The sequence below is a fragment of the Nicotiana sylvestris genome, chromosome 3, assembly GCF_000393655.2.
Source record: "Nicotiana sylvestris chromosome 3, ASM39365v2, whole genome shotgun sequence".
Lineage (NCBI taxonomy): Eukaryota > Viridiplantae > Streptophyta > Magnoliopsida > Solanales > Solanaceae > Nicotiana > Nicotiana sylvestris.
Window position 1 is genome coordinate 113,757,316 of NC_091059.1, and position 72,089 is coordinate 113,829,404.

At 39.9% G+C, this 72,089-nt stretch overlaps 5 protein-coding genes across 5 annotated transcripts; 3 read left to right on the plus strand and 2 right to left on the minus strand.

Annotated features, from left to right (window-relative positions):
• The first annotated feature begins 6,387 nt into the window (after nt 1-6,387).
• Nucleotides 6,388-6,951, plus strand: LOC138887855 (uncharacterized). Its single transcript, XM_070169646.1, has one exon. It carries the CDS (start codon nt 6,388-6,390, stop codon nt 6,949-6,951), a length of 564 nt encoding a protein of 187 aa, XP_070025747.1.
• A 6,233-nt stretch (nt 6,952-13,184) lies between these two features.
• Nucleotides 13,185-13,493, plus strand: LOC138887856 (secreted RxLR effector protein 161-like). Its single transcript, XM_070169647.1, has one exon. It carries the CDS (start codon nt 13,185-13,187, stop codon nt 13,491-13,493), a length of 309 nt encoding a protein of 102 aa, XP_070025748.1.
• Nucleotides 13,494-15,195: 1,702 nt separating this feature from the next.
• Nucleotides 15,196-15,528, plus strand: LOC104212724 (putative glycine-rich cell wall structural protein 1). The gene has a single exon (XM_009762073.2). It carries the CDS (start codon nt 15,196-15,198, stop codon nt 15,526-15,528), a length of 333 nt encoding a protein of 110 aa, XP_009760375.2.
• Nucleotides 15,529-18,713: 3,185 nt separating this feature from the next.
• On the minus strand, nt 18,714-22,545 carry LOC104212725 (cyclin-U4-1-like). Its single transcript, XM_009762074.2, has 2 exons — nt 22,002-22,545; nt 18,714-19,275 (listed from the first exon to the last, which is right to left on the minus strand). The coding sequence occupies exons 1-2, from the start codon at nt 22,337-22,339 to the stop codon at nt 18,996-18,998; spliced, it is 618 nt and encodes a 205-aa protein (XP_009760376.1). The 5' UTR covers nt 22,340-22,545; the 3' UTR covers nt 18,714-18,995.
• A 40,757-nt stretch (nt 22,546-63,302) lies between these two features.
• On the minus strand, nt 63,303-63,919 carry LOC138887857 (secreted RxLR effector protein 161-like). Its single transcript, XM_070169648.1, has 2 exons — nt 63,813-63,919; nt 63,303-63,606 (listed from the first exon to the last, which is right to left on the minus strand). Exons 1-2 carry the CDS (start codon nt 63,917-63,919, stop codon nt 63,303-63,305), a joined length of 411 nt encoding a protein of 136 aa, XP_070025749.1.
• Between the last annotated feature and the right edge of the window lie 8,170 nt (nt 63,920-72,089).

Sequence of the window (72,089 nt, forward strand, 5' to 3'; positions counted from 1 at the left end):
TCATTGAGGGCTTACGAGTTTGAAATTTCTGACCTGGAGGTCATATGGCTTCAAGTTTTTGATGTTAGTCCCCGAGTGTTCGGGAGATTTTTTGGCTCTGGAGCCGTTTCTCGTAAAAGTAGCATACTTCTTTGAAGCGCAAAACATTTTGATGGAGGGAAAATATTCTTTGATTACTTGGTACAAGTATACATGTTTTCATTATCAAGGGTTCAATTATTCTATGCGGGCACAATTCATTCGACCGTTTGGCCCGATACATCATTTTCCTATCGAAACCCTTTTTGGATCAACTTGACTTCTTCAAGAAGGTGGTCTTCCAGAGGGATGCCCCCTAGTGTTCAAGGTTGATTGAAGAGAATCCTTGAATACCTTTTAAGTTCTCCTTAGGTAGCATATAGATGTTTCCTCGTTAAAAACATTGTCGGTGAAACCCTTCTTGGGATAAAATCCGATCGAAAGAAAAGAGTGCAACATATGCTTTGAAACCTAAGGTCTTCAAGCTAGACAGTGCTTTGACTGTTCTGATCGGACACCTACACAAACGTTAGTGTAAGATTTAAACAAAAAAGGGGAGACTGTTATACCTTAGTAGTGATGGCGCTTTGAGCCTCGATATGTTTCAAATGTTTGCTCCGAAGATGTGGCATGGTCCTTTACTTATTTTATTCGGGTGTAGCCGAGAATGTGTCTCGTGATGGCTACTTCACTGTTTTCTTATCCTTTGGATCCTTCGATGTTGAAGGGATCGATACCGGTGCCACATCATGCACCGCGGACATCTCCCTCGCTGTATGTTGTTCCCCATACACGGTTTTTATTTCGTCCTTCATCGGAAACATCATCATTTGATGAAGGGTTGATGGTACTACTGTCATGAAGTGTATCCATGGCCTTCCGAGCAAGGTGTTGTACCTCATGTCTCCTTCGATGACATGAAATTTGACATTTTGGGTCATGTTGGCCACGTTGACCTGGAGGGTGATTTCCCCTTTCATTATCTCACTCGTCATGTTGAATCCATAGAGGAATCGAGAAGCGAGCACGGCCTGGTTGAGTAGTCCAAGCTGCTCCACCACATTCAACTGATAATGTTGGACGAGCTACCTAGATCCACAAGCACACGCTTAATTTGAAATGTATTCACAAGAAAAGAAATTACCAAGGCATCGTTATGAGGTTGAGACAGGGTCTCGATGTCCTCATTGCAGAATGTGAGAGCATCTTCGAGTATATAACCCCGAGTACGCTTCTCCCTGGTGATAGATATTTTTGTTCGTTTGATAATGGGTTCCTGCGGGATGTCTATTCCTCCAAAGATCATGTGTATGACATGTTGCGGCTCATCCGTTTCATTTTACATGTTTGCCTCTCTTTCCCGGAACTGATTTTTTGCTCGGTCGCTAAGGAACTCTCGGAGGTGCCCTTTGCTGAGTAGCCGGGTTACTTCTTCTCGGAGCTGTCTGTAATCTTTGGTCTTATGGCCGTGTGTGCTATGAAATTCACACACTAAGTTAGGGTTCCTCTACGATGGATCTGACAGTACAGGTCTTGTCCATCTGGTGTCTCTAATTTTACCAATGGCAGATACGATGTACGAAACGTCAACATTGAAGTTGTATTCAGACAAGCGGGGTGCCTCTATTGGTCCTATGTATCTGTTGAATCCGGCTCTGCTCATGAGTCCCCGAGGATTCTGACCTCGATCTATCCATCGATCATTTCGGGGTATGTTACGCCTTGGGGCGTTTCTTCTATCTTCGGTATATGGTTAGTACATTTCTTTGTTTGGCCTTAGTTCCTTTGCCAGAATCCTGCTAGGATATACTAAGCCCGAGAGGGCTCCTAGTTGGTCATCCTCGATCCTGATCTTTGATTGGTATCGGTTGTGGACATCCAACCAAGTCACGGCGGGATATTCAACCAAATTCTGCTTCAGCTGCTTTGAAGCCACCGAGCTTTGTTCGTTCAAACCTTGGGTGAAACCCTACATAGCCCAATCATCGTAGACTGGTGGTAATTCCATTCGCTCCATTTGGAAGCGAGATACGAACTCTGCAGCATCTCGTTTTCTCTTTGTTAGATTTTGAAGACGTTAGATTTCCTTGTAGACACCTTGATGGCACCACCGGCATGTGCCTTTATGAAAGAATCTGCCAGCATGGCGAATGAGTCTATTGAATTCCGGGCTAGGTTGTGATACCACATCATGGCCCATTTTGAAAGTGTTTCTCTGAACTTTTTTAGCAGGACGGATTCGATCTCGTCGTCCTTGAGCTCATTGCCTTTCACCGCACAAGTGTAAATAGCGACGTGCTCGTTGGGGTCCGAGGTTCCGTTGTACTTCGGGAGATCGGGCATTCTGAATTTCTTCAGGATAGGCTTTGGAGCAGTATTTTGTGGGAATGGCTTTTGTACAAATTTCTTTGAATCTACACCCTTCAGGATCGGGGGTGCGCTCTGAATTTGATCGACCCTTGAATTGTAGGTCTCCACCTTTTTGTCATTAGCTTCTATCATATTTTTGCCCGACTCGATCCTCTTTGTGAGGTCCTCAAGCATCTTCATAATAGCGGGGTCAGCTGCTGACCCGTTGTTGCTCGATCTTTCCGGTACCTGTTCGGCTCGTGGAGCCATTTCTGGTGCTAGAGTGCTTGGAGTTTTTTTATGGCCTTCCAATTGAGAAATTGCTAGTTGTTGTGCCTGCAACATTTCAAAAATGACGTGAAGGCTAACCTCTCGTTCCTCCCGAACTGGGGTTTTCTGAGCCTCTTGTTGGTCTTCTTGGTGTATACTCCTATTGGTGTGGGAGCTTATATCGATGTGTTGGGCATTGCGCGAGACCACGTCCACGGGAATTGGTTCTGGTGCATCCTTAGGGTTTCGTGGTGGTACACCAATACATGGAACAGCTACACCATTTTCTCCATGGTCCTCAAGACCGTTGTTTTCATGTGTGTTCACTAAGTTAGACATTTTCACCTGAAATCAAAGATTCTTGGACAAGAAAAAGTGTGAAAGATAATTGCGTTATGTAGTAAACCAGTAAGGAAACAATCACTATTATTTTTAGCCCCACGGTGGGCTCCAAACTGTTTACCGTGAAAATGGTAATTACAATTAGATTTAATTTTGTGGTTCTAAAAATACGTGATTTACTTTAATGCTAGTTATTAGGCAGTAGATGCTAAGTGCGAGACTAGAAAATAAGATAAGAGCTTGAAGGCAGTGTGTCAAGCAAACCGAGTGACTGAGAATTAGGGCCTCGAGCTGGCCTAAATGGGGCCTCGAGGTCGAGCTAAGCGCTAGGCTGTGAATGGCCGATGAAGTACTAACAATTCTAAGAGCTTTGATAAGAACTTTTTATGATCAATAATGAGTAATAAATGAAGAACAATTAATGGAACACAATAAATGTAAGCAATAAATGTAAATAATAGAATCAAGGGAGAATGTATTTAAGTTAGAGAGCAGAGAATGTTCTTGTATATTGAATATTGTATATGTTACAAAATGAAAAGGGTCCCCTTTATATATGAGGGGGAATCCCAACATAGTACAGATGCTTTTATTATAAAGATATAAGGCTGGTACAACCATTTAATGCCATGGTACGGGCTTGAACTAGCCCAATAGACTTGGCCAGCTTTAATCGCGTTCCTTGGGAACTTCCCGTTTGTCCATCATAGACATTGATTTACACTGCCTCAAGGTTGATTATTAAGAACCCTCGGGGTTGAACCTTGAGCTGAGCCTCGAGCCTTCTGGGGGAGGTCTTACGAAGTGCCATAACGATCATAAAATCGGACTCTCCGATTTTAGCCGTATACATAAACTTATTCTACCGTTGCTTTAGTACATTATCTACTTAACCTCGGCACTAATCATTATTAAGACAACTCCTCACCATTGCACCATGGTCGGCTCAATCCTCGACCATATCCATTTGTAGTTATTAAGTCCAATCCAAATTTCTACCAATACAATGGGCGCAGAGATTTATTTATGTTTGACGTCTGGATAAAAGAGAGAATGAATTTATCACAATAATTACTAATAGGAAATATTTCAAATAACAATGTTAGAATTCAAAACGAAGTGACTTCCTGGTCACAACTATATAGGTCCAATTTTGGTGACAGCGATAACGGATAAGTAAGACAAAGGACGGGGTCGACCACGATATAACGACTGAAGGTTGTTCTCACAAAGGCTGGTGCCAAAAGCGGGCAGCCGAGATGAGAAAGTAATGATAGCATAGGCTCAAAAGTGGACATAAAGAATATTCTTTTGGATATTCTTTATGTTGTACTTTTTAGGGATTTGGGGGAATATCCCTTATATATAGGAAGGGATAGAGAACAAAAAGGGGATCTGCTCTTTTGAACTAGAACATATTGTAAAGGTTGATAGAAGAATATACGAAGAAGTTGTCTTATTCATTGATTTATTCAAGAACACGTTGTTCAATCTTTATCCGTAAATCCCAAGATTTCATAGCCATCTTGACTTCTCACTTTCCCATGTTGCAGTTAGAGGAAAGGAACATCCCAATCATATAATAATTGGGTGGTAGATCCTTTCCCATTATATTTCTTGTCATTATTTATATTTATGCTATCATATTTATTGTCAATCATGGTGTATTGAATTCGCTATTTAATGTTCTTGAGCTCTACTCGTTACATAAGTACTCTATTTTATTCGGTCTAGAATTTATTAAGTTCAACTAAGATTCACCCTTTAACTCATCATTAATTGGTTTAGCATTTATTTGCTCAAACAATTTGGCGCCATCTGTGGGAAGTTTTAATTGAAATTTTAGTTCCTTCTAGATAAAAAAAACAACCATCTCTTCTTCGTTTGCACAAACTAACGATGGCAGGAAAAGCAGATGCAAGACTGAAAGCAATAGTAGGCGTCAATACCAACCTTTTTGAACACCATCAACGAATATGGCAGGGAAGATAACGAGAATGTGACACCAAGGCTACGCCCAGGCAGAGTGATTCACCTCCCCCTCATGAAAGCGTAACAGTTTCACGCGAAAGGGGAGCCTCCATGTCTACAGCTGAGGAAGTAGCATTAGCAGTAAAAAAATTACTGGAAGAGTGGCTGACAAGCACTCTAAACAACATGCTCGACAAGCCCGCTCAAAGGGAGAATAGAAACACTGAGCAAGTAGATATCACAACGATCACTGGCGAGCAGCCCGCCCCTCAAACAGGTAAAACTTACACCAATGTTGATACAGGTAATAATGCACTTGCAACCATTCTAAAGAAAATGGAAGAAATGGAAAATGAAAATAAAGCACTCCGCGACCAGATGAAGGAGCATCAAGAAAGAGTCGATAAGATACCGGGTGCCCCAAAGCTGTTACCAAAACGAGACATTGGCTGGTTCATCGAATAGCTGTAGAGCGAGGTAGCGACTCCACATGCCATTCCTAAGATCTTCAAAATGCCACCGTACTTGAAGATATACGATGGTAATATAGACCCCGAAGATCACATCATCCATTACGTCATAGCGGTGAAGGGCAACGACCTTTCGAAGGAGCAAGTACCATTAGTGTTACTGAAAAGGTTCGGTGAAACCCTAACGGGAGGAGCCTTAACCTGGTATTCATAACTACCGACATGGTTAATAACGACGTTTTAGGAAATGTCCGACAAGTTCGTCACCGCCCATGCCGGGGCTAAAAAGGCGGAGGATAGGGTGAATGATATATTTACCGTTAGGCAATCGCCCGGCGAGGGACTCAGGGATTTCCTCGCCCGATTTAATAGGGTGAGAATGAGCCTACCAAATGTGTTAGAAGGGATGGCAGTAGCAGCCTTCCAGAACGGATTGAACAGGAACTGGTCGAGAGTAACCAGAAATTTATTAAGCAGGCTCATGAAATACCCTCCCACCACTTAGCAATAAATCCACAATGCCTATTACGCCGAGGTGAGAGCTAATGAGGATGACCTTAATGGTGTGTCCCAATGATTGAAATCAGTTCAAACGGAGTCGAGAAAAGAGCATTGTAACGACGGTCGACGAGATCAGTCAGGTCCCCGTCTCAACCGAGAAAGACATCATCCCTATGTTAGAACTGTCGTCCTACTGTCTCCCTGACATGCGGAAGGAACATCTAGGCCACATACAGGGACTCAGCGAAATGAAAGAGGTATGCCTCCACTCTTATCTGCTCACAATTTTTGTGTTTCCCCTTCAGAAATAGTGTACGCACTTGAGAAGCATGGAACAAAGGTGAAGTGGCCGCAAAATATAAAGTCCGACCCAAGCACTCGAAAGTCAAACGTCTTCTGCAAATTTCACTAGGAGCGGGGTCACAAAATCGAGGATTGCATAGCTCTTCGGCAAGAGGTAGTAAACATGTTGAACCAAGGGCACCTGGGAGAATTGATGAGCAATTGTGGACGAGCAAACTTCGGCCGCGGATGTGAACAACATCAGGGCCCTCCAAAGCCTCCCTCCCCTACCCGTACCATCCAAATGATCATCAGCGGAGGTGATGAAGCGGCAATCAACTGTGTGAAGTTCACCACTACACAGAAACTGAAACGGTCGATCACTCGCGAATGGTACGATGACCTCAGAGAAAGTATCATCTTTGATAAGTCAAATACTGAAGGTTTGACTTTTCCTCATTTCGATGCTCTTGTTATTACTTTACGTATTTTAGATACTGATGTGAAAAGAATAATGGTAGATGATGGAAGCGGCGCGTGTATTATCCACCCTCGAGTCCTCACACAAATGAGACTCGAAGACAAGATAGTACCATGTTGCATAACACTAACAGGTTTTAACAATGCAGTTGAACGAACCTCTGGGGAGATAACGCTACTCGTTCTAGCCGGGGGCATCACCTTAGAAACAATGTTCCATGTCATGAACCAAGACATGGCTTACAACGCCATCATAGGGCGGCCATAGATACATGCCATGAGGGCCATCCCGTCAAGCCTATATCAAGTAATCAAATTCCCTACTCTATGGGGGATATTCAGCATCTGAGGTGAACAACTCACCGCCCAAGAATGCTACCGTATATCCTAGGATTGCACATACACTCAACAGCTAAAGGGAATAGACTTAGAAGCACATCAATTACCAAAGTCGGGGACCGGAATCGACATGTAAACAGACATCATCAGGGACCCCAACATCATGGAAGTCGCTAGGTCAACAGTAGAAGACCTCGACCCTGTCCAACTGGACATCAGCGATAGCAACGAAAAGGCTTACATCGGACATAAACTCTCGGAACCAGGTAAATTTCATAAGTTTCTAATTGACAATGCTAACTTGTTTGCCTTCTCCCATGCAGATATGTCGAGTATCCCAAAAGACGTTACCACACACAAGTTGAACGTCGCCCCACTCTACCTACCAGTATGGCAAATAAGAAGAAAATTCAATGCTGCAATCAACGAGGTCGTCAGTGATGAAGTGGATAAGCTACTCGCCAACGGTTCCATCCGAGAATCAAAATAGCCCCAATGGGTCGCAAATATGGTCATGGAAAAAAAAATGGGAAATGGCGGATGTGTATGGATTTCACAGACCTAAACAAGGCATGCCCAAAAGACTCATTTCCTTTGTCTCACATCGACCAGCTTATCGACACAACAGCGGGACACGAATTGTTAAGCTTCTTCGACGCCTACTCGGGTTACAACCAAATCCTCATGGAGGAGGAGGACCAAGAGAAAACTACTTTCATCATCCATTAGGGAACATACTGTTACAGAGTCATGCCATTCAGGTTGAAGAACACAGGGGCGACATACCAAAGGTTGGTCACCAAGATGTTCAAGGACCAACTTGGCAAAACAATAGAAGTTTACATCGATGATATATTGTTCAAATCAAAAAGGAAAGAAGACCACATCGACCAGTTGAAAGAGGCCTTTGGTATATTAAGGCAATATGGCATGAAATTGAACCCCAAAAAATGTGTCTTCGGTGTAACTCGAGCAAATTTCTCGGTTTCTTGGTATCACAAAGAGGCATCGAAGTCAATCCAGATCAAATCAAAGCCATTGAAGGGATACCTGAAGTGTTAACCAGCAAGAAACAAGTGCAAAAACTAACTGGCCGTATAGCTGCCTTGTCGAGATTTGTCTCACGGTCATCCAACAAATGCCACAAATTCTTCAACGTGTTGTAAAAAGACAACAGGCTCCAGTGGAATTCAGATTGCATCGATGCCTTAAAGGAACTAAAGACACACTTGTCTTCGCCCCCACTGCTCGCCAAAGCAGAACCTGGTGAATGCCTCCTAATATACTTGGCGATCTCAGAAGTCGCGGCAAGCGTAGTATTGGTCTGCGAAAACAAAGATATGCAATCTCTAATTTATTATATTAGCAAAACCCTGGTCGACGCCGAAACGAGGGACACCCACCTCGAAAAATTGGCCTTAGCATTGGTTATAGCTTCAAGAAAGCTTAGACCCTATGTTCAGTGTCATCCCATATCGGTGGTAATGACCTTCCCCCTGCAGAGCATCCTACATAAACCCGAATAGTCGAGAAGACTGGCCAAGTGATCCATAGAATTAAGCGAGCACGATATAACATATTAGCCATGAACAGCAATAAAATTACAGGTACTCGCCGACTTCGTCGCCGATTTTAGTGTCAAAATAATGCCCGAGGTCAAGCAGGAAGCCTCTCGTACCCCTACCGGGTTACCCACCTATAGGTCTTATACACCGATGGCGCATCCAACGCGTTAGGATCTGGAGTGGGACTAGTACTCGAGGTCCCAATAGGCAAAGTTTTTCGCCAATCCATATGGTGCCCCGATATGACTAACAATAATGCCGAGTATGAGGCCGTAATTGCAAAATTAAAGCTAGCTCTTAAATACGGAGCATGACGAGTTGTCCTCAGATATGACTCACAACTCGTTGTCAACCAAGTCTCAAGGACTTTCCAAATCAAAGGGCAGAGGTTACAAAAGTACCAGGCAGAAATTCGTAAATTACTGCCAGAATTCAATGAATGTCGACTTGACCAAATACCTCGAGCACAAAACATCGAGGCAGATGGCCTCACCAATTTAGCAGCAGCTAACAAAAACATCACCAAAGAAAATGTGGTCACCCTCCTCTACTTGTCAATAGACCAAATTGAGGTACACTCTATAAATTTGACTTGGGACTGGCACAACCGCATCATAACATACTTGCAGGAAGGAGTACTCCTACAAGATAAAAAGGAAGCCAAAAAGCTTCGAATGCAAGCGGCCAGATACAACATCATAAATCACGACATGTACAAGAGAACGTTTGGGGGGCCCTGGCAAAATGCTTAGGGCCGAATCAAACAAAGCGCGTGATTGAAGAAGTACACGAAGGCCACTATGGTGCCCATATAGGCAACCGAGCCCTTGTCAGATACCTCATTCGGGCAAGTTATTATTGGCCCACTATGAAGAAGGAAGTCGCCGATTACGTCAAAAGGTGCGAACAGTGCCAAAAGTACGCACCTATGATACATCAAGCAGGTGAACAACTCCACTCTATCACTTCGCCATGGCAGTTCATCAAATGGGGAACGGACATCGTCGGACCCCTCCCAGCAGGGCGAGGTAAGATACGTATTCTTTTGGTTTTAATAGACTACTTTTCCAAATGAGTGGAATCAGGTGCGTTCACCCAAATACACGAATAGGAAGTCATCACATTCATATGGAGGAACATCATATGCCATTTCGGCATCCCTAAAGAAATCAGTTGTGACAGTGGGCACCAATTCACCGGGGAAAAACACAATCGAGTTCTTCGAAATATGGCACATCAAGAAAATATTCTCAACTTCATATCATCCCGCCGGTAGTGATCAAGCCGAATCCTCCAACAAAATAATATTAAACATCTTAAAGAAAAAGCTTGAGGATGCCAAAGGGTTATGGCCAGAATTGCTACCAGAGGTACTATAGGCCTACAGCACCATGCCAAAAATGAGCACAGGCGAAACATCATATTCACTAGTCTACGGGATTGATGCCATGATACCTGTCCAGGTCGAGGAGCCTAGCCTGAGATACTCCACTGAAAGCAGACAAAGCAATAACGATAGCAGGAAACAAGACTTCGACGATGCAGAAGAACGAAGAGACATGGCTTACGTAAGAATGGTAGCCCAAAAACAACAAGCAGAAAGGTGCTACAACAAAAAAAGCCAAAATACGACCACTCAAAGTCGGAGACTATGTTCTCAAGGCCAAAACACAAGCGAGCGAAGACCCAAAAGAAGGCAAACTGGGAACCAATTGGGACGAGCCATACAAAATCACGGCAGTAGCAAGCAAAAGAGCATTCCAGCTAGAAACAATGGAAGGAAAACTACTAAAAACAATTGGAATGTCGCCCACCTCAAATACTTCAACTTCTGAAAAAGGACGTCCCTCAAGTCGTACTATTTTTCCCTCACCCGGGTATTGTCCCAATTGGGTTTTCTCGAGGAGGTTTTTAATGAGGCGACAAAAGGGACGTCTCGAAGTTCAAGTATGATTCATCACCCCGCCTGCCGACTACTTCCCTAGGTTGAACGATGAAGGGACTAGATACATGGAAACTTCTCCAATATATGTATGAAATGGACATGTATAGCATTCTCCAGTGAATGAAATAAAGCAACATTTTGTGCTCTCCACCAAGATATTCTCCAATAAATGAAATAAAGCAATAATTTTACTCTCCATCAAGTTTCTTTTTAGCATCCCACATTCAACCTCGCTCGAATTACATAACATTCGACCTCGCTCGAATTACTTAACATTCAACCTCGCTCGAATTACTTAACATTCGACCTCGCTCGAATTACTTAACAATTTGACCTCGTTCGATTTACTTAACACTTGACCTTGCTCGAGTTACTTTAAGATCTAGCAAACAAAAATGACAATTCGGAGATACATAGCAAAAAGGTAATCATTCCATTACAACTGTTATATTACAAAACTTTCTACAAAGGGCCCGAAGACGCCCTCACAAAAATAGCAAGGCAAAATAAAAATAAGTACAATGGCTTTATGCCACGTCATCCCCCTCGGCGTACTCCTCATTATACCAAGAATTGGAGGCAAGCCTGTCCGCATCATTATCAACATCATCCCCATCAGGCGTACCGGGATCATAATCACAAGCTTCATGGGCTGCACGTGCTTTAACACGGACACCCTCAAGCTCTGCCTCAGAAACCTTCCCATCGGCCTTTAGGGACTTGTACACATCAAGTTGAGCCTCGGCATGAACCCACATATCATACAACTCCCACGACACGATGGGATCAACAAAAGTATGAGACGTAGACAGTTGCGACTGTCGTCGCACTTCCTCAGCCTTCAAAGCAACAACCTGTTCATTTAACCCGGACAACTCTACTTCCAGATCTTGGATCCGCTCTTCTAACCTCGCGACCTTGAGTGCCAACGTCTCCACCTCATTATCCCGCTCAGACCTACAAACACGGAGGGCATCATCCAAGGATGCTACTTCGGATATGGAGGCCACCCTGCCTTTTTTGGCACGAGCCAATTCATCGACTTTAACGCTCAACTCGCCCCTCAGATCGACAGCCTCTATTTCCTTTCGCCTAAGCTCAGCAATTAAAGAAGCCACCCGCGCTTGAAGATCGGCATTCTAGGCCATTACCCTCTTGCTCACCTTGAGCTCATCATCTTTGGCCTTAAGAGCCGCCTTAAGCTCGCTGCATTGACCTATGGCCTTCATCAGCTTATCATCCCGCTCCTTCAACTCTTCAACTTTCCGCGCCAACTCTTCCTCTATCTGTTTAAGCCCGTTGCAAAATAGCAAAAAACTCGCTATCTTGGGTAAAGACATCGTTTAATACGCGGTGCTTGGTACGGTACTCTTTCTACTTGGAGGTCACCTTCTTAAAAATGGTCGTCCTCCGCTCATCCCTCCGGTCGCGCTCGATCTCCATAATGAGGGTTTGGTATGGAAAGGAAAGAAAGCCAGCATAAGCAGATTACGCATGCGAAACAAATCCTAACAGGAAACGAAAAAACACTTACTCGTAAAGCCATGCCAGAAATACTCCGTGATAGCTCTATATCACTCATTGCCTGAAGCGCCACATTCCTAGAAGCAGCGCACATGGGGGTGAAGGACGACGCAGCCTGCTCAGAATTTGCTAGAAGATCGTAACCAACGGGAATGATTACATGTCGGTTAGGACCCTCTGTCCTCACTTCCACGGGGGTATTTCTCTCCAAAAAGGCCTGCACCTCTTCGGGATCGATATCCGAGCCTGAACCATCATCCTTTGTGAGCACCGCTCCATCTCCTTCGGCTGCCAACGATGCTCCTCCTTCAACAACCCGTGCAGGCTCCATGGAATGTAATAAAGTTTGGAATCTTGTTGAATTGCTAGAAAGTTCTAAAATAATTGGGTGTAGATGGGTCTTTAAGACCAAATGTGATTCAAATAGCAATATTGAGCGATACAAAGCTAGAAATTTTCCAAGATTAATCCTTAGAAAGAAGGCATTGATTATAAAGAGACCTTTTCATTGGTCCCAAAGAAAGACTCGTTAAGAATTATTATGGCTTTGGTGGATCATTATGATTTAGAGTTACACCAAATGGGTGTGAAAACTGCCTTTCTTAATGGAGATCTCGAGGAAGAAGTTTATATGAACCAACTAGAGGGTTTCGAAACTAAAGAAAAAGGTCAAATAGTGTGTAAACTGAAGTCAATATATGGACTAAAACAAGCCTCACGACAATAGTATATAAAGTTTAATAATACCATAACATCTTTTGGATTTGTGAAAAATACCGTTGATCTGTGTATATACCAAAAGATCGGTGGGAGCAAGTTTATATTCTTAGTCCTACATGTTGATGATATCCTACTTGCTGCTAATGATTTAGGCATATTCTATGAGACTAAAGATTTTCTCTCTATGAATTTTAAAATGAAAGATGTGGGTGAGGCATCCTATGCGATAGGAATAGAAATATTCCGTGATAGATCACAATGATTATTGAGACTGTCTTAGAAAGGATATATCGAAGAGTTCTAGAGAGAGTTAACATGAATAAATGTTCAACATGAATTGTTCCAATTCAAAAAGGGGACAAATTTAGTCTCATGCAATGCCCTAAGAATGATGTAGAACGAAAAGAAATGGAATCAATTCTTTACTCTTCGATTATTAGTAGTCTGATATATGCTCAGACTTGCACAAGACCGGATATTAGTTTTGCGATCAGAATGCTGGGAAGATATCAGAGTAACCCAGGAATTGATCACTGGAAAGCTGCAAAGAAAGTCTTGAGGTACCTGAAAGGAACGAAGGATTACATGCTCATGTATAGGAGATCCAAGCATTTGGAAGTTGTTGGATGTTCGGATTCAGATTTTGCTGGATGTATTGACACTAGAAAGTCTACATTTGGTTATTTATTCCAATTAGCTGAAGGAGAAATATCATGAAAGAGTGTCGAACAGTCTGTCATTGCTACTTCCACGATGGAAGCAGAATTTGTGGCATGTTTTGAAGCCACAATTCATGCATTATGGCTGCGAAACTTGATTTCAGGACTTGGGGTTGCCGACACCACTACCAAACTGCTGAAAATTTACTGCGATAATTCTGCTACAGTATTCTTCTCCAAGAACGATAAGTACTCCAAAGGTGCCAAACATATGGAATTAAAGTACTTTACCGTCAAGGTGGAAGTTCAGAAACAAAGAGTATCGCTTGAGCATATTAGAACAGATCTCATCATGATTGCAAATCCGTTAACGAAAGGTTTACAACCAAAGATATTTAAAGAACATGTACATAGAATGGATCTTGGTTGTATTTATGATTGATGTATTTATGATATTTTGACACTCTGAGCTCATTTATGTGTTTATGATATACATTAGTGATTTTCTGTTTCTCATAATGGTGTAGATATTATTGTTTTGAGATGTTACAAGATAAGTTTCAATGAGACATTATTGTGGACCATAATATTTTATAGCTTATGAACCTTATAAGATAAATTACTAATATTGTAGTATATGGAAGGGAGTATGTAGACAAATTATATATAACCGTCATAACTCACATTTACTAGTTTATCGTATTGTGGTATTTATGATGGACATTATAGAAGAGATTTGTTTATCCGCAACTAATGTTCCTATATTAAATATTAATATTATGTGATTATTGGGCCAAGTGGGAGAATATAAGTTATTTTTCCTACGTGTATGTGGCCAAATAGGTTTAAGGCCCATAATAAATATTTAGTTAATGATCAAATCTCATTCGCCCGATCAGTTACTTGATGGACGTACCGAATTAAGTGAGAATCTCTATAAATTGGTCCTCTCTCTACCCATTAGGGTTACCGTATTTTATTTTCTCTCGTCCATCGTTAAAGACGGCGGTAACGAAAGCTAGGGAAAGGAGGGACGAGAAACCAATTCCAACTAATGCTTCCGCTTCACGATGATGGCTTACGATTCAGGTATGTTTTCTGTAATGACTTTGTATAAGATTATCATATTCAAGATCCTGGTATGAAATTAAGGTTTATGTTCACATATATAAGTTAAAATCTGTAAACAAAAAGAGTTTAACTTATATATCAACTATGTATTGACAATGTAAATAAAATAAGGTGCGCTACTTATCACAACAGATAAAGATGACCTTACAGTTTGAAATTCTTTGCATTGTCGACGCATATAGGTTAAACTTAAAAAAAAATAGAGTTTTTTTCTAGAATAAAGATATTTTAATTGCTGTAAAGGACAAGACATGGTGAAATTTGTGGTGAATTTTAAATTGCAAAAGTAGGAAGGGGCGGTGGTGCAAATCATGTGGAGAGCATGCACACTTTCTCTCCTCCAGACAAGTGCATTTCTACGGCCCACGGCCTTCTTACTGTCACGAGTGGATACCTACCCCAAGCAATAATTTACCCAACCACTATATATACATCCATCCCCATGCATATAGGAAAGCATTCGAATAAAGATCATGAAACCATTTCTCTTTGTGCCAACACTACAAGAACCATTATTAACTTGTACTACTAGCATAAAAATGCAACCAAAGTTTTTTTATTTCACTCTCTTTATCTTTCTCTTGATCTCAACTACCGGTTCCTTGGCCTATAATACCGGCGGAAGGAAAATGAGTGCGCCGGAAACTTCAGGGTCACCTAGTGGAGGAAGTGGTGCGGCTCATGGGCCTAATTGGGATTACAATTGGGGTTGGGGTTCGAGCCCAGGAGGAGGATGGGGTTACGGTTCAGGCTCAGGCCGGTCTCCTAATGGATTCGGTCGAGGATGGGGTTTTGGTTCTGGGTCAGGGAGTGGGTCCGGTTCTGGCTACGGTTCTGGCTCAGGAAGTGGTGGCGCTCATGGTGGTGGATATGGAGCTGGAAGTGGTTCCGGTGGTAGTGGTGGTGGTTCGGGTTCAGGAGGTGGTGGCTCAGGTGGCTCCGGTGGTGGTCGGTCACCATAAGCTTCCGAGCACCAGGTGTAAACACCTTGTTTGAGCTAGTACTTTATAGTTAAGAATGTATTATGACTTGAACTACGTGCACTATATATATAGGGTTTGATGTTTGGTAGTAGTAGAGTATATAGTGAGAATATGGCTAGAGTGGTATGTATTAATATGATGAATGGTTTGATCATATGCTAAAAACGTTTGGAAAAGAAACGAGTTTTTTTCTTCTGTGAAGTTAAGTTCTTGTCTGGTGTGTATATATTAAGGGGAAATGTTGTATTGGTATCATGCATGAGGAGTGACAGAGAGAATTATGTTTTAATTAAAAGTTTTATTAGTGCAATTATCATGAGCGCCTGTTATTGATGAGTGAAAAAAGTAGCAGGAGGAGTGGTGGTTGTTGTGTGTGTGGGGGGGGGGGGGTAACTACATGTACTTGCTCACATGTTTGGCCAAGTCTCTCAGAAAATTCTCATCTTTGCTTGTTTCTTTATGGTTTTTTTTTTTAAAAAAGAAACCTGACGAAGCTGAATTCTCATCATCTAAGTTTTCACACTGAAGAGAGACTATATTGATACAGACATATCATATTGTTGCATCCAGAACGAGAAATGGTGGGGGATAATTTCAGGCTTTTATTATGGAGGAGTGACATTTTGGTGCTTAGCCATGCAAATTTTTCTTCACGGGATTTTACTCTTTTTTTTTAATTTTGATTTATGTACACTAAAAGTATAAAAATCATTCTATGATGACTCTTAAAAAAGAAACTACAAGTAATCATATACAAAATAAAGAGTAGTATTTTGAAAAGATTAATATCGGTATGTATCCTGCTATAATATGTTAATACTTATAATTAATTTCATATTCGCTACAATATGTTAATACTTATAATTAATATCAGTATTCTTAATAACGACAGTACATACAAGTTTTAAAAAAAAATTAATAGAGGCAACTTTAAAAGCAACAACCAAAATTCTTTAAGAATATATATATATATATATTATTTTATTTCAAACTTTAAGAGAACCTTTAAAAAGCTTTTTGGTGTATTTTTGTCGCACCAATAGTAGTGAGTTGACTTTTCACAAGTATTCAGAATAACTTGACCGTTGATGTCAAACTAAGTTTGAAAAGAATTGAACAACAAACCGTGCTAAATAAGATCTCTGTTCCAAAATGTGACTTCCCCATGCCCATTTGAAAAGGCAATTTTGGAGATCTCGTGGAATTATACTTAGCTTGTTGTTTGTTGTTCTAAACTACGACTTTCCCGTGCCCTTTTGAAAAGACAATTTTGGAGACCAAATTAGTATACTACTTCCTCCGGTCCAAAATAAGTGATCATTTTACCTTTTTATGTTAGTTCAAAATAAGTGTCCATTTACATAATCAAGAAGGAATTAATTTTATTTTTCCAAAATTTTCTCTTATTTACATTTTCCAATGTGTTAAGGTAACAATTAATTAAGGTTAATTTAGTGAATACATCTTCTTCTTCTTTTTCTAAAAGTTTGTATTCTCTTAATGAGTGTGTCAAAGGTAAAATAGTCACTTATTGTGGACCGAAGGGAAGGGAATAGTACTTTTGTAAGAACAAAGCGCAATCGTTCAACCGCGCGATAGATCTCCAAATACAGACTAGCAAATCCTTTTGGATCATTTGGATCCAGGTTTTGGCAGACCACTTACTGAACCGGGTCAGATGGAATTGGGCCACTGACTTTGGACTAATTTGGCCCAATTTCGGCTTAAGCAATGTCGCCCCAACTTCCCTTATTCCTTGTAAAAATTGCACGGGGTGCCCTATTTGGTCGCCCTTATTTAATCTATACCTAGTTTTTTAAAAACTTTTAACTTGTACACACTTTTTAAACAACTCCAGCCTCCTTTCTCCTTCTCCTCCTCAAAGTTATATCCGCCTCTTCTTTCTCAAACTTCTCCTTCTCCCTTTTCTGCAAGGAATCTGTTACCCCTATAGTGTGAATGGATAAGCCAACGAAAGCAATGAAAAGGAGAGCTAATATCTCCTACAACCACAATTACTGGCAACCAATGCTTAGTAAGACGAGAATAAGTTCACTTAATGTCACCTTTACTACATTGTTCAAAATAGGCAACTAGTATATAGTTATAGCATCATCGAGATGGTAATTCAGCAATCTGGTTATCCTTAGCTTGACAGTTGCTTATTACGTAATATGGAAGATTAGTTACTCAGTGACATGTCATAATTGTATAATACTAGCAGTTAACCTTCATTTTCTCATTTTTCAGTTGTAGAAATTATTTGCTCAGCGGTTGGATTTGCTTTTGATAGCAAGAAATTTCCAGAAATAGCGGAAACCATAAGCCAGTTACAAAATAAAAACTTCAGCTCTAGAGCTGAAGTTCGCCAGTTACAAAACAAAAGCTGAAGTTCGCCAGTTACAAAACAAAAACTTCAGCTGTAGAGCTGATGTTCGCCAGTTACAAAAACAAAAACTTCACCTCTAGAGCTGAAGTTCAGGCCCGGCTACTAGAATGCTGAAGTTTTGCGTGATTGCTTTTGCTACTTTAGCTCCGTATGCTGAAGTTATGCGAAAAAGCGGGTGTGCTTGCAATTTTTTTTTGCAAAGTGGAGACAAGTTAAAACGTGATACAAAAAACGGGTATAGATGCAAATGCCCCTTATTCCTTTCTTATTAACTATAATCCATAATATAGCAAGTGGTATCTATAGATGGCTAATTACTATTAAAAGATAATGCTTTATGAAAATTTCTCTAATTTATACAACAAAATAAATAATTAACTAACTATTCAATTGATAAATGAACTAATTTATATAACAAAATAAATAATTAACTAGCTATCAATTGATAAATCAACTAATTTAATTCACCAATTGGATAATTACTTAATTCTTAAACTCCACAAATAAAGAAAGAGTTTTTTTTTTCATATTTTTATAGTAAGAAAAATATTTTTTGTAGTTTTGTACATAATTAAGAGAAAATAATTAAAGGAAAATTCAAATTCAATCACTTTAGGAGCATTTAAATGGTGTAAAAATTAGGCATTTACACTCGCAAGATATATACTGGTATCGGGTTGTAGTATTGGGCTTGACTTTAGTTGATTATCTTTTTTATTGCTACAAACCAAATGGAATCTTAGTGACTAATGACTAATAAATAAAAGATCATGCCTTAACCTAAAATCTCAAATGCAAAATTTAATTGAGAATTAAAGTAGAAAGAGGCTGAAAGTCCGATTATGCGTCAAAACTCACTAAGAAAACGTTCAAAACTGTAACATCAAGAGTCCATAAAGCTGCAACATCAGCTTTCATACTTGTTTACAAGTTTATAAACTTGATCTTCAGCCCCCAATGCCGTGCACTCTCACTTTCTGATCCACTGATTTTATAAGCAATCAGTCGGCCTCAGTGACAAAATTTAGTTCATAATTTTCTTGTGTTATTTAATTTGTCACACGGCTAATTCATGTTGTTGATGAGTGGATTCATCCTCATTGATGCAACAATATTGGTGATTCACATTTCTGCCAATTTTAAGAGAAGAAGATGGCATTGGCATGGGTGGGGATTCCAGCAACATCTCAGTCTGGAGATAAGAGCAATAGGTGTGGAATGTGGTGGGAGTCACGTTTAATTGAAATCCTATCCCGAATAAGAAGTCCACCTCTAGTAGGTTCATCTCCTTTGTGCTAATTCCTCCAACTTTTGCATAGTAAGCATTGTTGTAAAATCTGCCAAAATCAAATTTGGATGAGAAATTAAGGTTACACTTTTTTTCAACTTTTAAGTACAACAACAGCAACAAGGACCTAGTAAAATCCCACAAGTGGAATCTGGAGAGGGTATTGTATACGCAGACCTTACCCCTACCCCGAAGGAATAGAGAGGCTATTTCCGAAAGACCCTCGGCTCAAGAAAACAGAAAAGACGAGAAGAGAAGGGAAGGGACATTATATTAGTACCATCAAATAAAAACCAAAGAAATAATAACAGCATCATAAGAATTAGAATTTTTTTCAACTTTTAAGTACTACTGATTAATTTACTAACGAGGAACTAGGTTAGAAATTAGCATAGCAGGACACACCGTGATACAAATTGTATACGTTGATAATATAATAATATGTTACATACTCTATTTCTTCGGTTAATAAAACATGTTTGTTATAAACAGATATCTATTATTTAATACTGTAACTTAAATGTGAAAAATATTACTATTTCTTTATGCAAAACTTGAACCCCATTTGAAATATCGCCCACCTACGAGATATCACGCCACTCCAAATACCCCTAAAATTATACTTCCTGCATCCCCAGATGAATGAGATATCTAATGTATAAGAATATTCAGCATACATTTGTATATATACTTTTAGGGGTAATTATTGCGGGATTAGTTATTCCACCCTCTCATTAGAATAAAACGATATTACAATCCCGGGATAACTGATCCCGGGATTAGTTATACCGCAATTTTATCTCAACCAAACGTGGGATAAACTCATCTCAAATTTAATCCCGAGATTAATTATCCCTTATCCTCACACCAACCAAACGAGCCCTTAGAAACTGCTTAGTACCTTAAATCATATTTTATATTTAATTAAAGTGTTTAGAAAAAATGTTTAGAAAATCATAACAAAAGAATTATTTAAATTATCTCATATATGAAGTAGTTGGCATGGTGGGGGCGGGTGCAAGGAGTGGTGGAGGATGACTAATTGTAAACTTAACATCAAGGAATTAAATCGAAAGCTACTGAAAGCAATTGATTACTATAGTAGTTGTGATTTGTGACAATAGGAAGATTTGAATGACAGCTAATTCATAGCTAATTCGACACCTGACATTAATTAATAATTTCATTCTAAATCAAGATTTCAGATCTATAACATCATTTTTATCATGCTATGAATGGATATTCCACACACGGGAATCAATTTTTTAAAGGAATAGAAACCAAAAATAGAATAGAAGGTAAAAATAAGAAGGAAGAAGTCAAAGCTGCAGCTAGCATTAGAGGACAATATATCAAAGACCAACTCTTTCGTGGAAACAATCGTTACTATCAGATTAGGAGCCGAATTAAATTGGAAAAGTTTATGTATATAATTAGGGGCAAATATAAATTAGAAAAGGGCCGGATCTATCATTATATATTTAGATACAACTTTACTAATTTACAGAGACCATATACTTCATTACGCATTGAGTGCACATATAAGCTAGAAATGACGCCTTCCTCTGTAATGCCACACATAATTGGCTCGCGTAAAGACAGAAGAAAAGAATTCGAATGAAAAAAAAATGTTAAACCACTCTAGTTCTAAGCTCGAACAAAAGAAAACTGACAACAAATTAAATGCCAAACTATTCTAGTATCTTCACCCTTGCATTCGATATTATTGATAATAATACCTCAAGTAGTAACTTAAATTACTAGGAAACGAACTTTCCTTTTAACTTCCTGGGGAATATAACGTAGAGGACGGCATCATCATTCAGTAGTCCCTAGCAAAGAAGTTGTATAGAATTCAACGCTGAAACGTCGTGAGGGACAGCAGACAAAAGACACCACATCTTAGGTGATTTTGTCTGGTTCAGAATTAAGGTCATTTCGAAAATTCACATGCTTAATTTGTGTAAAATTCTTTTACACAAACAGTATATATAAGATTAATTATTTTCTTACACATGCCTATTTGTTTAACGAATTTTATCAGTTAAGGTCAACGAAGTTCGATTAGTAAGTTACCCAATTATGTCAAATTGCTTAAACGCTACTCTTTCGCAAGAGCTTTCAGATTGAAGCACAAGATTCAAGTCAATGGTTTCATGAATTTAAATTGCAGAGCTATAAGTCCAGAATAATTATACTGATACTTTTCCTATTATGTAGAGGTCAAACACTAACAAAATTACAGTAGAAGTCTATTCATCTATAGGCATAGATCAGAAATTCAGTCCTTTTCTTTTCCCCGAAAAAAATCCAGTCCATTAAGAGATAAAATAAAATCATTATTAAGATCGAGAAAGCAAATTTAAGTTCTTTCTAAAAGTATCTACTTTCCAACCCGTTCAATTATTATAGTTATCATCCTATCTGGCAGATGGACTATTATACTACTGACATTAGAAGTAAGCAATTACTCCATTCGTTTCAATTAATTTGGTTTTTATTTGACGATATTTGACTGTGCACTGAGTTTTCTCGAAATTTGAAACAGATTAATAGAAATGAAATTGGGAGAATATTAATTACTACTATATCAAATAATGATGGGAAGCAAGAACTCTGCAGCTTCTTCTAGAAAGCTTTGAGATCATCTGGTGATTATCTAAGAGTTTGCTACAATCATACCACATATGTTTTTATGACGTATTCTGAAAAAATTTAACTCAGTATAAAAAAAATCGAAAAAAAGAAAGAAACAAGGGGGCAAAGAGAACTCACATATCATCCATGAATTTAGCAGAAACCAAGACACTGGTGATAAGCAGACGATGAACATTGAAAGAATTGATGGGCAACAATGGCTGCCTCTGCGAAAAACGATCAAGATAAATGTATGCCACAACAAAACAAGAAGGGCTACAATTGGCATACTTGAAAATCCTCTCCAAATAACTTTCAACAGAAATAGTAGGCCTAGTAAGTCCATGAAACATAGAGATTTTCTGAGCACTAAACCTGCGGCTGAGATCATTTGTTTCTGCTACTCTTTCAAGAACAGAAGCCATAAAATTTATGACTTTAGGTATTTCTTGATCAGAGGTATCGAGTTGAGCCATTGATGTAATATGATTTTCACTCGTGATTTGTAATTGGCTAGTCAGAAAAAATGGAACAAGACTCTGAAAATTCTCTGTACTTTTCTTCTTTGTTGTGAATATATATAAAAATGTGTGTGTCACACACGAGGAGAAGTTGGGTTGTAAATTAGCTGTTCTGATTGACCAGAGAGTAAATATAAACTATCTTCAGGCCAGAGATCGAGTTGGACCTTCTTTTTGTAGTGTTCTTTTACTTCTATTTATAGGTATAATTACTAGCGTCGGTTGTGATAAAGTCTAATTAATGTTTTCTATGAGAGTGATCTGTAATTACAACAATTATGAGGTAATGCTGTCATAACCAAGGCGCCAAGAAATATGACTCTGTAATTTGTATCTATTTTGAAGTTATTTATCATAATTTATAATGTAGTTAACTATCGAGCCTCGATACAATGATAAATTGTTTTCATGTGACTAGTAAGTTACGAGTTCACACTTTTGGTGAAATGTTAAATAAGATTGCGTTTACTAAATTCAATGTGTTCTAATCTGCCTAAAATTTGACTATTAAAATTGAAAAATTGAGTGACAATCATATTGGGTGTGTGTGAACGAAGTCCCACATGGAAAGTGGATGAGAAAATTACTTATAAAGAGTTAGATACTCTTAATGAAGTAAGACCTTTTAGGAAAAATTGTGTGAGTTTGGCCCAAAACGAATAATATTACACCATGTTAAGAATATTTTTGAGCTCTTTTAACCCAACAAATCATTGAAAGAATTATCACCTTGAATTTTTTATGTGTAAAAATATGATATTTACTTAACTTTTCCCTGCCGCTTTTCCCTAATCCAGACTCACTCAACCCGAAAAGAAAATTTAAAACAAAAAGTTACTTGTATTTCATTGGTCTACTCAAGATAATAAATTGTGATATGGTACATTTACTTATAAAGGAATGGGGTTAAAGTTTGGTGATGTTGACTTGTCTTCTAAAAGAAGAAAAGTGATCAAGACGGGGATTAGCAAATTTAGAGGAGAGATTTGTGTGATAAGGGAAGATTACATGATTTTCTAAGGGGGCCTACTCTTGTTTCACATAATAATGATGATTTTTACATTATTCATTCACATTTGGATCCCACAAGCTTATGCTTTCGCAGGCATAACAAGATATTCACGCTCTACCTCTAGGCCTACAATAATTTGCTTTCTCACTTATAGCCTGTTTGTCCAAGCTTATTTTTGGCCAAAAGTGTTTTTTGGTCCAAAAACACTTTTGAACAAAAATTGAGGTGTTTGGTCAAGCTTTTGGAAAGAAAAAAGTGCTTTGAGTTTTGGAGTAGCAGAAAAAAGTAGTTTCTCTCCAAAAGCACTTTTTGAGAAGTACTTTTGAGAAAAAATACACTTAAAAGCAGTTTTTTAAAGCTTTGTCAAACACTAATTGCTACTTAGAAGTGTTTTTCAAATTAATTAGTCAAACACAAACTGCTTCTCACCAAAAGTACTTTTAAGAACAACACTTTTGAAAAAAGCACTTCTCAAAATAAGTTGATTTTTGCATCTTGGCCAAACGGGCTATTAAATAGTTAGATGTATAGGAATATTATTGTTGGGTTTTTAAGCATTAATATGGCTTAAAAGAGGATGAATGGGAAATGGAGGGAAATGAAATTTTTAAGTGAAATTTTTAATATGTTCCTGTTCTGCCTGATGAAACTCCAGAGAATGAACGCTTTCTTGTGATTGAGGCGTGGAAGCATTCTGATTTTTTGTGCAAGAATTATATTCTTAGCGGATTGGAGGACGATTTATATAACATATACAATGGCGTGGAGACGTCAAAAGAATTGTGGACTGCACTTGAAAAGAAAAACAAAACTGAAGATGTCGAGTTGAAGAAATTTGTTGTTGCAAAATTTTTGGACTACAAAATGGTAGATAGCAAATCTGTTATTACCCAAGTCCAGGAATTACAAGTGATTATTCATGATCTCCTTGCTGAAGGTATAATCGAATTAATACTGATGTTGAAAGTAGAAATTTTAGTATTTTTACTAACAAAATTTCCATTGAAAGTTTTGTCATAAATGAAGCATTCTAAGTAGCAGCGATGATTGAGAAATTATCTCCTTTATGGAAGGACTTCAAAAACTACTTGAAACACAAACACAAGGAGATGTCGCTTGAAGATTTCATTGTTCGGTTGAGAATCGAAGAGGACAACGCTGAAAAGAGAGGTCATGGAAACTCAACAATAATGTGAGCAAACATTGTTGAGGATACTTCTCAAAATAAGAGAAAGAGGAAGCAAGCTTCTGGACCGAAAAGCAACCCAAGCAAGAAGCGGTTCAATGAAAATTGCACAACTGTGAAAAAGCTGGACACAAATCTACGGAGTGTCGTGCTCCGTAAAAGGACAAAAAGAAGAGTCAAGCAAATATGGTTGAAAAGCATGAAGATGTTGATGACTTGTGTGCTATGCTTTCTGAATGCAACCTCGTGGAAAATCCTAAGGAGTGGTGAATTGATTCTGGAGCTACTCGCCATGTTTGTGCTGTCAGGGAAGCTTTTGCTACATATGCTCCTATTTGGACCCGAAGACACGCTTTCTATGGGAAATGCTGCAACGGCCAAGATTGAAGGATGTGGGAAGATCTTTCTGAAAATGACTTCTAGGTGGTGGCTTTGAACAACATCTTTCATGTTCCCGAGATTAGGAAGAATTTAGTCTCTGTTGTTACTTCTTGTTAAGAATGATTTTAAGTGTGTTTTTGTATCTGATAAGGTTGTAATAAGTAAGAATGAAATATTTGTAGGAAAAGGTTACCTCACTGAGGGCCTTTTCAAGCTGTATGTAATGGTTGTTGAGAATAATAATAAAATTTCAGCTTCGTCTTACATACTTGAGTCAAATGAATTATGACATATACGTTTGAGTCATGTATATTATAAAACCTTGCGAGAAATGATTAACTTAGAAGTATTGCCTAAGTTTGAATGCGACAAATCAAAATGTCAAATATGTATGGAATCTAAGTATGTTAAACATCCTTATAAGTCAGTTGAAAGGAATTCAAATCCTTTAGACTTAATTCACACAGATATTTGTGACATGAAGTTAATACCATCTCGCGGTAGAAAGAAGTATTTCATAACTTTTATTGATGATAGTACTCGATATTGTTATGTTTACTTACTTAATACTAAAAATAAAGCAATAGACGCATTAAAGCAATACAAAAATGAAGTTGAAACGCAACTTAACAAGAAAATCAAAATGATAAGAAATGATTGGGGTGGTGAATATGAATCTCCTTTTGAAAAAACATATTTAGAATATGGAATTATTCATTAAACAACGACCTCTTACACGCCCCAATCCAATGGGATTGCCGAAAGAACGAATCGTTTATTAAAGGAAATGATGAACACATTATTGATAAGTTATGGGTTGCCACAAAACTTGTGGGGGGGAAGCCGTTCTTACATCTAACCGGATACTAAATCGCGTACCCCATAGAAAAATACAATTCATTCCATATGAAAAATGGAAAGAAAGGAAGCCCAACTTGAATTATTTAAGTGTGGGGGTGTTTGGAAAAAATACAAGTTCCTAAACCCAAAAGGGTAAAAATAGGAACGAAAACTGTTGATTGTGTTTTTATAGGATATGCGACCAATAGTAAAGCATATCGATTTCTGGTTCATAAATAAAAAAATCCCGATATTCATAATAATATGGTTATAGAATCAGATAATACTGAGTTCTTTGAAAATATATATCCGTATAAAAAGGAATGTGAGTCGATTGGTGAAGGATCTAAACGACCTCGGGAAGAAACAAAAGAAAGTATATTTAATCAGGAGGATCCAAGACGTAGTAAACGTCAAAGAACGTTTACTTCATTTGAACCGGATTTTGTGACTTTCTTATTGGAAAATGAGCCTTGAACATTTAAAGAAGCTATGTCTTCTTCAGAATCATTGTGGAAAGAGGCAGTCAATAGTGAAATAGAATCCATATTGAACAACCATACATGTGAATTGGTTAATCTTCCTCATGGAAATAAACCTTTGGGTTCTAAATGGATTTTTAAGAGGAAAATGAATGATGATGGCACTATTGATAAATTTAAGGAAAGACTTGTAGTTAAAGGTATAGACAACGAGAAGGTATTGACTATTTTGATACATACTCTCCAGTTACAAGAATTACGTCCATACGGATGTTAGTAGCATTAGCTGCAGTGTATGGTCTTGAAATTCATCAAATAGATGTTAAGACGGCCTTCTTGAATGGAGATTTGGAGGAAGAAATCTACATGGACCAACTTGAAGGGTTTGTGGTTCCAGGTAAAAAAGAAGATATGCAGACTTGTTAAGTCCCTTTACGGATTAAAACAAGGACCCAAATAATGACATGCGAAATTTGACTAAACAATGCTATCAAATGGTTTTAAGATAAATAAATGTGATAAATATGTGTACATTAAAAATATTCCAAATCACATAGTCATTGTTTGCTTATATGTGTGATATGCTGATAATGAGTAATGACATTGCGAACATAAATGCTACTAAGCGTATGCTAACTAGCAAGTTTGATATGAAAGACTTGGGAGTTGCTGGTTTTATTCTGAGGATTAATATCCATAAGACTCCTTAAGATCTGACATTGTCACAATCTCATTATATTAAGACAGTACTTGAAAAATTCAAGCACTTAGGGTTTAAAGTTGCAAAGACTCCAATTGACATGAATCTTGCATTAGAAAAGAACAAAGGCCAAAACATATGACCATTGGATTATACTCGTGTGTTGGGATGTTGTACATCATGAATTGTACACGACCAAATATAGCTTGTGCTATAAGTAAATTGAGTCGATACATGAGCAATCCAGGACAATCTCATTGGATGGCAATGAAATGAGTTTTGAGATATTTAGAACATACACAGGGCTTTACTTTGCACTACAGTAAATATCCTGTGGTGATTGAGGGATACTCTGATGCAAATTGGATCATCGGTTCAGCTGATTCGAAGTCCACAAGTGGATATCTTTTCACTATTGGTGGAGGAGGGGTATCTTGGAAGTCGTCCAAAAAAACTTGTATTGCCGCTCTACAATGGAGGCTAAATTCATAGCCTTAAATAAAGCTGGTGAAGAAGCTGAATGGCTCCGGAATTTCTTGGAAGACATTCCATTTTGCCCTAAACAATTGGCACCAATATGCATACATTGTGATAGTCAAGCGACAATTGCAAGGGCTAGGAGTGTTATGTATAACGGTAAATCTCGTCATATACGACAAAGACATAAAATCATTAGGCAATTACTCTCTAGAGGAATTATCATGATTGACTAAGTAAAGTCAAGTGATAATGTGTCAAATCCACTTACAAAAGGCCTAACTAGAGAGGTAGTTGAGAAATCATCAAGGAGAATGGGACTATGGCCGAGAACAAGTCATTGTGGCGGTAACTCTACCTAGAAGACTGGAGATCCCAAGATCTAGATTCAAGGAGATCAAGCAAAGTCATTAATGACGGCTCAACATTGTCAACTAAAATTTTGGTCCATTCTCGTGATGAGATAATGTTCAGTACCAAGGATAAAACATTAAAGCTTTTTAATGATTTCTAAATTTGATATAGGGTATATCAAATAGTGTATCTATGGGATGACACATTTAGGAATCACCTATGTAAGTGTGAAGTGTTAGCCGCTTCAAAGAGAATTTTGTAAGGTCAGTTCTCTACGCACTTATGAAACCAAGCAATGTTCATGGCTGAAACGAACACAACAATGAGAACCAAAGACGGTTAAGGGTTGGTTCTATGACTTATGATTGTCTAGGTATACACCAAAGTTCGAGGGTTCAAAGATATCAAATCTACCGATTGACCGAGTATATCCGACATAAGTTTACTACGGAAAGTTCAAAAGAAAACCTACTTATTCAGATGCAATTAATCCTTGCTTGTGACTTACACAGTTTTTCATGCATATTTTCATGATATAGTCATTCCCCATTCATGTGGGGGATTGTTGTATTTTTAAGCATTAATATGGCTTAAAAGAGGGTGAATTGGAAATGGAAGGAAATGAAAATTTTAAGTGAAATTTTAAGTTTCCCCCATTGACAAAGGGACATTATCCCATATTGGAAGAGGAAGAGGGTTTTGATGGGTATATAAGCAATTGCTCTTCTTCTAGCTCTTAAATAATTGAGAAGAAGGCAAGCCTCGCGCCGTCGTCATCGTCGCTCGCTCAGCTTCGGCTTAGGCTTCGGATTCAGATTTGAATTTAGATTCGGATTTGGTCAAATGATCGATTGATTGATTATTTTTTGGACCAAATTTATTTGTTAATAGTAAATATTAACAGAAATATTATTAAACATCCATTATAATAACAGAATATTAATATAACATTAATATTAAATCCAACATAATATTAAACGGTTTTTCGTTATCCGTTTTTAATTTTTCGGTTGTGTAACTGAAGATTAACCTCCCTCTTCAATTTCCGATTTATTATTGCATAAATTAGCCATTTATGTTATGGCATTTATGCTTTGGCTGTTTTGCATAAACAGCCATTCTGAAGAGCTGCACCTCTTCAGTTTTCAGCCCAACATTGGCTATAAATACAAGTCCATTCTCTCAGAATTTCCATACGATTTTCTGAGTTCTCCTCCTTCTTCTGCATTGTTTTAACTTCAAAGAAAGCAACAATAAGTGAGATTTGCTACCAAACTTTGTGTCTGAAACACTGGGGTTTGAAGTACCACTACACTAGTGTGTAATTCGTTCTATCTTGGGAGGAAATAATCCATAACCTTGGATACTAGGAGGGGATTTTGTTTTGGGTCATCACTTGCTTTCAGTTGATTTCTGTGTCTCCAAGGCCTTGAAAACCTCATTAGAGTCGCCTCGAATTGCGTGCGCATTCCAGGCGCATAGCCGGAAAGCTTAAACATGAAACTCTGTGAAAACAAAATGCTAAGTTTTGATGTTAAAAGGAATAATCTTGACTTCGGTCAACATTTTGGGTAAACGGACCCGGATCCGTGATTCAATGGTCCTGGAGGGTCCGTAGGAAAATATGGGACTTGGGCGTATGCCCGGAATTGAATTCCGAGGTCCCAAGCCCGAGAAATGAATTTTTAAGTGAAATTGTTTTCAGAAATTGTTTAAGGAAATTTGAAGTGAAAATTGATTAGAAAGCAATGGTATCGGGCCCGTATTTTGGTTCCGATGCCTGGTACAGGTCTTATATATGACTTGAGTCATTCTTGTAAAATTTGGTTAAAAACGGACGTCGTTTGACGCGATCCGAACCTTAATTGAGAAATTTGATGTTCAAAAGAGTTTTGAGAAATTTCAGTGATCTTGAGGTTTAATTCGATGCTCGTGATGTTATTTTGGTAATTTGATTACACGAATATGTCTGTAGGATATTTTTGAGGTTGTGTGTATACTTGGGTTGGAGTTTCGAGGGCTCGGGTGAGTTTCCTGGGGGTTCCGGAAGGACTTAGACTTAGAAAGTCAGATCTTGCAGGTTCAAGAAGTTGCAGTCTCTAAACCCTCTAGTGCAGTCCGCGAAAATCGCGTGCGACCGAAGAGGGGCCAGCACGACCGTGGTCGCCTTTGTGCGGTCCGCGGTTGAGGCTGTGCAGCCGCAGTCGACTTTGTACGGTCCGCCCAGGGTGCTGAACTGCAGGTCTTCAGGGAGGGGCCAGTGCGGCCGCGGTCACCTTTGTGCGGTCCACGGTGGAGGCTGTGCGGTCGCAGTCCATTTGATGTGGTCCACACTGGGTGTCTGAGAGGGGTATAAATAAACGAGAATTTCAACTATTTTTCACTTTTCAAAACCTCAAAAACATAAGAGGCGATTTTTCAAACAACCTTTCTTCTCCAAAACGTTGGTAAGTGATTTCTAACTCATTTTCTTCACTCCTTGACATCTTTTAATATGATTTCAACATCAAATCAAAGATTTTCATGGGGAAATTGGGTGTTTTGGGTAGAACCTAGGTTTTTCTAAAATTGGGGATTTAGACCTCAATTTGAGGTCCGATTTCAAAACAAATTATATATTTGGATTCATGGGGGAATGGGTAATCGAGTTTTGGTCTGAACCTCGGGTTTCGACCGCGTGGGCCCGGGGGTGATTTCTAACTTTTGGGTAAAACTTTAGAAAACTCATTTACATGCATTGGGGTTGATTCATTTAGCACTTATTGATGTAATTAAGTAACTTATGACTAGATTCGAGCGGATTGGTGGTGGAATCAAGGGATAAAGCTATAGTTGAGACTTGAGTGGTGACCAAGGCATCGGGGTAAGTGTTTGGTCTATCCCTAGCTTGAGGGATTAGGAGTTGAGTCATACTTTCTACTTGCTTCTTGTTGAGTACGACGTATAAGCATGGTGACGAGTATCTATACGTTGCTGTCAAGCATGACCGTGAGTCTTAAATTAAAAGTTGTTGTGTTCTTAAATGACACTTGGGTGCTTTACTTAATGATCTTCTATGATTGAGCATTTTCAATAATTGAACTGAGTACAAGTTGAGTTGAGGTTAGTTATAGCTGATTCTCCCTTGCCGGGAAAATTATAATATTGTTGTGTTCCCTTGCCGGGAAGTTATTATATTATTTAAGTTCCCTTGCCGGGATTTCTTGTGATTGTGTGATAAAATGTAAAAGGGAACGGGTGGTACTCCTACCATAAGATATAATGAAATGGGAGCGGGTGGTACGCCTACCAAGATATAATGAAATGGGAGCGGGTGGTATGCCTACCACAAGATATAATGAAATGGGAGCGGGTGGTACGCCTACCACAAGATATAATGAAATAGGAGTGGGTGGTACGCCTACCACAAAATATAATGAAATGAGAGCGGGTGGTACGCCTACCACGAGATATAATGAAATAGGAGTGGGTGGTACGCCTACCACAAGATATAATAAAATGGAAGCGGGTGGTACGCCTACCACGAGATATAATGAAATGGGAGCGGGTGGTACGCCTGCCATAATATGTACTGAAATGGGAGCGGGTGGTATGCCTACCACAAGATATGAGAAATGGGATGGGGTTGCATGCCTGCAACAAGATGAAACTGAAAGTGAAAGTTGCCTTATTTCTCTTTATCCGTGTTAGAAGCTAAATTGTAGTTTCCTTACTATTCTTTGATATTCTGTTTTATCTGCTACACCCGGAGCATGCTTCCCCTTTCCCAGTTTTGATTGCTTATTACCTGTTTCCTTTTCCTCCATATAGTATATAACTGCACATGTTTATCTGGAGTCTGGTCCTAGCCTCGTCACTACCTCGCCGGGGTTAGGCCAGACACTTACTAGCACATGGGGTCGGTTGTGATGATACTACACTCTGTGCTCTTTTGCACAGATCTAGGTCTTGGACAACAACAGTAGCGCGGGAGCCAGCTTTCAGTCCAGTGAGACACCGAGGTAGCCTTGCAAGCATCCGCAGGCCCGGTGTCTCCTCTATCTTTATTTCGGTATGTTATCTCATGTATTTGAGATAAATAGTTTATATTTTTCTTTCAAAACATTGTATTTAGTACTCTTAGAAGTTTGTGAGTAATGTGACACCAATTCTTGGGTAGAGGCATATGTTGATTCCCGTATTATTGTTCAGTTTCTTTAATTTAAGTCTTCCGTATATTCAATAAATTCCGCTATTTTCATGCTATCACTGATAATAGTATAAAGAAGTGATTTGTTAATTAAGTAAGTTGTTAATGATTGGCTTGCCTAGCTCACATTAGTAGGCGTCATCACGACTCCAGAGGGTGGGAATTTTGGATCGTGACAAGTTGGTATCGAGCTCTAGGTTACATAGGTCATACAACTCACGGACAAGCTCAGTAGAGTCTGAGGGATTGGTATGGAGACGTCTGTATTTATCCCTTAGAGGCTACAAAGTTAGGAAAATTTCACACTTTTTCTTTCTTGTCGTGAAGATTTGTTCCTCAAATACTAATTGGATTTCTACTCTATTCTACCGAGATGGAGAGAACACACATTTCCTCATCTACCGCTCAGCAACCCGAGCCCCAGCAGCAACTCCCACTAGGGGCTGAGGCCGAGGTAGGGGCAGAGTTCAGCCTCGAGCAGTAACACTAGTGGTGGAGCCTTAGGTTGATTTTGAGGAGGAGGTTCCGACCCCAGCAGTTCCGGTGGGCCCAGCTCAGGTCCCAGAGGGGTTTATTGCTACCCCAGTTCTTCAAGACGCTTTGGTCCGATTGGTGGGCCTCATGGAGAGTGTCACCCGAGCAGGTTTGCTTCCTTTAGCACCAGCCACTTCTCAGGTTGGAAGAAGGGCTCAGACTCCTGCTACACGCACTCTGGAGCAGGTAGCTCCTCAAATTCAGACTCCAGCAGTTCAGCCAGTTGGAGCAGTTCATTCGGGTGTAGTATCTCAGACCGATGATGGAGCGGCTATGTCTGCCGATGCTTTATGGAGGCTAGATAGGTTCACCAAGCTCTTTACTACTACTTTCAACGGTGCTTCTTCTAAGTATCCCCAGGATTTTCTATATAGCTGTCACGAGGTTCTCAGGAACATGGGTATTATTGAGACCAATGGGGTCGATTTTGCTACATTCCGCTTGTCTGGATCCGCCAAGACTTGGTGGAGGGATTATTGCTTAGCTAGACCGCCGGGTCGCCATCTTTGACTTGGGAGCAGTTTACAGTATTGTTTCTGGAGAAGTTTCTCCCTGTTACTTAGAGAGAGGCCTATCGGAGGCAGTTCGAGCGCCTTCAGCAGGGTTCCATGACGGTCACCCAGTATGAGACCAAGTTCATCGACTTAGTTCGCCATGCTCTTGTGATAGTTCCTACCGAGAGAGAGAGGGTGGGGAGGTTTATCGACGGTCTTATTCAGTCGATTCGTCTTCAGATGGCCAAGGAGGCCGGGAGTGAGATCACTTTTCAGGAGGTGGCCAATATGGCCCGTAGAGTTGAGATGGTTCTATCATAGGGAGGTGGTCAGGGGTCGGATAAGAGGCCCCATCATTCAGGCAGATTCAGTGGTACCTCGTCTGGAGGTAGAGATTCATATGATAGAGGCCATCCTCTTAGGCCCTTTCAGTCAGCTCTTCATGCTTTTCATGGTGCTTCAGGTGGCCGTGGTCCTCTGATTCAGTATTCTGATCAGCAGTCCTTTAGTGCACCACCAGCACCTATTAGTGCACCACCGCTTCAGAGTTTTTAGGGTCGTCAGCCCTAGTAGCCGAGGTCTTATTTTACTTGTGGTGACAAGAGGCACATTGCTAGGTATTGCCCTCAGGCTTCGAGCAGTTCTCCGCATCAGGGTTCCCGTGCTGTGGTTCAGGCACTAGATGTTCCATAGCCCGCCCAGCCAGCTAGAGGCGGGGGTAGAGGTGCTATAGTTAGAGGTAGAGGTCCTAGAGGTGGAGCTATGGCCGCCAGAGGTGGAGGCCAGCCAGCTGCAGGCCGTCCCAGAGAGGTAGTTCAGCGTGGTGGGGCCCAACCCCGATGTTATGCCCTCCCAGCCAGGCCTGAAGCTGAGGCTTCAAATGCAGTTATTACAGGTAAGGTTCTGGTTTGTGATAGAGATGCTTCAGTGTTATTTGATCCAGGGTCTACATACTCGTATGCGTCATCTTAATTTGCACCGTATATGGTCATGCCTAGTGATTTGTTGAGTATTCTTGTTTATGTGTTTACCCCGGTAGGTGATTCTATTGTGGTAGATCGAGTCTATCGCTTTTGTGTAGTTGTGATTGGGGGTCTTGAGACTCGTGTGGATTTTTTGCTTCTAGACATGGTTGATTTCGATGTCATATTGGGGATGGACTGGCTATCACCTTACCACGCTATCTTGGACTGTCACGCTAAGACTGTGACCTTAGCTTTACTGGGTATGCCTCGTTTAGAGTGGAGAGGACTCCTGGTCATTCTACCCGTAGAGTCATTTCTTATGTGAAGGCTCGGCGTATGGTCGAGAAGGGGTGCTTGGCCTATTTAGCTTATGTTCGTGATTCTAGTGCGGAGGTTTCCTTTGTTGATTTTGTGCCCGTGGTTCGTGAGTTTCCTGAGGTATTCCCTTTAGACCTGCGGGTATGCCGCCCGACAGGGATATTTACATTTGCATTGATTTGGCTCCGGGCACTCAGCCCATTTCTATTCCGTCGTATCGCATGGCCCCGCCTGAGTTGAAAGAGTTGAAGGAGCAGTTGCAGGACTTGCTTGAGAAGGGTTTCATTAGACCTAGTGTTTCGCCTTGGGGTGCGTTGGTGTTGTTTGTTAAGAAAAAGGATGGTTCGATGAGAATGTGCATTGATTACCGGCAGTTGCACAGGGTCTCTATCAAGAATAAGTATCCACTGCCGAGGATCGATGATTTGTTCGATCAACTTCAGGGCGCCAAGGTATTTTCAAAGATCGACTTGAGATTTGGCTACCATCAGTTGAGGATTAGGGCATCCGATGTCCCTAAGACAGCTTTCCGTACTCGGTACGGGCATTATGAGTTCTTGGTCATGTCATTTGGGTTGACAAATGCCCCAGCGGATTTTATGGATTTGATGAACCGAGTGTTTAGGCCTTATTTGGACTCATTCGTGATAGTCTTGATTGATGATATTTTGATATATTCCCGCAGCCAGGAGGAGTACGAAAATCATCTTAGGGTGGTTCTTCAGACTCTGAAGGATAGTCAGTTATATGCTAAGTTCTCGAAGTGTGAGTTCTGGCTGAGTTCAGTTGCATTTTTGGGTCATGTTGTATGAGCAGAGGGTATTCAGGTTGATCCGAAGAAGATTAAGGCAGTCAAGAACTGGCCTAGACCAACATCAGCTAAAGAGATTCGGAGTTCCTTAGGATTAGCACGCTACTATCATCGGTTTGTAGAGGGGTTCTCATCTATTGCAGCCTCGATGACCAGATTGACCCAGAAGGGTGCCCAGTTCAGATGGTCAAACGAGTGTGAGGTGAGCTTTTAAAAGCTCAAGACAACTCTGACTACCGCATCGGTGTTGGTTTTGCCCACAGATTCAGGGCCTTACACAGTTTATTGCGATGCTTCCCGTATTGGTATTGGTGTAGTGTTGATGCAGGATGGCAAGGTCATTTCCTATGCTTCACGGCAGTTGAATATTCATGAGAAGAACTATCTGGTCCATGATTTAGAGTTGGCAGCCATTGTTCACGTATTGAAGTTTTGGAGGCATTATCTGTATGGCATGGCATGTGAGGTGTTCACTGATCACAAGAGTCTTCAGTATTTGTTCAAGCAAAAGGAGTTGAATTTGAGGCAGAGGAGATGGTTGGAGTTGTTGAAGGATTATGATATCACTATCTTATATCACCCGGGAAAGGCCAACGTGGTGGCCGATGCTCTGAGTAGAAAGTTAGCCAGCGTGGGCAGTCTTGCTTATATTCCGGTCGGTGAGAGGCCACTTGCATTGGATATTCAGGCTTTGGCCAATTGATTTGTGAGATTGGATATCTCTGAGCCTAGCCGAGTATTAGCTTGCACGGTCGCTCGATCTTCATTATTGGAGTGTATCCGTGATCAACAGTTTGATGATCCCCATTTGTGTTTCCTTAGAGACACGGTGCAGTGTGGAGGCGTCAAACATATTACCTTAGGTGATGATGGAGTTTTGAGATTGTAGGGGCGAGTTTGGGTGCCTAATGTGGATGGGCTTCGAGAGTTGATTTTAGAGGAGGCCCATTGTTCCCAGTACTCTATTCATCCAGGCGCCGCGAAGATGTATCAGGATTTGCGGCAGCATTATTGGTGGTGTAGAATGAAGAAGGATATTGTTGCATATATGGCTCGATGTTTGAATTATCAACAGGTTAAGTACGAGCAGTAGAGGCCTGGTGGACTATTTCAGAGGATTGAGCTTCCCGAGTGGAAGTGGGAGCGGATTACTATGGACTTCGTTACTGGACTTCCACTGACTCGGAAGAAGTTTGACACAGTTTGGGTCATTGTTGATAGGCTGAACAAGTCAACGCAGTTCATTCCTATGGCAGTCTCCTATTCATCCGAGAGGTTAGCTGATATCTATATCGAGGAGATTATTCGTCTTCATGGTATGCCCGTATCTATCATTTCGGACCGAGGTACGCAGTTTACCTCACATTTCTGGAGAGCAGTTCTGCGAGAGTTGGGCACCCAGGTTGATTGAGTATAACATTTCATCCTCAGACGAATAGGCAGTCCGAGCGGACTATTCAGATTTTGGAGGATATGCTCCGAGCTTGTGTCATTGATTTTGGAGGTTCGTGGGATCTGTTTTTGCCTTTAGCAGAGTTTGCCTACAACAATATCTACCAGTTGAGCATCCAGATGGCTCCTTATGAGGCTTTATATGGTAGGCGGTGTCGATCTCCGGTTGGGTGGTTTGAGCCGAGAGAGGCTCGGTTGTTGGGTACGGATCTGGTTCAGGAGGCCTTGGACAAGGTCAGGATCATTCAGGATAGGCTTCGTATAGCTCAATCTAGGCAAAAGAGTTATGCAGACCGCAAGGTTTGAGATGTGGCTTTTATGGTTGGTGAGTGAGTATTGCTCCGAGTGTCGCCTATGAAGGGCGTGATGAGATTCGGGAAGAAGGGCAAGCTTAGCCCTAGGTTCATTGGTCCATTTGAGATTCTTGATCCAGTAGGAGAGGTGGCTTATAGACTTGCATTGCCGCCTAGCTTATTAGCCATGCATCCAGTATTTCATGTGTCCATGCTTCGGAAGTATCACGACGATCCATCCCACATGTTAGATTTCAGTATTGTCCAGTCGGACAAGGACTTGTCTTATGAGGAGGAGCCGGTGGCTATTCTAGATCGACAGGTCCGTCAGTTGAGATCAAAGAGTTTTTCTTCGGTTCGTGTTTAGTGGAGAGGTCAGCCTCTTGAGGCATCTACCTGGGAGTCCGAGTCCGATATACGTAGCCGTTATCCTCATCTTTTCCCTGACTCAGGTACTTCCTTCTTTTGTCCATTCGAGGATGAACGGTTGTTTTAGAGGTGGAGAATGTGACAACCCAAAGGGTCATCACTTGCTTTTAGTTGATTTCTGTGTCTCCGAGGCCTTAAAAACCTCATTAGAATTGCCTCAAATTGCATGCGCAGTCCAGGCGCGTAGCCGAAAAGCTTAAATATGAAACTCTGTGAAAAGAAAAATGCTAAGTTTTGATGTTAAAAGGAATAATCTTGACTTCCATCAACATTTTGGGTAAACGTACCCGTATCCGAGATTCAACGGTCCCGGAGGGTCTGTAGGAAAGTATGGGACTTGGGTATATTCCCGGAATCAAATTCCGAGGTCCCAAGCCCGAGAAATGAATTTTTAAGTGAAATTGTTTAAGGAAATTTGAAGTAAAAATTGATTAGAAAGCAATGGTATCGGGCCCGTATTTTGGTTCCGATGCCCGGTACAGGTCTTATATATGACTTGAGTCATTCATGTGAAATTTGGTTAAAAACGGACGTCGTTTGACGCGATCCGGACCTTAATTGAGAAATTTGATGTTTAAAAGAGTTTTGAGAAATTTCAGTAATCTCGAGGTTTAGTTTGATGCTCGTGATGTTATTTTGGTAATTTTATTACACGAATATGTCCGTAGGATGTTTTTGAGGTTGTGTGTATACTTGGGTTGGAGTTTCGAGGGCTCGGGTGAGTTTCGAGTGGGCTTCGGAATGCCTTAGGCTTAGAAAGTCAGATGTTGCAGGTTCAGGAAATTTTATTCTTTGAACCCTCTAGTGCGGTCCGCGAGAAATCGCGTGCGACCGCGGAGGGTCCAGCGCGGCCGCGGTCGCCTTTGTGCGGTCCGCAGTGGACGCTGTGCGTCCGTAGTCGCCTTTGTGCGGTCCGCCCAAGGTGCTGAACTGCAGGTCTTCAGGGAGGGGCCAGCGCTGCCGTAATCGCCTTTGTGCGGTCCGCGGTGGAGGTTGTACGGCTGCGGTCCATTTGATGCGGTCCGCACTGGGGGTCAGAGAGGGGTATAAATAAATGGAAATTTCAGCTATTTTTCACTTTTCAAAACTCCAAAAACATAAGAGGCGATTTTTCAAACAACCTTTCTTCTCCAAAACGTTGGTAAGTGATTTCTAAATCATTTTCTTCACTCTTTGACATCTTTTAACATGATTTCAACTTCAAATCAAAGATTTTCATGAGGGAAATTGGGTGTTTTGGGTAGAACCAAGGTGTTTCTAAAATTGGGGATTTGGACCTCAATTTGAGGTCCGATTTCAAAACAAATTATATATTTTGATTCGTGGGGGAATAGGTAATCGGGTTTTGATCCGAACCTCGGGTTTCGACCACATGGGCCCAAGGGGTGATTTCTAACTTTTGGGTAAAACTTTAGAAAACTCATTTTCATGCATTGGGGTTGATTCATTTAGCACTTATTGATTTAATTGGGTTGATTCATTTAGAAAACTCATTTGGATTCATGCATTGGGGTTGATTCATGCATTACTGTTTGGTCTAATCCTAGCTTGAGGGATTAGGAGTTGAGTCATACTTTCTACTTGCTTCCTGTTGAGTACGACGTATAGGCATGGTGACGAGTATCTATATGTTGGTGTCAAGCATGACCGTGAGTCTTAAATTAAATGTTGTTGTGTTCTTAAATGACACTTGGGTGCTTTACTTAATGATCTTCTATGATTGAGCATTTTCAATAATTTAACTGAGTACAAGTTGAGTTGAGGTTATTTATAGCTGATTCTCCCTTGCTTGGAAAATTATAACATTGTTGTGTTCCCTTGCCGGGAAGTTATTATATTATTTATGTTCCCTTGCCGAGATTTCTTGTGATTGTGTGATGAAATGTAAAAGGGAGCGGGTGGTATGCCTACCACAAGATATAATTAAATGGGAGCGGGTGGTACGCCTACCAAGATATAATGAAATGGGAGCGGGTGATACGCCTACCACAAGATATAATGAAATGGGAGCGGGTGGTACGCCTACCACAAGATATAATGAAATGGGAGTGGGTGGTACGCCTACCACAAAATATAATGAAATGAGAGCGGGTGGTACGCCTACCACGAGATATAATGAAATAGGAGCCACAAGAAATAATGAAATGGGAGCGGGTGGTACGCCTACCACGAGATATAATTAAATGGGAGCGGGTGGTACGCCTACCACAAGATATACTGAAATAGGAGCGGGTGGTACGCCTACCACAAGATATGAGAAATGGGATCGGGTTGCCAGCCTGCAACAAGATGAAACTGAAAGTGAAAGTTGCCTTATTTCTCTTTATCCGTGTTAGAAGTTAAATTGTAGTTTCCTTAATATTCTTTGATATTCTACATTATCTGCTACCCCCGGAGCATGTTTCCCCTTTCCCAACTTTGATTGCTTATTACCTGTTTACCTTTCCGCCATATAGTATATAACTGCACAGGTTTATCTAGAGTCTGGTCCTAGCCTCGTCACTACCTCGCCGGGGTTAGGCCAGATACTTACCAGCGCATGGGGTCGGTTGTGCTGATACTATACTTTGTGCTCTTTTGCACAGATCTAGGTCTTGGACAACATTAGTAGCGCATGAGCCAACTTTCAGTCCAGTGAGACACCGAGGTAGCCTTGCAAGCGTCCACAGGCCCGGCGTCTCCTCTATCTTTATTTCGGTCTGTTATCTCATGTATTCGAGATAAATAGTTTATATTTTTCTTTCAAACCATTGTATTTAGTACTCTTAGAAGTTCGTGTGTAATGTGACATCAGTTCTTGGGTAGAGGCATATGTTGATTCCCGTATTATTGTTCAATTTCGTTAATTTAAGTCTTCCATATATTCATTAAATTCCGCTATTTTCATGCTATCACTAATAATCGTTAAAAGAAGTGATTTGTTACTGAAGTAAGTTGTTAAGGCTTGGCTTGCCTAGCTCACATTAGTAGGCGCCATCACGACTCCCGAGGGTGGGAATTTCGGGTCGTGATAAGTTGGTATCAGAGCTCTAGGTTACATAGGTCTCACAATTCACGGACAAGCTTAGTAGAGTCTGAGGGAACGATATAGAGACGTCTGTATTTATCCCACAATGGCTACAAAGTTAGGAAAATTTCACACTTGTTCTTTCTTGTCGTGCGGATTTGTTCCTCAAATACTAATTGGATTTCTACTCTGTTCTACCGAGATGGCGAGAACATGCGCTTCCTCATCTACCACTCAGCAACCCTAGACCCCAGCAGCAGCTCCCACTAAGGGCAGAGGCCGAGGACGTGCTAGAGGCTGAGGTAGGGGCAGAGTTCAGCCCCGAGCAGCAGCACCAGTGGCGGAGCCTCAGGTTGATTTTGAGGAGGAGGTTCCGGCCCCAGCAGTTCCGGTGGGTCCAGCTCAGGTCCTAGAGGGGTTTATTGCTACCCTAGTTCTTCAGGATGCTTTGGTCCGATTGGTGGGCCTCATGGAGAGTGTCACCCGAGCAGGTTTACTTCCTATAGTACCAACCACTTCTCAGGCTGGAGGAGGGGCTCAGACTCCTACTGCACGTACTCCGGAGCAGGTAGCTCCTCAGATTCAAACTCCAGCGGTTCTGCCAGTTGGAGCAGTTCAGCCGGGTGTAGTAGCTTAGACCGGTGATGGAGCGGCTATGTCTGCCGATGCTTTGTGGAGGCTGGATAGGTTCACCAAGCTCTTCACTACTACTTTTAGTGGTGCTTCTTCTGAGGATCCCCAGGATTTTCTATATAGCTGTCACGAGGTTCTCAGGAACATGGGTATTGTTGAGACCAATGGGGTCGATTTTGCTACATTCCTCTTGTCTGGATCTGCCTAGACTTGGTGGAGGGATGATTGCTTAGATAGGCCAGTCGGGTCGCCAACTTTGACTTGGGAGTAGTTTACAATATTGTTTCTGGAGAAGTTTCTCCCCGTTACTAAGAGAGAGGCCTATCGGAGGCAGTTCGAGCGCCTTCAGTAGGGTTCCATGACGGTCACCTAGTATGAGACCAGGTTCATCGACTTAGCCCACCATGCTCTTGTCATACTTCCTACCGAGAGAGAGAGAGGGGATGAGAAGGTTTATCGATGGTCTTATTCAGCTGATTTATCTTCAGATGGACAAGGAGGCCGGGAGTGAGATCACTTTTCAGGAGGCGGCCAATGTGGCCCACAGAGTTGAGATGGTTCTATCGTAGGGAGGTGGTCAGGGGTTAGATAAGAGGCCTCGTCATTCAGGTATATTCAGTGGTACCTCGTTTGGAGGTAGAGATTCATATGATAGAGGCCATCCTCTTAGGCCCTTTCAGTCAGCTCTTCAGGCTTTTCATGGTGCTTCAGGTGGCCGTGGTCCTCCGATTCAGTATTCTGATCAGCAGTCCTTCAGTGCACCGCCGCTTTAGAGTTTTTAGGGTCGTCAGCCCCAGCAGTAGAGGGCTTGTTTTATTTGTGGCGACACGAGGCACATTGCTAGATATTGCCCTCGGGCTTCGAGCAATTCTCCGCATCAGGGTTCTTGTGCTATGGTTCAAGCACTAGATGTTCCACAGCCCGCCCAGTCAGCTAGAGGTGGGGGTAGAGGTGCTAGAGGTAAAGGACCTAGAGGTGGAGCTTTGGCCGCCAGAGGTGGAGGCCAGCCAGCTGCAGGCTGTCCTAGAGAGGTAGTTCAGGGTGGTGGGGCCCACCCTGATGTTATACCCTACCAGCCAGGCCTGAGGCTAAGGCTTCAAATGCAGTTATTACAGGTATGGTTCTGGTTTGTGATAGAGATGCTTCAGTGTTATTTGATCCAGTGTCTACCTACTCGTATGTGTCATCTTATTTTGCACCGTATCTAGTCATGCCTAGTGATTCGTTGAGTAATCCTGTTTATGTGTCTATGCCGGTGGGTAATTCTATTGTGGTAAATCAAGTCTATCGCTATTGTGTAGTTGTGATTGGGGGTCTTGAGACTCGTGTGGATCTGTTGCTTCTAGGCATTATCGATTTTGATGTCATATTGGGGATGGACTGGCTATCACCTCACCATGCTATCTTGGATTGTCACTCCAAGCCTGTGACCTTAGCTTTACCGGGTATGCCTCGTTTAGAGTGGATAGGGACTCCTGGTCATTCTACTCGTAGCATCATTTCTTATGTGAAGGTTCGGCGTATGGTCGAGAAGGGGTGCTTGCACTATTTAGCTTATGTTCGTGATTCTAGTGCGGAGGTTTCCTCTGTTGATTTTGTGCCCGTGGTTCGTGATTTTCCTGAGGTATTCCCTTTAGACCCGCGGGTATGCCGCCCGACAGGGATATTGACGTTTGCATTGATTTGGCTCCGGGCACTCAGCCCATTTCTATTCCGCCGTATCGCATAGCCCCGCCTAAGTTGAAAGAGTTGAAGGAGAAGTTGCAGGACTTGCTTGAAAAAGGTTTCATTAGACCTGGTGTTTCGCCTTGGGGTGTGCCGGTGTTGTTTGTTAAGAAAAATGATGGTTCGATGAGAATGTGCATTAATTACCGGCAGTTGAACAAGGTCTCCATCAAGAATAAGTATCCACTGCCGAGAATCGATGATTTGTTCGATCAACTTCAGGGCGCCAAGGTATTTTCAAAGATCGACTTGAGATTTGGCTACCATCAGTTGAGGATTAGGGCATCCGATGTCCCTAAGACAGCTTTCCGCACTCGGTACGGGCATTATGAGTTCTTGGTCATGTCATTTGGGTTGACAAATGCCCCAGCGGCTTTTATCGATTTGATGAACCGAGTGTTCAGGCCTTATTTGGACTCATTCGTGATAGTCTTGATTGATGATATTTTGATATATTCCCGCAGCCAGGAGGAGTACGAGCAACATCTCAGGGTGGTTCTTCAGACTCTGAAGGATAGTTAGTTATATGCTAAGTTCTCGAAGTGTGAGTTCTGGCTGAGTTCAGTTGCATTTCTGGGTCATGTTGTATGAGCAGAGGGTATTCAGGTTGATCCGAAGAAGATTGAGGCAGTCAAGAACTGGCCTAGACCAACATCACTTATAGAGATTCGGAGTTTCTTAGGATTGATAGGCTACTATCATCGGTTTGTGGAGGGGTTCTCATCTATTGCAGCCTCGATGACCAGATTGACCCAGAAGGGTGCCCAGTTCAGATGGTCAAACGAGTGTGAGGTGAGCTTTTAAAAGCTCAAGACAACTCTGACTACCGCATCGGTGTTGGTTTTGCCCACAGATTCAGGGCCTTACACAGTTTATTGCGATGCTTCCCGTATTGGTATTGGTGTAGTGTTGATGCAGGATGGCAAGGTCATTTCCTATGCTTCACGGCAGTTGAATATTCATGAGAAGAACTATCTGGTCCATGATTTAGAGTTGGCAGCCATTGTTCACGTATTGAAGTTTTGGAGGCATTATCTGTATGGCATGGCATGTGAGGTGTTCACTGATCACAAGAGTCTTCAGTATTTGTTCAAGCAAAAGGAGTTGAATTTGAGGCAAAGGAGATGGTTGGAGTTGTTGAAGGATTATGATATCACTATCTTATATCACCCGGGAAAGGCCAACGTGATGGCCGATGCTCTGAGTAGAAAGTCAGCCAGCATGGGCAGTCTTGCTTATATTCCGGTCGCTGAGAGGCCACTTGCGTTGGATATTCAGGCTTTGGCCAATCGATTTGTGAGATTGGATATCTCTAAGCCTAGCCGGGTATTAGCTTACACGGTATCTCGATCTTCATTATTGGAGCGTATCTGTGATCGACAGTTTGATGATCCCCATTTGTGTGTCCTTAGAGACACGTTGCAACGTGGAGGCATCAAGCAGGTTACCTTAGGTGATGATGGAGTTTTGAGATTGTAGGGGCGAGTTTGGGTGCCTAATGTGGATGGGCTTTGAGAGTTGATTTTAGAGGAGGCCCATTGTTCCCAGTACTCTATTCATCCAGGCGCCGCGAAGATGTATCAGGATTTGCGGCAGCATTATTGGTGGTGTAGAATGAAGAAGGATATTGTTGCATATGTGGCTCGATGTTTGAATTATCAGCAGGTTAAGTACGAGCAGTAGAGGCCTGGTGGACTATTTCAGAGGATTGAGCTTCCCGAGTGAAAGTGGGAGCAGATTACTATGGACTTCGTTACTGGACTTCCACTGACTCGGAAAAAGTTTGACATAGCTTGGGTCATTGTTGATAGGCTGAACAAGTCAACGCAGTTCATTCCTGTGGCAATCTCCTATTCATCCGAGAGGTTAGCTGATATCTATATCCGGGAGATTGTTCGTATTCATGGTATGCCCGTATCTATCATTTTGGACCGAGGTACGCAGTTTACCTCGCATTTCTGGAGAGTAGTTCAGCGAGAGTTAGGCACCCAGGTTTAGTTGAGTACAACATTTCATCCTCAGGCGGATGGGCAGTCCGAGCGGACTATTCAGATTTTGGAGGATATGCTCCGAGCTTGTGTCATCGATTTTGGAGGTTTGTGGGATTAGTTTTTGTCTTTAGCAGAGTTTGCCTACAACAACAGCTAGCAGTCGAGCATCCAGATGGCTCCTTATGAGGCTTTATACGGTAGGCGGTGTCGATCTCCGGTTGGGTGGTTTGAGCCGGGAGAGGCCCGGTTGTTGGGTACAGATCTGGTTCAGGAGGCCTTGGACAAGGTCAGGATCATTCATGATAGGCTTCGTACAGCTCAATCTAGGCAAAAGAGTTATGCAGACCGCAAGGTTCGAGATGTGGCTTTTATGGTTGGTGAGCGAGTATTGCTCTGAGTGTTGCCTAAGAAGGGCGTGATGAGATTCGGGAAGAAGGGCAAACTTAGCCCTAGGATTATTGGTCCATTTGAGATTCTTGATCGAGTGGGAGAGGTGGCTTATAGACTTGTATTGCCGCCTAGCTTATCCGTCATGCATCCAGTATTTCATGTGTCCATGCTTCGGAAGTATCACGGCGATCCATCCCACATGTTAGATTTCAGTACTGTCCAGTTGGACAAGGACTTATCTTATGAAGAGGAGCCGGTGGCTATTCTAGATCGGCAGGTCCGTCAGTTGAGATCGAAGAGTTTTCCTTCGGTTCGTGTTCAGTGGAGAGGTCAGCCTCCTGAGGCATCGACCTGGGAGTCCGAGTCCGATATACATAGCCGTTATCCTCATCTTTTTCCCGACTCAGGTACTTCCTTCTTCTGTCCGTTCGAGGACGAACAGTTGTTTTAGAGGTGGAGAATGTGACGACCCAAAGGGTCATCACTTGCTTTCAGTTGATTTCTGTGTCTCCGAGGCCTTGAAAACCTCATTAGAGTCGCCTTAAATTGTGTGCGCAGTCTGGGCGCGTAGCCGAAAAGCTTAAATATGAAACTCTGTGAAAAAAAATGCTAAGTTTTGATGTTAAAAGGAATAATCTTGACTTCGGTCAACATTTTGGGTAAACGGACCTGTATCCGTGATTTAACTGTCCCGGAGGGTCCGTAGAAAAATATGGGACTTGGCCGTATGCCCGGAATCAAATTCCGAGGTCCCAAGCCCGAGAAATTAATTTATTAAGTGAAATTGTTTTAGGAAATTTGAAGTGAAAACTGATTAGAAAGCAATGGTATCGGGCCCATACTTTGGTTCCGGCACCCGGTACAGGTCTTATATATGACTTGAGTCATTCCTGTGAAATTTTGTTAAAAACGGACGTCGTTTGGTGCGATCCGGACCTTAATTGAGAAATTTGATGTTTAAAAGAGTTTTGAGAAATTTCAGTGATATCGAGGTTTAGTTCGAAGCTCCTGATGTTATTTTGGTAATTTGATTACACGAATATGTTCGTAGGATGTTTTTGAGGTTGTGTGTATACTTGGGTTTGAGTTTCGAGGGCTCGGGTGAGTTTCGAGTGGGCTCCGGAATGCCTTAGGCTTAGAAAGTCAGATGTTGCATGTTCAGGAAGTTGCAGTCTCTGAACCCTCTAGTGCGGTCCGCGAGAAATCGCGTGCGACCGCGGTTGCCTTTGTGCGGTCCACGGTGGAGGCTATGCGGCCGCAGTCGCCTTTGTGCGGTCCGCCCAGGGTGCAGAACTGCAGGCCTTCAGGGAGGGGCCAGTGCTGCCGCGGTCGCCTTTGTGCGGTCCGCGGTGGAGGCTGTGCGGCCGCGGTCCATTTGATGCGGTCCGCACTGGGGATCTGAGAGGGGTATAAACAAACGGGAATTTCAGCTATTTTTCACTTTTCAAAACCCCAAAAACATAAGAGGTGATTTTTCAAACAATATTTCTTCTCCAAAACGTTGGTAAGTGATTTCTAACTCATTTTCTTCACTCCTTGACATATTTTAACATGATTTCAACTTCAAATCAAAGATTTTCATGGGGGAAATTGGGTGTTTTGGGTAGAACCTAGGTTTTTCTAAAATTGGGAATTTGGACCTCAATTTGAGGTCCGATTTCAAAACAAATTATATATTTGGATTCGTGGGGGAATGAGTAATCGGTTTTTGGTCCAAACCTCGGGTTTCGACCACGTGGGCCCGGGGGGTGATTTCTGACTTTTGGGTAAAACTTTAGAAACTCATTTTCATGCATTGGGGTTGATTTATTTAGCACTTATTGATGTAATTGGGGTTGATTCATTTAGAAAACTCATTTGGATTCATGCATTGGGGTTGATTCATGCATTAGTGTTTGGTCTAACTCTAGCTTGAGGGATTAGGAGTTGAGTCATACTTTCTACTTGCTTTTTGTTGAGTACGACGTATAGGCATGGTGACGAGTATCTATACATTGGTGTCAAGCATGACTGTGAGTCTTAAATTAAAAGTTGTTGTGTTCTTAAATGACACTTGGGTGCTTTACTTAATGATCTTCTATGATTGAGCATTTTCAATAATTGAACTGAGTAAAAGTTGAGTTGAGGTTAGTTATAGCTGATTCTCCCTTGCCGGAAATATTATAACATTGTTGTGTTCCCTTGCCGGGAAGTTATTATATTATTTATGTTCCCTTGCAGGGATTTCTTGTGATTGTGTGATGAAATGTAAAAGGGAGCGGGTGGTACGCCTAGCACAAGATATAATGAAATGGGAGCGGGTGGTATGCCTACCAAGATATAATAAAATGGGAGCGGATGGTACGCCTACCACAAAATATAATGAAATGGGAGCGGGTGATACGCCTACCACAAGATATAATGAAATGGGAGCGGGTGGTACGCCTACCACAAAATATAATGAAATGAGAGCGGGTGGTACGCTTACCACGAGATATAATGAAATAGGAGCCACAAGAAATAATGAAATGAGAGCGGGTGGTACGCCTACCACGAGATATAATAAAATGGGAGCGGGTGGTACGCCTACCACGAGATATAATGAAATGGGAGCGGGTGGTACGCCTGCCATAATATGTACTGAAATGGGAGCGGGTGGTATTCCTACCACAAGATATGAGAAATGGGATCGGGTTGCACGCCTGCAACAAGATGAAACTGAAAGTGAAAGTTGCCTTATTTCTCTTTATCCGTGTTAGAAGTTAAATTGTAGTTTCCTTACTATTCTTTGATATTCTGTTTTATCTGCTACCCCCGGAGCATGCTTCCCCTTTCCTAGTTTTGATTGCTTATTACCTGTTTCCTTTTCCGCCATATAGTATATAACTGCACAGGTTTATCTGGAGTCTGGTCCTAGCCTCGTCACTACCTCACCGGGGTTAGACCAGAAACTTACCAACACATGGGGTCGGTTGTGCTGATACTATACTCTGTGCTCTTTTGCACAGATCTAGGTCTTGGATAGCAGCAGTAGCGCGGGAGCCAGCTTTCAATCCAGTGAGACACCGAGGTAGCCTTGCAAGCATCCGCAGGCCCAACGTCTCCTCTATCTTTATTTTAGTCTGTTATATCATGTATTCGAATAAACAGTTTATATTTTTCTTTCAAAGGGTTGTATTTAATACTCTTAGAATTTGTGAGTAATGTGACACCAGTTCTTAGGTAGAGGCATATGTTGATTCCCGTATTATTGTTCACTTTCTTTAATTTAAGTCTTTCGTATATTCATTAAATTTCGCTGTTTTCATGCTATCAATGATAATCGTTAAAAGAAGTGATTTGTTAATGAAGTAAGCTATTAAGGATTGACTTGCCTAGCTCACATTAGTAGGTTCCATCATGACTCCCGAGGGTGGGAATTCCGGGTCGTGACAGGATTAAATTCCTAAAGGAAATACTGTGAATTCAGTGGGCTCCGATTAACTTTTGTTTCATTTACATTTTCTGTTTATATGTTATTCTATCTTTTCCAGAATTAGTTTACAAATATAGTATAGTAACAATTATTTAATAATTTTGTTATTTAAAAATTTATATATTCATCTTATTAACACTTATATTTTAAGAAATCTCTTCTTTAGAGTTGGATTTGATTGTCCTTAAACACTTTTCTTGTATAAATGTCTTTCCATCTTCCTCCATCATTCAACCTTCTTAGCGGCGGCGATTGATGGTAGATGCATATGTCGCCTTTGTGTAATGATTTCAACTGAACGTAATATTTCTGACATAGAAATATAAAAGCAAATAAAAATTACTCAAAAATTTCAACAAGTATTAAATATAAATGTGTGATTTTAGAAGCTCAATGAGTTAGTATTTTAGACCTTTAGAATTGAATTTATCGAATTTAAATTTGAGAGTCACCTTAGGTTGGATAGCGGTCTTTGGCAAGGTTGCCAGGTTAAAAAAATAGCTAAGGTTTGAGGGGAAGAAAAGTTGGGAATCAGTAAGAAGGGTTAAAAGACTGTAAAACCAGTGTGGCATTTGGATTAGGGTTTAACTATTTATGAAAAGTCAGTTTTGTGATAAAAACAATAAAATAAGAAGAACAATATTGCAGAGAAAGAGAGAGAAGAAATTCTTATTGAATTTTGGTATGATTTACAATGGGATAAGATCCCTCTATTTATAGGGAAAAATGACTTAGCCACAACATAAACTCTCTACAAGATAAACATTCACTCTAATTACAATTCTATTCATAACATTCCCCCTTGAATGTCTACTCAATAAGTAATGTGCCTCGTTAAAATCTTAACTAAAATAAAATCCAATGGAAAAAAATTCTAACGAGTGAAACCTTAGAATTGTGCTTTGTTGTGAAAAATAACTTTGGTGAAATGTGCTTTGTCCTATCTCCTTTTATGAATCCTCCCTTCAATTGGGCTATGCATGCTGCATTATCTTCATACAAATTCATGGGTAGTTTTGTCACACTTCAAACCATATTTGTCTCGAATAAGATGTATTATAGACCTCAACCATACACATTCTCGACTTCCTTCATGAATAGAAATTATCTCAGCATGATTAGATGAAGTAGCCACAATTGATTGCTTAGTCGATCGCAAGATATGGAAATGCCACCATAGGTAAACACATAGCCTATTTGAGATCAAGCCTTGTGTGGGTCAAATAAATACCCAGCATCGGCATAACCAACAAGATCAAGACTGCAATTATTGCCATAAAATAAGCCCATATCGGTAGTTCCTTTTAGATACCGTAATATGTGTTTGATTCCATTTCGATGTCTCCATGTATGAGCATAGCTATATCTTGCTAAGACATTAACTAAAAATGTTATGTCAGGCCTTGTAGTAATAGCAAGATACATTAGTGCACCAATTGCACTAAGATATGGTACTTCAGGACCGAGTAGCTCTTCATTCTCTTCTTGAGGTTGGAATGGATCCTTATTCATATCAAGTGATCGAACAACTATCGGAGTACTTAATGGATGTGCTCCATCCATGTAAAATGATTTCAATACCTTTTCTATGTAGGCAGATTGATGAACAAAAATTTCATTTGCCAAATGCTCAATTTGCAAACCAAGATATAATTTTGTCATTCCAAGATCTTTCATCTCGAATTCCTTCTTCAAATAATCAATTGCCTTTTGGAGTTCTATAGGAGTTCCAATAAGGTTTATGTCATCAGGATATACGGAAAGTACAACAAATTTCGATTATACCACATTCTTCCTGATTGCTTTAGACCATACAAAGATCTTTGCAATTTGATTGAAAATATTTCCCGGGGTTTGAATTATGTGCGTTAGGCATTTTAAATCCATCATGAATTTTCATGTATATCTCATTATCAAGTGAGCCATAAAGGTAGGCGGTAACCACATCCATTAAATGCATGTCTAGCTTTTCATGGACAGCAAAACTAATGAGATAACGGAACGTTGTAGCATCCATAACGGGTGAATATGTCTCTTCATAATCGACACCAGGCCTTTGTGAAAATCCTTGTGCAACAAGGCGTGCCTTATATCTTTGTACCTCATTTTTCTCATTCCTCTTGCATATAAAGACCATTTATAGCCAACAGGCTTAACACCATTAGGTGTTTGGACTATAGGCCCAAAAACTTCACGTTTTGCAAGTGAATTCAACTCTGATTGGATTGCTTCTTGCCATTTTGGCCAATCATATCTTTGTTGACATTCTCCAACAGATTGAGGTTCAAGATCATCACTATCTTGCATAATACTAGATGCAACATTATATGCACAGACATAATCCACCACTATATCCACGCGATTCAAATTTGTCTCAATATCGATTGGATTTATTGATAGTTCCTTATTTTCTTGAGTCTCAGGCTAAGTGATTTCCTCATGAATCTCAAGATTGGTTAAATCATGAATTCTTTCACGCGACTCTTTCTTAGTGTCATTTTGATCATTTGCTTTCCTTTTTCTAGGATTTCGATCCTTAGAACCTAATGGTCTGGCACATTTTAGGCGTACTTTTGACTCATTAACTATAACACTAGAAGATTGTCCAATAGGGACATCAATACGGATTGGAACATTCTCTGTATGGATATGTGATTTTGTTATCCTTTTCAGATCCGTAAATGTGTCTGGCATTTAATTTGCTATTCTCTGCAAATGGATAATCTTTTGCACCTCTTTTTCACAAATAGAGGCACGTGGATCAAGATGAGATAATGATGGTTTTTTCCACAAAATTTCCCGTTTTGTTTCACCATTTTCTCCCCCTAATTTTGGGAAAAGTATGTCATCGAATCGACAGTCTGCAAATCGTACAGTAAACAAATCCCCCATTAATGTTTCAAGGTAGCGAATAATGGAGGACGATTCAAACCCAACATATATTCCTAACCTTCTTTGGGGAACCATTTAGGTGTGATATGGCGGTGCTACAAGCACATATACTGCGCATCCAAAAATTCTTAAATGGGATATATTTGGTTCATGACCCAAAACTAATTGCAACGGGGAATATTTATGATAATTTATCGGTGTGAGACGAACTAGCATTGTTGCATGCAAAATGGCGTGACCCCAAACAGAAGTGGGCAACCTCGTTTTCATGAGTAACGGTCTTGCTATCAATTGCAGACGTTTAATTAAAGACTCTAGAAGGCCATTTTGAATGTGAACATGAGCTACAGGATGTTCCACTTTTATCCCAATTGATAAGAAATAATCATTAAATGTTTGGGATGAAAACTCCGCAGCATTATCAAGTCTAATAGACTTAATTGGATTATCGGGGAATTGCGCCCGCGATCGAATTATTTATGCCATTAATTTTGCAAACGCAAGGTTGAGAGATGACAATAGGCACACATGAGACCATCTAGCTAGAAGGTGCATCTATTAAGACCATAAAATATCTAAACGACCCACTAGGTGGGTGAATAAGTCCACAAATATCCCTTTGTATACGTTCCAAAAATGCAGGGGACTCAATTCCAAGCTTTGGTGGTGATGGTCTAATAAGTATGCCTTGCTAACAATAAGTGCAAGAAAATTCATTATTTAAAAGAATTTTTAAATTTTTTAATGGATGCACATTTGAGTTTTCTATAATTTGTCTCATCATAATTGATCCAGGGTGTCCTAATCGATCATGCCAAAGTACAAATTATTGGAATCAGTAACCTTTTGGTTTACAATAGAATGTGCCTCAATTGCACTAATTCTTGTCCAATACAGGCCATACGATAAAGATGGAAACTTCTCAATAACCCTCTTTTGCCCAGAGATATTTTTGGAAATGATGAGATATTCAAGATTATTCTCATCTATTGTCTCAATATGATATCCATTTCGGCGGATATCTTTAAAACTCAATAAGTTCCTCTTGGACTTGGAGGAGAACATTGCATTCTCTATGATAAGTATTGTTCCCTTAGGCAGAGTTATAGTAGCTCTTCCAGAGCCTTCAATTAAATTACTACTACCAGAAATTATAGTAACATCTGCCTTACACATACTTAAATGAGAGAAATATTCTTTCTCTTTTAATATTGCATATGTCGTACATGAATCAACTAAACAAATGTTTTTAAAATTAAACATTGATCCAAATTTGCTTCGTGAGATATCCATATTTGCTTCTCATGGTTTGACATACAAAAGAAATACACAAATAAACATTAGTATTTTCATAAAAAAAGGAAAAGAAACAAAGTTAAATCAATAATTCAATAATGATCTTTTAATGCAATTTCGAGCAACTCTGATTATGACAAAAATAATGCAATTATGCTTTACAGTAAGGAAATACAGAGAAAATTGGGTCATTCAAAAATATACTCAATGACTTATTCATTTAATGCGTTGTATAGGTAGTTCGTCGAACTTTAAAATAACTAGTGATCTCTCAAGTGAAGTCATGTACACAACTTATACATCTTTTTGACTCCGACTTACTGTTTGCCGTGAAGTATGCCACGAATTCTATTAGATTATTATTAGAGACATGACAACAAATATCAGAAAATAAAGTTATCCTACTAGGTGAAGTCTAGCTGATTAAATATATGTTGGTTAAACTTTTTTTTAATCTTTAAAAGTTGAAAAGAAAATAAAAATACTTTTTTTTTATGTTAACTGGCGTTGTTCAGCTATATCTTGTATTCATGGTGGAGAGTTGGAAATAATGAAGCATAATTTGCAGATGTAAAAATAATTAGTGCTCCTGAATCATCATATCAGGCTATTAAAGTTTGTCCATCTTATGGATATGCTACTTTTCTTCTATGAATAAGATTGTCAAGGCACAAAACAGTTTCTTGATTTTTGTATTTTCATGCGGGTCGGAAAGAACAAGAAACATGTTAGACATCATTGTGATTGGAGATTTATAGATAATACCGAAATACTTGCATGCACTCTTATTTTGCTTTTACGGATCATATTGGAGGTACGAAACGTTATGAACGTTTTTCCAAGCATATCATAGTCAGTGATATTATTTTCACAAAATTTTAATTGAGAAGTAATTCTGAACATCGCCGAATTGTATTAAGAAACAGACTTAAAGTCTTGGAGCCTTAGATGAGCCAAATTATATCGTGCTTGTGGAAGAATGACCAACTTTAGGTTGTCATATCTTTCCTTTAAACCATTCCACAAACAAGTGGATCTTTGACTGTGAAATATTCTATTTTCAACCCTTCATCAAGATGATGACGCAAGAAAATCAAGGTCTTAGCACATTCTTGGGTGAATACTTTATTTGTCTTTAATGGCGTCTCCAAGACCCATTGCATCTAAATGGATTTCAGCATCCAATACCCATGTCATATAGTTCTTGCCCGAAATTTCAAGGGCAACGAAATTTCTTTTCATAATATCAGTCATAATTTAAAGGGGAGAAAAGTTATACCTTAGTCTTCTCAAAGAGCTTTTTGAGACGGTAGAGTCTCGTGCTGATAACGTGAGATGAAAACAATAAAAGAAGAAGAACAATATTGCATAGAAAGAGAGAGAAAATTCTTATTGAATTTTGGGATGATTTACAATGGAGTAATATTTATAGGGGAAAAATGACTTAGCCACAAAGTAAAACTCTCTACAAGATAGACATTCACACTAATTACAATTCTATTCATAACAAGTTTCAAATTGTTTTTTGGTTACCTATTTTTGAATTGAAAAACATAATAATTTGTTCGGATTCTCTTTTAGAATAATATTTTTGAGAAAGAAATATTTTACTTTGAATTAGATTGTGTTCTAAAAAAGAACAAACTATAAATACGCACCAAAATTTTCCAACACGTGCGAACGCACAACGATTGCCAACATGAAAAACATACACATTCACAAGTTCTTTAGAGTAATTTAATTAGTCTATAAATTCAATTTGATTGCTCCTCACATTCAATGATAACAAGTTCTGATAATTAGTTTCAATATATCCTGGATTTTTAATAGCTTAGAACTAAAGCAAATTAATTGCTGAACCATTAGATCAATACTAAAACAAAAGGAGTTCAAGAAAGAAGAATATGAATTACAATGTTAATCCCACCCCCACCCCCGCCCCGCCCCCACCCCACCAGCATCAGTAACCAATTTGTACATTCATGATATATTAGCATTCAACGTGCTCTTAAATAAAATTTTATTTTTTAATTTAATCATTTGGAAATCCGAAACCTGCACTAAATGGATTAATTCAGATTTGCGTCGCATATGATCCACTTAAGAGGAAACATAAAATTTTTAATTCCAGTACTTGAACCGGAGACCTCTAATTAGCGACGATGGTAATCTCATCCATAATACCACATAATATATGTAAAATTTTCAATATCTTTTTCTTTGCATTGAACCCAAGAGCTTGTTGTTTGGAAAATAATCTGGCATTGGCTGATGACACCTCACCTGCTTTATCATGTAATTATTCTCTAAATCAATCCTAACCAGATTATTGATTTTTATAAATTCTTTTACCATTATTATGCTTTATCTAAACGCAGCCACCCGAAAGCACCAAATGTTAGTAATTTAAAAGTCACGCTTAGTGAATTTTATTAAGAGTTGGTACTTGCTTGAGAAGAATATAAAGTTAATCAAGCTAAAGTCAAACAATTGATAAAAGCTAAAGTAATTTGATTAAGCCATCAATGTAAAAAAGAAAAAAAACGAAAGCAATAAGTTTGGTGAGGGTTGTTTGTATGGTTAATTAAATTTATGCTATAGGATCTTATGGTTTATGTTAACCACCAATTCTGATTACTGGTTAATAGACGATCCTTTACTATGTCCACCTTATATGATGAGGATAAGAACCATAGGTTTTTTTTTTATTTTCTTAATCACAGTGGTATTCAGACCAGTCGTGTGTTTATCAACTATTCGCCACCTTTCACTAATATATGTATCAGATAATTTTGATCCTCAATGCTTAAATTTAAATAAATCACCTAGCTTTTTTTTTTTTGTCTTCTATTTTTTCATGATTCATTTCAATTTCATCGACCGATAAACCAGACACTTAATTTAAATGCATCGTAAGAACGAATAGACTTTCAAAACTAAGGATAGTATTGAGATTAGAAGAGTAGTGTGGACCAAAATATAATTGTATAAACTTTAGGGGCTTAAAGGTGTTAGTTAGTTAAGAGGTGCACATGTGTTGGTTATAACAGTGCACCTCCTCCAAAAACTTTGTATTCTTTCTTATAACGAACTCAGAAAGAAATGAAGCTCCTCTCCTTCTTCTCGCTAGCTTCTCTCTCTAGTTCATAAGCTTGCATTGATCATCGCATGTGTTAGATTTAGCTCAAATTCACAGTAATTCCACATTATAACATGGTATTAGAGCAGCGATTGCGGGATCGGTAGTAATTCTCAAGTTTTTTTGAAGCATCGAAGAACAGCTGAGCTCAACAATGGTGGATGATGAAATCGCGAATCTTCCTCACAATCATCCACTCTTCCTAAAAGATTCAGATGGACCAGGAACTGTACTTATCTCTGATAGCTTATCTGAGCCCACCAAACTATAGAGCACCTGATCCTCTATGAGTTTCTACTGAGAATACTTATGAAGCAGTCAGTAAAAGAGACACGTGATTTTTACGTGGAAAAATCCCACTCAAGGGGACAAAAACCACGACCTACACTTGTAGGCTTTCAACTTCACTAACTTGTAATCTCACTATTACAAGACACTTTATAATGACTCTATTACAAAGACTTTAACTTAACTAACTTGTGATACTCTTACCACAAACCACTTTGTCACTCTCTAGTTACAAAGACTTTAACTTATGACTAACTCTAGTCACAACACAAACTTAGAGGATTTGTGATTTTTGGGTTTCCTAAAACACAACTTCTAAGAAAGCAAGATAGGAGTTACAATGAAGAACAAATAACAAGATTACAACTCAACTACGGATACACATAGACTCATTATGAAACTGATCCTTTAGTGGAGTTGTCTTCTTGTTCTTGACACACTTGTGACTTCAATGTTGGATGGATACTTTACTGCTTGAGAGAATATCACTAAATGCTCAAGTGAATATCTTTTGCCTTGCACTAGGTTGTTATACTACCAAAGACATCACAATGGTGATGTCAATTCTTGGTACACGCTTCATCCCAATGAGAAGTGACTGCCTCATTATCTGTTACACTGTTGCATGTACAGTTGCAGACAGTCACTTTCTGCATTTGCGTTCCAGTTATTGTTGACTTGTACTTCTGTCAGAGAACACTAAGAGATTAGGTCCATGTTGTGTTCCTCTTTGTAGTGGTTCATTTGCTGGGGATCAGACTGGACTTTATTCATTTGAGAGGTGTACCAAGTGAGTCAGGTTCTCTATTTAGTTCTTAACAATAAGTTTGTTAGATTATCAAAACATAAGAAGCATAAGGCAAAGACATTGAAAACCCATCAATTTTTTCCTTTTTGATGATGACAAACTTAGGCTTTGATAGTATTTGTTTAGAGCAGAAATAACCAGATGAGGTACCCAGAACATCACAAGTTCCCCCTGACCTTTTGCTTTTGATTCCCCCTTAATCAGATCCCCTATTTTTGAATTAATTTTTTACAAGTTCCCCCTGACCTTTTGCTTTTGATCCCCCGTTGACAATACATCCACCTACTATCCCCCGTTGATAATACATCCACCTAATATCACAATGCATGCACTACTATCTACTATCTATCTTTCCCAATTTTGGCATCATTAAAAAAAATACATAAGCAGGCAAACAACATAAAGAAGTCTGACACAGCCAACTCATGCCATATATGTACATGCAACATGACAAAAATAAAAAAGAAGCCAAAGGAAAACAGTATTGTACAGGCAAAAGGAGGAGTTGTTTCATTGATATTAACAATGGACTGAGCAAAACATGAACAGTGATGGTGAAATCCAGCATACCATCAGCAAAGAGATAAAAAATGGAAACAGCAGCCACAAAACATCATAACAGAAGACGCTTGTCACTAGAGGGTATCTAAGAGGCACTAGAAGAGGAAGACTAGGAGAGAGAAGCAGCACGGGTTTTGAGAACTAGGTCTAGTCGGGCATTTGCAGACAATTGATCTTCAAGCAGTTTTGTGTGAAGCTTATCATTTTTCTTTGTCAGGCGGGCAACTGCTTCATTAACAGAACCGAGTCATTTAACCGATTGACTGAGCTGAGTTTCTAGTATGGCATTCACGACCCTAAACCCGAACCCGGTCATGATGACACCTCTCGTGAGGACAAGGCCAGCCAATTATACCCAATTCACTTTTTAAACAGTTAAATATCATAAAAGCAATCTAAAACATGATATAGCAATACTAAGTAGCGGATAATGTCAATAAGGTGCGGAAGTACAACCCAACACAGCCCTAACTGGGGTGTCACAAGTCATGAGCATGTACTAGGGTATAAATACAACTGAAAGCCTGGAGTGTACAAATGCAGTCTAATGAAAAGAAGAGAGAGAAAAGCAGTGCTGCGAACGCCGGCAGCTACCTTGCTAAACTCTGATGACTCTGCCTCCGATCAGCCAAAACATACCTGAATCTGCACACAAGGTGCAGGGAGTAATGTGAGTACTACTCAGCGAGTAATAATAATAAATAAAGACTGAAGGAAATAAATCACGTAAAACATTTCAAGATACTGTATAGAAGCAGTTCAAAACCAGTAAGAAAGCAGTGAAGCTGTAAAAATCTCTTAAAATATCTTAGCTCAATTTAAACTTCTTTAGAAATGACTTTTTCAATAGTTATGCAAACGAATGCAAACAATTAGTACCGATAAGCACAGAAATCCACCCCTCGGGCACAAATACACAATCAATAGGTAATGACAGGCAATTAAGAAGATAAACACATAAAGGTTCGCCCCTCGGGCACAATCTCAGAATAGTACCAGCCCCTCGGGCTATATCTCACATCACAATGGGTACTCGCTCTCACTGGGGGTGTGTAGACTCCATGAGGGGCCCCTTACGGCCCAAGCGTAATATCAAGCCATCGCGTGGCATCTCATATCAATCAACAAGCCACCTTGTGGCGTACATATCTCAGGCCCTCGGCCATATAATCAAATCAGTATTTCACTGCTGCGACATGCAGCCCGATCCAAAAGTATCCTCACAATACAGGCCCTCGGCCTTACTCAGTCCAAAAATCACATAAGCTACTCGGGCAACAGTAAAACATGATGCTCAACCCAAAATGTTGTTTGAAATATCATTTCAAGTGTTAAAGCAAAATAAACTTGACTGAGTTTTGAAAACAGTGGAAAATAACATGACTGAGTTCAACTATAAAATCAAAACAATGAGAAAATATCAACAACAATCCCCAAAGGGTTCAAATAGCTGGTACTAGGCCCAAATATGGCATTCAGCCCAAATAATGATGATATCAATTAGTTTTCAGTCAAATACGCGGTAAAAACATCAATCGGGACGGACCAAGTCACAATCCCCAATAGTACACGACCCCACGCTCATCGTCAAACGTGTGTCTCACCTCAATATAGCACTACAATGTGCAATCTGGGGTTTCAAACCCTCAGAACATCATTTATAATCATTACTCACCTCTATCCGGTCCGAACTCTAGCCCGCGATGCCTTTGCCTCTCGAGTCGGCCTCCGGATGCTCTAAATCTAGTTGAAATCAGTACAAAACCATCAAAATGTGCTAAGGGAACAAAGCCCACTCAAAAATAATCAAATTACCACAAAATTCCTGAAATTGGTCAAACCTGACCATCGGGCCCACATCTCAGAATTTGACAAAATTCACAAAACTAAAATTCTTATACTCTCACGAGTCTAACCATACAAAAATTATCCAATTCCGATACCATTTGGTCCATCAAATTATCAATTTACATTTTTGAAAGATTTTACAATTTCTTCCCAAATTCCATCCCAAATCACGAATTAAATGATGAATTCAATGATAGATTCATGTACACTAGCCAAATCTGAGTTAGAATCACTTACTCCGATGAATTTCTTAAAAAACCTTCGAAAATTGCCAAAATCCGAGTTCTCTAGGTCAAAATATCAAATAAAACCCAAAACATTGTATTTATAGAGTACCCCACAGATGTTCACCTCCACGGACCGCACAAAGTCGACCGCGGTCCGCACAAAACTAGTGCGGTCCGCACAAAAATGACCGTGGCCGCACAGATTTTCCTCTGCAGTGACAGGCTTTAGTCTTTTGGCCATAAAGTTCGCTATAGATGTCCAAATTATGATATCTATAATTTTCTAGAAACTAGACACGAAAGGCTACAACTTTTGTTTTTGAATCATCTCAAAATTCTATGTAGATCAAAAGATATGAGCTTCCGAAGTAGGACCAGTGAAATGTCCCCCACCACGGCCGCACTGCATTTTGTGCGGTCCGCACAGCACCTACCGCAGCCACACTTCATTTTGTACGGTCCGCACAACACATACCGCGGCCATACGTTTTTTTGTGGACCGCGTGGGTGGGTTCCGAGGCCTGCAACCTTTCTGGACCTGCTACAATTATGATTTTCGGCCTAAAACATCCCGGAACCTACCCGAAACTTCAAACCAATTGTACCAACACATCCTATGGCATTGTTCAAACTTGTTTAAAACTTCGGAATGCTCATAACAACATCAAATCACCAATTTAACATATGATTCAAGCCTAAGAACTCCAAGAACTCTTAAATTATGCTTTCGATCAAAAAGCCTATCAAATCTAGTGCAAATGACCTGAAAGTTTGCACACACATCTCACATGACACAACGAAGATACTGCAGCTCTCGGAATTTCATTCCGACCCCTATATCAAAATCTTGCCTATCAACCGGAAAAATACCGAAATCTCAATTTTGCCAATTCAAGCCTAAACCTTTCACGGACTTCCAAAATGCATTTCGATCACGCTCTTAAGTCCCAAATCACCTAACGGAGCTAACCAAACCATAAAAATTCCAATCTGAGATCAAATACACACAAGTCAAATCTTGGTCAAACCTTTCAAATTTTAAGCTTTCAACTGAGACTGTTCTTCCAAATTCATTTTGATTAACCTGAAACCCCACACCAACGATTTACATAAGTCATAATACACCACACGGGGCAAGTCATGCCCGAGAACTGGCGAGCGAAGTGCAAAAGCTCAAAACGACCGGTCGGACCGTTACAAGATGTTTCCACCAACCCTTTCTATGCACTCACATTCTTCCAGAGTGGTTTTAGAGAAGCTTTGCTTGTGTGTGCCCACTCTGGGATTGCCCAAAGGGACCTTGTAAAATTTAAACACTTGAGTGAGGAGAAAGTCATATGGTAGCCCATGATTCCCACCTTTAATGTTTGCTACCTTTTGCATATGATCTATTATGATTGCTGCAGATTGATTGGGATAAACTCATCAAGAGCCTCAATTAAGACCAGATCAGACTTTGTAGCAATAGACCGCCTCTCAAAACGAGGTAAAAGCACCTTGTTAAGTAGATCAAAGAGAAGCTGATACTTAGGAAGTAGTACCTCCTTATGCACATGTTCCCTATGCTGAATAGCTTGCTCTTTCATGATAGCTCTCCTAAAGTTGGCACCACAGATACCTTTGACTGAGGACATTACTTCACATGGAATTTGGAGAACTTTCCCCAATGCTGAAGCGCCAAGTACAATTCTACTCCATTTACTAGCGCACAGATGTGATCCCCCTTAACAGTGAAGAGAGATGCATAGAAATTTTGTACCGCATCTTCGTACACCATAGGCATGTTCTCCTGAAACAAGTGCTCCCATTGCTGAAATTCTACTATCTCTAGAATTTGCCTCATACCAGCCATCTCTGAAATTTCCGGATCAAACGTACGCCCCTAGAAGACTTTCTGAATTCTCAATCTCTCCTCCCGAAGATCGCTGACACTAGGTATGGTCTTTAGAGAACCAGGTTCCCCTATAGTTTCCCATTTTCATTTTCTACATCCTTCAACAGATTTCGCTTTCCAACTTGCAAGCCCTACAGTATCTCCTTCAGACATAGCTTGCTCAACTGTACTCTTCTTAGACTTACTACTACCCATTACGGATGTTCCACTTTGTTTTTCAATAGCTTCATCGGAAGCTCCATCCACAGACTTCTGGATTTTTATAGGTCGTTCTACTAAGGAACTGAGTTCCTTTAGAGCATCTTTGTCAACCTCATCCACTGGAATACTTCTGTCAGTCACAAATTCCTCTTGTTTCATTAACCTCCTTTTCCTTGTCTTGTCACTCCTCTTACTTTTCTGCAAGGTAGACTCGTAGCCCTCTTTCTGCTGCAACCTGATAGTGGGTGACTTGGAAGAGGATTCTAAGGGCTTAGGATAATCAAGAGGTTCAGCAGTGGGTTTATTTGGAAACGAATCAGGTTCTCTAGCAGGTTTTCTTGGGACAGTTTCATGGGTTAAAGACTCGAAGAGCACTATAGGTCTTTCATCACCTAGGAATGGAGTTTCTTCCCCCTGATAATCAGACAAGAGATATGCTCTTTCATTCATCAGACTCTCAGTAGCGATAACCAAGATGTTATGCGCTGATTCCTTTTCTGGTGACTCTATAAGAGCCACTAAGTCCAAAATGGAGAAGTTCAGATACTGATCAGGATCATCCTTAGAGACCTCTGACACCTGAGAGGTAACACCTCTTGAGTGTTCTTTGATGAGGTCAGAGGGATAAGGAGACATGGGGTTTTCAATACATGGAAGGGAAACAAGGTTTGATAGAAAAGGAAAAACTATAGGAAGTGAAGAGGAAACAGGTGTGGGTATAGTGGCATTGGAAAGAGTGGAAGAGTGAATTTCTGGAGATGACTTTAAGGATGATAGAGAAGTGGGAGTGGTGTTAATGGTGAGAGAGGGAAGAAATTGTTCGATTGCCATTATAGGAGTATTTGGTGGGTAAGTAGAGTGAGAGAGACGTGAAGAGAAGATCACATAGATACAGAAGAGATGAAGGTTCATGACTTGCTGTGAGGGAGAAAGAGAGTTTTATGGGAAGAATGGCTAATGATGAGAAGAGAGAGAAACAGGTTCTGAACAGTCCTGAAAACGACGGTAGGTTTGTGGGAAAACATTATCGTGCAGAGGGGATGAAGGGATTTGAAAGACAAGACATGATATGTAGACTTTGAAAAGTCGGATGATGTGGAAATTGAATTAATTTTGTTAACCCTTTTTTGAGAAAGCATGCAAAACAATACATTACTACTAACCTGTGGTACAGGAACCTAATGCCCCAACAGTGTTTTTGAAAAAGATTTTAGCAGCTCTTCTTTCGCAGTTCATAATTTTACCTTTAGCTTCTATGATCGTCATGCATGTTTACCTGCAACGGTATCGATATGAGTTAGGCTTGGCCAGAAAACACTTTAGCTAATTTTACCCGAAGGTGGTTTTCATAGCCAACTGATGGAGAATCAGGTTCTCTATTAGACTTTGATAACCCCAGCTTCACCCTATTTCTTTCAAAATGTTCCCTACTCAAGGCTTTGGTGAAGATATCTGGAATTTGGTCTTCTATGCTGCAAAACTTTATACAGATCAACCCTTTCTCCACATTGTTCCTCAGAAAATGATGCCTCACATCAATATGTTTTTTTGAACTGGATTCTTGATCAAGTTGAGTGCATCGATATTATCATATAGAAGAGGCACACCATTAGTAAATACCCCAAAATCCTCCAGTTGCTGCTTAATTCATAGGAGTTGAGTACAACAGGATACGGCAGCTGTGTATTCTGCCTCAGCTATTAAAAGAGCCACTGAGTTTTGCTTCCTTGTGCCCCAAGAGATGAGACGTGACCCTGGCAAGTGAACCATTCCAGAAGTGTTTTTCCTGTCCACAAGATAACTTGCATAGTTAGCATCAACATACCTAATCAGATTAAAACTGTTACCTGAGGGGTAATACAGGACCAGGTCCTGTGTTTCCTTAAGGTGTCTCAAACTTCTTTTGGCAACCTTCAAGTAAGATTCCTTGGGATTTGATTTTGGGTTCTGTCTGGAATAGAAATACAAAAGGGGCTAAGATTTTTTTTTAATTTTTTATTCTTGTCTAAATCCAGAATGAAGATGAGTGATTACGTTATCAAGTAGATGGGAGATTTTATGTTTCCAGGTGGGACTGAAGTTTGATTAGTGGAGAAATTGGATAAATTAAGTGGATTTCCCTGCACTCCTTGTTCTGCTACTTGTGGAATACCTTACACTATATATCCAACAGTTTCTTTAGCTTCAATGGTAGTAAAAGAAGTACCAGGTTCCTTGTGAGAAGTGAAAGAGGATGTTGCATCGTCTTCACCTGTCTCCTTCATCTAACTCATCATATCAACCTTTCCGAGCTGGTCCTTCCCGTTGTTGAGAAAATAGTACTTGCATCCAAAGTTTCTAAGATGAGTTATCTTTGGTTTTCTTCTATTGAGCAACTCAACAGAGGTTTTATTTAGGAGGGACCTGATTATACACCTGTTCACAAAGTAGCAAGCCTCGATTATTTCTTTTGCCCAGAAATTTTTGTGATTCCCCTATCAATGAGCATTATCCATTCCATGTTTTCCAGAGTTTTGATCTTCCTTTTAACAATGCCATTTAGCTGTGGAGTCCTTGGTGCTGAGAAGTTGTGAGTGATCCCATTTCTATTACAAGACTCATCAAATCTTGGCACCTGTGGTCAGATCTGATACGTGTTTCCTTCACTTCCGTCTCCACTTGGATCTTCCTGACAAGTGTCGCACATACTTCAAAAGTCTCTTCCTTTGCTCCAACAAGCAGTATCCAAGTGGATTTTGAATTTGGCAGCCCACGAACCAGGTTCTTCTGAATCAATCATTCAGAAGTGAGAGCCTTGAGTGTTCCAATCCTTTATGCCAAGGTTTTGCATCATTGTCAATAGCCTTTAAGTAGCTCATATCACTAGTTTGTAAGGATTTAAGGTCATCGAAGTAGATGTTCTTGTTCTTTTGGCGACTACGACTACTTCACCAGTTACCAGATTGGTAACTGCGCGCATTTTTTATAAGAACTCTACTTTGCTCCCTTTATCATAGATTTGAGACACACTCAAGAGACTGTGCTTCAGGCAGCTCACATGGCACACGTTATCAATTGAGTGTGACACATACTTTCCATATTTTCAACACTGTGAATGTACCCCTTTTCCTTAAATATATATATATATATATATATATATATATATATATATATATATATATATATATATATATATATATAGGATACATTCCCTTTTTTGCAGGGCTTTCAGTGAGAGACAGTCCATGGTATTTCTAGTCATGTGTTTTTAGCATCCACTGTTAATGAACCATTGCAATCCACTTCTTCTCATTGTTCCCTGCACATATAAATCATGGGTTAGATTTAGGAACCCAAACTAGTTTGGGTCCCCTGTTGGAGAAAAGGGATGGATGAGTGCTTTTCTAGTCCATGCAAGTAATATTCGTTTCTTGCGAGTGGTACCTAGTCCCTATTTAGTAGTCACTTTTTCAGTAAACGCTTTAATTTTCTGAACAGATTGAACCCTGGCCTGGCAGTTTTCTTTGAAGTGCCTATTGTTCCTACAATGGGTACACAACCAGTTATTAGGAATAGTGACGTACTTGCTGTGAGGATTGTAGGGAGTTTTCTCCTTTTGAAACCCAATTCCCTGCCTATTTCCACTAATATTGAAGTACATGGCAGTGACAGCATCCGAGGACCAAGTCCACTTCAGAGATTTCTCAAGATCAATTTTTACTTTCTCCAATTCAGCTTGAAATTGCCTATTTTTCTCAAGTTCACCACATAGACTAGTTTTGACATTATTTAATTCCTTCTCAAGCTTGATGTGTGTTTCACTAGCTACTTCATTCCCTTTCCCAACACTCACAATCCTATGTTCTGAATTGAGTCCCTCAATGGTTTCCTCTAGGTCGGTGATTATCACCAAAAAATCATCCCTCTCTTTTTCAGTAGCTGCAATTTTCTCTTCTAGAGTGTGTTTCTCATTGCTAAGACCTTCTATGGTTTTCTTCAAATCAACAACCACTACTATCAGGTCATCTCTCTCATTTTCTACACTATATATTTTTTCATTCAAAACTTCCTTTTCTTTTTCAAGATTAGCTATGGTCTCATTTAGATCCACTACACAGATCACTAGATCATCTCTAGATTGTTCGGCTTCTTCTAGTTCTATGGTCAGGATCTCCTTATCATTATCAAGGCTATAATATGCATCAATTAGAATATTTGCTAATGACCTTAACTTCTTAGAAGAGTAGGATTTTAGATTTCTCTGAACATCCCTGAAATTTACATCATCATTTTCATCCTCTTCATCATCGTCAGACTGAGCCATCAACGCGAATAGTGAGTCATATTTCGTTGCTTCAGTTTCGACTGCCATCATGGAGTTGTTTTTTGCATATGGTTCTCTTTCTAATTCACTAGAGGAGTCTCCCCAAGCAGCAAGTGATCATTGTTCCTGGAACCGGGTTCCTTTTTGCTGCTTTGTTAGGGTTTTGTTTGTATTGCTCCTTTTTCAGAAGTGGACAGTCTTTGATGAAATGCCCTGACTTTCCGCACCTGTGACAGAGATCATTGTTCCTTGCCTTACTTGAACTGTCCCTCTTTGGTATACCACCATTCCTTCGAACCATCTTTTGAAACCTTTTAGTAAGATAGGCTATATCACTATCTTCTTCACTTGAGTCACTATTTTCAACCTTGAGTACGGGGTTCTTTTCCTTCTTTGGCTCTCTCCTTTTACTGTCTTTATTTTTTTTCATTTCGTATGTCTTCAGATTACCAGTCAGCTCATCTATGGTTAGAGTTTGTAGATCTTTAGCTTCAGTGATGGCATTTCCCTTACTCTCCCAAGAACCAGGTAGAACACTGAGAATTTTCCTTATAAGCTTATTTCTGGAAATATCATCTCCAAGTGAATGAAGCTCATTTATGATGGATATGAATCTAGTGTGCATGTCCTGTATAGACTCATCATCCTTCATCCTGAAGAGCTCATACTCAGTGGTGAGCATGTCAATCTTGGACTATTTAACCTGAGTAGTTCCTTCGTTGCGGTTTGCAATGTTTCCCGTATTTCTTTTGGCAGAATCACAAGCTAAGACTCTATTTTACTCATCAGATCTTATACCACATACCAAGATTTTCTTGGCACGATAGTTCTTTTCTACAGCTCTTTTGTCAATATCACTGTACACCTTTCTGTCTTTCGGCACCATTGGTCCAGTTTCTCTGAGCTTCTTTAAAGGAACATGTGGACCGTCACAGATGATATCCCATAGTTCTAAACCTTCAGCCATTATAAAATTATGCATACGAGTCTTCCACCAGCCATAGTACTGACCATTGAATCTAGGAGGTTTGTAGGTTGATTGTCCTTCCTCAAAGTTGGGTGGAGCAGCCACTGAGATCCTTTCTAGGTGTTAACCTTTTATAAAGAACATGCTCTAATACCAATTGATAGCTTATATGAGTCCACCAAACTATAGAGAACCTGATCCTCTATGAGTTTCTACTGAGAATACTTATGAAGCAGTAAGTAAAAGAGACACAAGATTTTTTACGTGGAAAAATCTCACTCAAGGGGACAAAAATCACGACATACACTTGTAGGCTTTCAACTTCACTAACTTGTAATCTCACTATTACAAGACACTTTGTATGACTCTATTACAGAGACTTCAACTTAACTAACTTGTGATACTCTACCACAATTCACTTTGTCACTCTCTAGTTACAAAGACATTAACTTATGACTAACTCTAGTCACAACACAAACTTAGAGGATTTGTGATTTTTGGGTTTCCTAAAACACAGCTTCTAAGAAAGCAAGATAGGAGTTACAATGAAGAACAAATAACAAGATTACAACTCAACTACGGATACACATAGACTCATTGTGAAACTGATCCTTTAGTGGAGTTGTCTTCTTGTTCTTGACACACTTGTGACTTCAATGCTGGATGAGCACTTTACTACTTGAGAGAATATCACTAAATGCTCAAGTGAATATCTTGTGCCTTGCACCAGGTTGTTATACTACCAAAGACATCACAATGGTGATGTCAATTCTTGGCACACGCTTCATCCCAATGAGTAGTAACTGCCTCATTATCTGTTGCACTGTTGCGTGTACAGTTGCAGACAGTCACTTTCTGCATTTGCGTTCCAACTGTTGTTTACTTGTACTTTTGTCAGAGAATACCAAGGGATCAGGTCCCTGTTGTGTTCCTCTTTGTAGTGGTTCATTTGTTGGGGATCAGACTGGACTTTGTTCATTTGAGATGTGTACCAAGTGAGTCAGGTTCTCTATTTGGTTCTGAACAATAAGTTTCTTAGATCATCAAAATATAAGAATCATAAGGCAAATACATTGAAAATCCATCAATCTCACTCAAACTCACAATGCCATAAAATTATGCCCTGTGAAGTAGATTGATACGAGTTGCTTTATTGATGAAGAACAAATTAGGGTTTGTGGACAGAACTTGCCTTAAAAGCTCATTTCGAGGAGATTTGGCAACACAGTGGGGGAGATGCAACGCAGTGGTGTTATCGTGGTTGAGCAGCACCATTTTGGTAGAATTGGTGCCAAGTATTATGTATGCTTTAAGTGCGAAGAAAGTTTGGGATGAATTCAAGAAAAGGTTTGACAAATGTGACTTGACCAGAATTTATCAGCTTTGGACAAAAATTACAACCCTATGACAAGGTACTGATTCTGTAACTAGCTATTTTTCAAAATTAAAGGATTTCTGGAATGAATTAGACATATTAGCACCCCTGCCTTCATGTGATTTTAAAGAATCAAGGCCTTATGTGGATCACTTAATAAGACAAAGGCTATTGTAGTTCCTAATGGGATTGAATGAAAGCTATAGTCATGTTAGGAGTGATGTTTTGTTGAAGAGGCCAGTGCTAATTGTTAATCAAGCCTATTCAATAGTGGTGCAAGAGGAAAGTCAAAGAAAACTTGGTGTAGTAGAGGTCAATAGAGAACCTTTAACAATGTTAGAAGGAAAAGGTCAGGCTTTTAAGAATAAAAGTCCAGGACTGATATGTGATTATTGCGGATACAAAGGACATTTGAAGGAGAATTGTTACAAAATCATAAGCTATCCACAAGATTTCAGAAGTAAGAAGAAAGGGCAATTCAATCCAGGAAAACCACATGCTAATATGACAAACACAGATGAGGATGTAAGTGTGAGGAATCAGTATCAGCCGGGCAATTTTTCATAGAAGATCAATATAAACAATTGGTAAATATGCGGACAAAATCTTCTGCTGGTGACAATACTTCAAGTTCAGTTGGTTCTGCAAATTTGGCATATATTGTATCTCTACTATCCAATGCACAATCATATGATTAGGTAGTGGATTCAGGTGTCTCATATCATATTACCTTTTGTAAAGACATTCTAGAAAGAATTAAAGAGATAGATAAAGATAGCAATGATGGAGTACAAATTCCTACAAGTTTTAGATCAGATATTACAGATACATGAAATGCAATAGTAATGAAAACACAAAGAATTGCTAATGTTCTTCATGTTCCAGATTTTAAGTTCAACTTGTTTTCAGTGTTAAAGCTGACTAAAGAACGGTGTTGTTCAGCTTGCTTCTACCCTGATTTTGTTGTCTTTCAGGGACTCTTCAATGGCAAGGTACTGGAGATTGGTAAGGAGAACAATGGTCTATACATAATGAAGAGGGAGAGAGTAGTGGCACCAGTTTCAATACAAAAGGAATCTGTAAATACAACACTATGGCACCATAGGTTAGGGCATGCATCACAAATGGCAATGCAACATTTACCAAACTTGATGAACAAAGTGAATCAGAAAGCACAAAAAGACTATCGAATCTGTTTATTAGCCAAGCAAAGCAGACTAAAATTTCCTACTAGTAACAACACATCTAGTTATATTTTTCTGCTTGTGCATATTGATGTCTAGGGTCCCTACGGCAATGCCACTTATGATAGAAATTATTATTTTGCTACATTAGTTGATGACTATAGGAGATACACTTGGATTTGCCTACTGAATTCAATGTGTGAGGTGATCATTGTACTAAGAGAATTTTTGTTGCTAATAAGAATCAGTTTGGAATAACTATTAAGGTTCTGAGATCTGATAATGGAACTGAGTTCTTAAATGCAAAATGTAATGAATTGTTATCTTCTTTTGGCATTATACATCAGAGTAGTTGTCCCTATACTCCTCAACAAAATAGGGTAGTTGAAAGGAAGTATATGCATATTCTAGAGGTGGCAAGGGCACTAATGTTTCAGAGTGGGATACCAACTAGATTTTGGGGAGACTGTGTCAAGACTCCAGTCTATACCATTAACAAACTGCCTACTAGAGTATTCAAGGGTAAATCACCTAATGAAGTGTTGTATGGGAAGCCTCCTAAGATAGACCACTTGAGAGTATTTAGGTGTTTATGCTATGCAAGCACTCTGCCCAAAGGAGATAAATTGTTACCTAGAGCAAGGAGAACTGTGTTGATAGGATATTCAGAATCTCAAAAGGGTTATAGGCTGTTTGATTTAGATTCCAAGACTTTTCTGGTTAGTAGAGATATTAGTTTCAGAGAGAAAACATTTCCTTTTAAGCAATCAGCAGAGCCTTCTGAAGATCTGTTCCTTTCATCCCCTATAAATCACACTGTGTGTGCAGTGCAACTAACTCAACATGTGCATGAAGGTCAATCACTTCTAGAAGAATATAACACAGTCCTTAGTGAGGAACTTGCCCAGTTTAAAGAAGAAAACACTAACACTACAGCAGATGACAATAGTCATGCAACTACAGAAGATAACACTGGTCATGATTTGGATGCAGGGGTGTAAAATGAAGCAAATTTAGAGTTAGAATCAGAAATGAAAAATGGAGCCTCAACAGCTGAAGTGCCTGTACATGAAGAATTACATGAACAACCTGTCACACTTCAGAGTTTGTAGCTGCAAGGAGGCCTACTAGAGGAGTTAAGCCTCCTATATGGCACAAGGATTATGTCACTGGTTGGACTCCTTCTAGAAGTCTTGCTCACTCTATCACCAATCATGTTCAATATGAGCATCTACCAGCTCATTATCAGTCTTATTTGATAGAATTCTCCAACAATATTGAACCTTCTTCCTTTAGAGAAGCATCACAAGATGACAAATGGGTTGATGCCATGAAACAAGAGATACATGCTCTTGAGAAAAACAATACATGGGAGATAATTGACTTGCCATCAGAAAAGAAACCAATAGGCTCAAAATGGTTTTACAAGATAAAATATAAAACTAATGGGGAGGTAGACAGATTCAAAGCTAGATTGGTTGAAAAGGGTTACACACAACAGGAAGGTCTAGATTATTATGAGACATTCTCTCCCGTTGCCAAGATGGTTACAGTCAGGACTGTCATCCTCTATCAAATGGATGTCAACATTGCATTCTTGCAAGGTGACCTCATGAAAGATGTCTACATGGACCTTCCACAGGGATTTCATAGGCAGGGGGTTCCAAAGTATGCAAGTTGTTGAAATCACTATATGGATTCAAGCAAGTTGTCTAATGCATTGCTCAAAGCTGGATACTCTCAAAGTGCCTATGATCATTCCTTGTTCACAAAAAGGGGAGGTGGAAGGCACATAATGATAATTCTTGTGTATGTTGATAATATATTAATCACATGAAGCAACAGTGATCTGGTAAATGAGGCAAATGGTACCTTGCATAAGAATTTCAAAATGAAAGACCTGGGTGAACTCAAGTATTTCCTAGGTATAGAGATGATGAGGTCTGACAAGGGAATACTGCTCAACCAAAGGAAATATGCTCTTGAACTTATTTCAGAAGCTGCCTAAGTGGAGCAAAGCCAGCAAGTTCACCTCTAGAACAAAACTTAAAGCTGACTACAATAGACTATGATAGACATATACAACAGACATGAGATAATGAACTGCAGGATATTGGAAGCTATCAAAGGTTGATTGGGAAGCTAATTTACTTAACAATAACTAGACCAAATATATGTTTTGTTGTGCAGTTATTAAGTCAATTCATGCAACATCCAAAACAATCTCACTTAGAGGCTGCAATGAGGATTGTAAGGTACATAAAGAGATCACTTGGGGTGGGAGTTTTTCTCAAGAAAGGGAGAGTCACATAAATAACTGCATATTGTGATTCTGATTGGGCAGCATGTCCAAATACAAGAAGGTCTGTGACTGGTTATATAAACAAACTAGGAGAATCTTTGGTATCTTAGAAATCAAAAAAGCATCAAACAGTTAGCAAAAGTTCTGTAGAAGCAAAATACAGAAGTATGACTGCTGTTACTGCTGAGATAGTCTGGTTAGTTGGGTTGATGAAAGAACTGAACATAGAGGTAGAAGAACCTGTGAAGTTATTCTGTGATAGCAAGGCAGCTATACAGATAGCAGCAAATCCTATCTACCATG

What these genes read in the sequence shown, in the direction of transcription:
- LOC138887855 (XM_070169646.1), top strand. Translation starts at nt 6,388, where the DNA reads ATGTTGAACCAAGGGCACCTGGGAGAATTGATGAGCAATTGTGGACGA.
- LOC138887856 (XM_070169647.1), top strand. Translation starts at nt 13,185, where the DNA reads ATGGAATCAATTCTTTACTCTTCGATTATTAGTAGTCTGATATATGCT.
- LOC104212724 (XM_009762073.2), top strand. Translation starts at nt 15,196, where the DNA reads ATGAGTGCGCCGGAAACTTCAGGGTCACCTAGTGGAGGAAGTGGTGCG.
- LOC104212725 (XM_009762074.2), bottom strand. Translation starts at nt 22,339, where the DNA reads ATGGCTCAACTCGATACCTCTGATCAAGAAATACCTAAAGTCATAAAT. An exon ending in GCTAAATTCATGGATGATAT is followed by an intron (nt 19,276 to 22,001) that starts GTGAGTTCTCTT and finishes TGATTTTGGCAG; the next exon opens with ATTTTACAACAATGCTTACT.
- LOC138887857 (XM_070169648.1), bottom strand. Translation starts at nt 63,919, where the DNA reads ATGAAGGAGACAGGTGAAGACGATGCAACATCCTCTTTCACTTCTCAC. An exon ending in GAAACTGTTGGATATATAGT is followed by an intron (nt 63,607 to 63,812) that starts GTAAGGTATTCC and finishes TTTCTATTCCAG; the next exon opens with ACAGAACCCAAAATCAAATC.